Below are 72,089 nucleotides of genomic sequence, written 5' to 3'. Positions count from 1 at the left end.
TCTGTAAAGGTTTTAATTTCTCTGTCAAATCTGAATGAGATCCTTGCTGGGTAGAGTAATCTTGGTTGTAGGTTTTCCCCTTCCATCACTTTAAATAGGTCCTGCCACTCCCTTCTGGCTTGCAGAGTTTCTGCTGAAAGGTTCGCTGTTAACCTTACAGGGATTCCCTTGTATGTTATTTGTTGCTTTTCCCTTGCTGCTTTTAATATTTTTTCTTTGTATTTAATTTTTGATAGTTTGATTAATATGTGTCTTGGCATGTTTCTCCTTGGATTTATTCTGTATGGGACCCTCTGCACTTTCTGGACTTGATTTACTATTTCCTTTCCCATATTAGGGAAGTTTTTAGCTATAGGCTCTTCAAATATTTTCTCATTTCCTTTCTTTTTCTCTTCTTTTTCTGGGACCCCTATAATTCGAATGTTGCTGCATTTAATATTGTCCCAGAGGTCTCTGGGATTGTCCTCAATTCTCTTCATTCTTTTTTCTTTATTCTGCTCTGTGATAGGTATTTCCATTATTTTATCCTCCAGATCACTTATCCTTCTTCTGCCTCAGTTATTCTGCTATTGATTCCTTCTAGAGAAGTTTAAATTTCATTTATTGTGTTGTTCATCACTGTTTGTTTGCTCTTTAGTTCTTCTAGGTCCTTGTTAAACGTTTCTTGTATTTTCTGCATTCTATTTCCAAGATTTTGGATCATCTTTATTATCACTACTCTGAATTCTTTTTCAGGTAGACTGCCTATTATCTCTTCATTTGTTAGGTCTGGTGGGTTTTTACCTTGCTCCTTCATCTGCTGCATTTTTCTCTGTCTTCCCATTTTGCTTACCTTACTGTGTTTGGGGGTCTCCTTTTTGTAGGCTGCAGGTTCGTAGTTCCCGTTGTTTTTGGTGTCTTTCCCTAGTGAGTTAGGTTGGTTCAGTGAGTTGTGTATGCTTCCTGGTGGAGGGGACTGGTGCCTGTGTTCTGGTGGATGAGGCTGGATCTTGTCTTTCTTGTGGGCAGGACCATGTCCGGTGCTGTGCTTTGGGGTCTCTGTGAACTTAGTATGATTTTAGGCAGCCTCTTTGCTAATGGGTGGGGTTGTGTTCCTGTCTTGCTAGTTGTTTGGCATGATGTGTCCTGCACCGGAACTTGCTGGTCGTTGAGTGGAGCTGAGTCATAGCGTTGAGATGGAGATCTCTGGTAGAGCTCTCATCAATTGATATTACGTGGGGCCAGGAGGTCTCTGGTGGTCCAATGTCCTGCATTCAGCTCTCCCACCTCAGAGGCTTAGGCTTGACACCGGCCGGAGCACCAAGACCCTGTCAGCCACATGGCTGGCAATTAATGCTGTACTTTCCACCACAACTTGGTGTTAGCAGATGGGTTTTGCTGCAAGGCTAGCAAGCAGACCCAGTTTCAGTTCGATAAAGCAATTGATCCAAACTCCCTTTTTAGATGGAAAAAAAAGAAGCAAGTGCCATTCACCATCCCCACAAACCTCCTGCTCAGTGTGTTCCAAACAGAAGTCATTCTCTTTCCGTAATTCTGCTCTGCCATGTGTGTCTCTAGTTCAGGGCCTGGCATCCTCGCCTCTAAGACTCTAGCCTCACCCTTGTAAACCATCTTCTACTCTCCCCTTTCCCTTACATCATCTTCCTCCCCGTATCATTAGTTCTTCATTTCCTTCAGAGTGAAATCCAGATTCATGCAGCTTATTATGCATTCATGGTTTGCCCTCTGTCTGCCTAGCTAGCTTCACCTGTCCACCTCTGCACATGATACTTTGCTTCTTGTGTCAGACTCCCTGTAGTTCTTCACCCACCCCAGCTAAGGAATAATCTCCTCCCTTCTCCTTCTCTGGGCCCCGATAGCAGCCAGTGTAAGGTAATCACTGATGTTTTCTGCTCTGTGTCTCTAAACATCGAGGTCATCAAGACAGGCATTTTCCCTTATTTATCTCTGTTTTCCTTAATGCTGGGCAAAAAGCTTGCTCTGTTTGGAGACATGAAAGAGGAAATGCATAGTATTAGTGGAAGTAGAGCCAAGGGACTAAAGCTCAAGAAAAAGACAATAAAACGTAAGAACGACAGAGTAGCCTATCTTAATGGGTTACTTCAACCCTCCTGGAATTTCAATTTTCAAAAACTATTAAAGAGATTCATAGGAGGTGTATAATAAATACATGATAAATGGCAGAGCAAGTGGTAATATACACAGATGGCTTACTATGTATCAGACCTATGCCAAGCACTAAACCTGCATCTCTCATTTAATCTACACAATAGCCTCATGAGAAATATGTTTCCTTTTTATTAATGAAGCAAACAGGGCTTTGAGACCTTAAGTAAATTTTCCAAGGTCACACAGCTAGTAAGTGGTAAAAATGGGAGTTGAACTCAGGTGTGTCTGAATCTGAAGATCACGATTTTAACAAGTAAGTTTTGTCCTATTATGTTGTACAGTATCATTGTGGAATATTCTCCTACAGCTGAGAAAATGCAGCTGCTGAGTGCAGTTTTTCCCTTATTGGCACAACATCAATCTAAAGCTGGTAAGGAATATCTTCGTTAAGGAATATTCTGCCCAAGTTTCATACCTCAGCAATTTATTTAATCTTTGCAAAGTGGAGAAGTGTGGTAAACATTTTTAGGATATTAAACAGAAACTTTGAAACTTTTATGATGTATGTTTTCTTAAGTGCAAAACAGAGTTATTATTGAGGGCTACTATAAGGATTATGTGAAAAAATGGAAAATGTTCATTTTTCTGTCTTTCTCTTGAAATGAAAAGTTCAAGGAATTTTAACTGTGGCTTGCATAGTGCCTTATAATTTATAAAAATGCCTTCACATATGTGAATTAAAATTCATGTAAGGTACATTTTACGTAAGATGTATTACTAAAAGTTATTCATCGGACTAGTATATGTGGAGGGCTGAAAAAATGTGCCTTCTGAGGGGTCTTCGCCATTAGGTTGGACCAGATATTCCAGGACATTGGGGACAAATTCACCAGTTCTGAGCAGATACTGTGCCCTTGGCATACCCATCCACCCAGTGATCACTGAGCAGCCAGCTGTGGACCACTGATCACATCAGGGGCAACCCCAATCCTCAGGGAAGACTCATGGGCTGAGGACAGTATTAAAAGACTTGCTCTAACTTACAGCTTACAGTCTTAGACTTTAAACTCTTAAAATTCACTAGATCAAAAGCAAAATCCATATAGGATACCTAAGTACAAATGTACATTTTTTTCTAGGTAGACTATTCATAGGATTCAACAAATTTTCACAGTGGTTTATGAACCAATATGGTGAGGGATTTTTTACATTAGGACTATTCTGAGGATTCTTATCAATATCAATTCCTGGGCCCCAAAGCGTCTGACTCAGTAAGAGTCCCTCCTCCCCAGAAGCACCATGAAGCTCAGTTAACTCTAAAAACTAGGCTTTGTTCAGTGGCCTTTATTGTAGTTTTACTACTCCAGATTCATTTTGGGATGATAATTGTGGCTTTTGACTCCTGAAGGAGGTTGCAGGTTTTGAGCAATGCACAGAAGGCATTTAAGAATATGGAAATTCAGGCTGCTTTAAGGGGCTGTTCCTTGAGGCTTTTCCTTCTTGAAACTGTCATATAGCCATCTTTCCCACTTGAATTTCTATAAACACTAAGTTAGAAATAAAAGTTACCTATTGAAGAAGGGGAGTAAACTTTATTCACTTATTATTCATCTGTCTTTTTGGAAGGCGGCAAATGGTCCATTTTACACATGAAAGACATAATCGTAGCTCAGTCTTTGAAGTCTTTGAATATGTGAAGGACTCAAAGTCACATTTTGGGTCCTCTACATACTACCTGCTTAAATTGGGAGATAATGATATTGGAGATAATAGTATCTAATTCTCTGAATTGCAGTGACAATTCAATAACTATTTGGTAATATTTAGTGCAGGTTTTTTGGATTCCAAGCATTGCACTAAGAGCTTTACATAAAATATCTTAAACGAATCCTTGAAATAACCCATGATAACGGTGAGGAAATGAAGTCTCAGGTGAAATTATGGCCCAAGGCCCCAAACCTGGTAAATGGCAGAGCTAAAATATGCCTCGCCTTGTACATTACTTTGCAGACAGAGCATTCTTAACACATATTGGCCCTTCATCCTCTCATTAGTTTCCAGGAAAAATAGAAGCCCTGAAGTACAAAGTTTGACTTTCTTCTCATTTCTCCTGACTCCACCCAACCAGCAACTAAGCTGCTCCTTGGGAACTCAACCCATGCTTCCTCTCTTTCCAGCTCTCTATCAGAAAGGCGGATAACATACTGAAAGGAAAATGTGGACATTATCTGTAATTAGACTCATTAATTTTATAGGAAATTCTTTAATTTTCTATGGGGCCATGTTCTTGAAATGCATTATCTCCCTTTTATGACTTCACTTCCCTCAGTGTCAGTAGAGATTAAAGGTAACATGCCCTGCTGGGAACAAACACAATTTTCCAGCAGCTACATTTTGTTTTCCTTAATAATTAACAATTGCTGCTGACTAACCTTTGCAGCATAAAATGCCCACCTTATCACAAAGGAGTGGGCATTGGTTTGAGAAACTCACAAGGGATATCAGAAAAAGAAGTGTGATTAAAGCATTAAAGATTTAGAGGTTGACATTAGGATGAAAGGTGGAATTATAGTAAATATAACACTGTTTAACATTAAATGGAATGTGTTGTACTTGAAACAGTTGTTCACTTCAGCATTAATTATTAAGGGAACCTGACAACTCATTTTTAATTCGCAACTAAAGACACAATTTCTTAAGATATAAATACAACAAAGCAGCTCAGAGGATTGGTGCTTCATTATCTTTAATGATTTTATGTTTTTTTCTTCATATAATCTATGAACAGATTAGAATGGAATGTGCCTAAATTGTTTAAACCAGGTATTTCTTGTGGTGAGCAAATATTATGCTATTGGACAGGGAGATTAAGAAATGAGTTAGGTTTTATTGGAAATTATTTAACATATTCTTCACTGTTTTGACTTGAGGATTTTCCTGGAGATACACAATTTAAAGGGCATTTAGGGCAAACTGTGCACTTTATGTTTTAAAGTAATTTTCTTCTGGGGGAAGAGCAAGCATGTTCATCCTTTGCCTTTTAATGAAAGATAAAGAACATATAATAATGTGATCAGATATGCATTGCCTAGGTTTCTATGTGAAATTGATAACTATTCAAATTGGATTTTAAATTTACTGTCTGTTAGTCTCTACATGCTGTTTGGTACGTACAACTTTAGAGGTAGTTCTTGTTGGCCAAGTGACATTGTGCAGATGTACTTGCAAAGAGAGAGGGAATATGGCCCAGTGAAGGAATTTATGGTGGGGGAATTCAAAAGGGCACTGCAGATAGTCTTTCTGGTAAAATACAATGAAAGGTAAGACTGTCACTGTGTGATTGTGATTTATTTTTATTAAAATGTCTATGGATTGATATTAGAGTTTTAAAAATGTCTATGGATTGATATTAGAGTTCTCAATTTAGCAGAATTTGGATACTTTTATTCCATGACTGGAAGTTGTAAACTATTTAGAAACATCATTAAAAATCTTTGAATTTTATCTATTTAAAAAATCAATTGAAGAATGGAAAGTACCACCAGTAAAATACTGACAAACATTTAGTTTCCTTGGTGCACAGTTTTTTACTTTCCTCATGGTTGGGTTTCTTTCTTTTACTTTAGTCTCTCCATCTGTACTGAGAAGGAACTATCACTACTATATGGAAGCTCAGTATATTTAACATGTCATCACACACTGTGTCGGTGAGCTTAAGTCAAGTTATGCTTCAGTAACAAAAGACCTCAAAATATAGAGGCTCATGTTAAGGAAGGTGCATTTCTCAGTCATGTTACATCTTCATTGATTGCTGGCTTTGGCTCTTCAGTCTGGGACTCAGACTGAAGGAGCATTCCCAATCTGGGATACTGTTAGTATTATGGCAGAGGGAAAAGGAAGAGGGCAGAATCTCTTAATGGTTCTTAGAGCTTCTGCTTGAAAGTGTCAAGTGTCACTTCTGCTCAAATTTCACTGGTCAAAGCAAATCACAAGGTCAATTCTGGTGTTGTTGATGTAGAGAAAAATAATCTACTATAGAAAAGGCAACTGATTTTGGAAACAATTATAAAACTGCTTCCTCTCCATATACATATATATATATATATGCAAAATTTTTTCTATAATTATATCATTTGAGATATAGGAATGAAAGTTTTTCAAGGGGATTTAGGTTGGCAGTTCATAACCATCCTCCCTCTGATAATCTTAAAAGAAGAATGATCATGCTGATTTATAAAAGTACTCAATGAAAATGATTTTTTATTTAGAAAAATCAAGGTGTGCTAGGGTAGCTGAGAGAACAGAATTCTGTCAAGTGACCCTGACTTCAGGAATATGGATCAGAAAAATTGGGTATGTCCTATCAATTGTAGCATGTGTTTATACTACTGTCCTGAAATGCACATGTAGAATTAAACATACCCTATGGCTGTTAGGTTGGCTAAACTTCCCAGTGTGAGAGTAAAATGAAACAGTTACTGCAAAATATAGGGTCATTACCCTATATGGATAAAGCGGTAACTGCCCCTGAAATGAGTTGTAAAAACTTCATTTTACAAAAGAAGAAAATAAAGCATATTCATGATGACAGAGAATAATTTTTGGAGTATCTCTTGAGTAGTGTTGTAGAGTTTGCAAAGTGCTTTTACAGAAATCATTATTTGAAGTATGCAGGGTATATATTATTAGCCTCATTTTCTGTGTAATAGAACTTGGGTTCAGTGAGGTTAAGTAACCTGCCTAAGGAAATGACAGACCTGTGATTCAAACTCAGACTTCCTACACAAAGTCCAATATTCTCTCTACCACATAAGCTGCTTCCTAATACACAATGTCATTTCCTACTCACTTTCTTCATGGACAAAAAATGAGGACAAAATTAGAAAATATGTTAAAATGGAAAAGAACATAGACTTGAGTTTAGTCCTGGTTGTGCTCTTTTAGTTGATGTTACATTTTTAGGGAAAATTGCTTCAGCTTTCTATGCCTCAGTTTTTCTACCTGCAAAATCAGGGAGTTGGATTATATTATTTCTCAAGGTCTTGTCTTAATAGTAATATTTTATAAATTTAAAAACCTACAGTCTACTGTCATTTGCACTGACCCTGAGCACGCAGGTAACTACCAAATTAAGTAAGAGAATATATTTCCCCAGGCACACTATGTAAAACCATCCCAACATTGTAGTAGCTTTGCTTTTTGTTGTAGCTTTGCTTTTTGTTGGTATTATCAGAACTTAAACTAGTTAAGCAGAAAAAAAGAATGCACTGACTCGTAACTGGGAAGTCCAAAGAGACACATGCTTCAGATATGACCAAAACCAGGAATTCAAAAAAAACAATGTCAGCTCTTGCCCTCTTGTGCTCTTTCTCTCATTCTTGCTCTTTCCTGTTCCATTCTTCTCTCCTTTCCTCTCATCCTTATTTGTCTCTGAACAGGTTTAGTCTTTCCTATCGTTAGCTATCTTCTAAAAAAAATTTGTTGATGTAAGGGAATGTGGTCATTGGTAGCTCCAGACATACCCTTCCAGCTTTTAGAACACAATGTGAAAGAACTCTTCTCCTCCAGGTCCAAATTAAAAGAGCTTTGGGAAGGACACTGCTTATCCTGGCTTGGACTACGTGCTCTCCACTAGACTTTTACTGACAAAGTGAACTGACACTTGCCCAGCCCCACAGTTGTGTATTTGGCCAGCCCATTAGAATTACACAGGGATGAGAAAAGGCAACTCCCCAAAGAAAGTGGATGCCATTACCAGTAGTATGGGGAAGGGTTAGAAAAGCACAATAAATATTCACTGCACACAGTATATAGACATCTGAGCTGTCTCACTCCCAGTAGGATTCCCAAATGAATGGAAGAGAATGTGATAATAAAAGACAAAATGTTAGGCTCCAAGAAATAAGAGTAGAAACACCTTAGACCCATGGTCATACTGCCTGTTCCCTCCAACATACTATATAACATTGGAGATAATCCAGTCGTGACAGCATTCTTAGTTTTAGGAATTTATCACAATACACCTATACTTCTTTTAGAAACTCATAAGAAATATCTCATACATGTACATACTCACAAGAGTGTTTCCCAAAGCCTGTTTTATGAACTTCTAGTCTTAGGGTTGTTGTGAGAAAAATAGTTCTGTGGCTAAATTCTGTTGGGAAATACTCCTTATTCTATCCATACCTGGAGAGTCATAATGTATCTCACATATTTAAAGTCATAGTAAAGAGACTATGTTTACACCAGCATTTTCCAAACACATATGATTGCAGAACATCACAACCACACACACACACAATAAAGAAAGCATGGAAGAAAGAGAAAAAAGGGAACACCTAGTGTTGTACTGTGAAATTTCCTTGGATTGCATTTTGGAAAACAATGACCTATATCATTATTGAAGTTACATATATTTTTCTTATGTCCCCTGTTGGGACTGGAAATTTTTCTAGTACTTCCTGCTGTTTAGAGTTAACCCTTTTTTCAAATTTCATGACGAGCAAACCAGCTTTCAGCTACTTCTGCATGACAAATATGTCTGAATTTACCAAATCCATAAACTTTTTCATATCATAAATACAGAGCTTGGGATTTAGAAGCAAACATAATTCCAACATAAATTTATTAGTTTGTTAAAAAGTTGATTATTGCAAACTTATTGCACAGAAAATATTCATGTGCAAGGGATTGTGCTGGGCATTTGGAATCTAGTGGCAAACAGACAGATGTAGCCTCCTTTGGATTGTGTAAACATTAGCATGTATTTTCATCTCTCTGAGCTTCACTTTTCTCACATGTGAAACTGAGATAACATTACACACCTCTAGAGCTGCTTTGAAAATTACATGAAAAAAATGTTTGTGAAAACTGAACTTAATTATTATTAAATATGTTTAAATTAACTTCCTTCCTTAGCATTCTTTTTTTTCAGGATGAGTTTTCAAGTCATGAACATTTGTTGAGCATCTATTGAACGCAAAACACTATTCTAGGTCCTGGAAGTGAGGGAATTAACAAAAAAAAGAAAAAGGAAAAATGAGTAGAAAAATGCTTGCAAAAATCTAAGAAAATAATCATTTTCATAAACAATAAAAGGCAGCAAGTGGCAAGGGCCAAATGAGCATCCCAGATGTTAAATACTAACAGGAGTTCAAAGTGGGAGAAATAACTGCAGGGGTGGTGAGTTCAAAGAAGGCATTAGGGAGTCTCTCTATCCTTGAAAGGAGCAAAGGGGTGGAAGAACAGATTAGGAGAAGGAAACAGCATTCGCAGAGGCACGGAGATGAGAGCCGTTGGGTATTTTCAAGGGACAGGGACTAGATGTAAATGATTGTAGTGGATAAATATGGGCGGCACAAGATAGATTATAAAGCTGGGTATGTCAGTTGAGGCCTGAGAATGAAATGCTTTGAATGCCAGAATGAAGCCTGTGCACTTTATCTCATTAAGCAAACAGAAGACATTAGAGATTTTTAAGGCAGGAAAGTGGCATAACAAAACTAATATTTCCAGTCAAAGAATGTGGCAGTTGTGTGCAAGGACTTAGGCTCAGAGGAAAATGTTAACAATTAAAACTTCCCGGCTAAAATATTTCTAAAAACATTTTGGGTGATGCATACCTACCTGAAAATCTAATTATCCCTAGACATTCAGCACTGTCCATAGATAGTGTCCAAAAGGGGCTTGTCTGCACAGATCTTTCAGAGTCATAACTCCCTTCACTTGACGGGTGGGTGGACGCTCACTGGTTTCCCTTTCTGTCTTCTGCACCAAAGCTCAGGGTCTTTGCATGAGTGCTCTGACCTTCCCCAGACCCCTCTCTTCCTTCCCCTAACAGCATGAGATGCCCTTTCTTCAGTAAAAGGGACATACCACTTAGCATCATTAGAGAAAATGCTTCTATTTACTTAATGAAACCATCTACCCTTTGAGACACTGCTCATTTTGAAACACAGACCACCAAATGCTACTCCTGGAACCTAATTCCTAAAATTGGGGTAGGTAAGGGCCACATCCTCCCTTCACCTCATGCTACCCCTCCTGGTAGAAGGGTTCTCATAGCATTGCCAAGATTTGGAAGCAGTGGAACAACTCTCTAGTGGCCAGACATCATCAGAGGCTGAGACTTTCACTAAGCTTATGAGGTTACAATGAGGAAAATGATTAGATTTAAAATAAAAAAGGTATTTACTACCTTTTTTTTACTTACCTTCTTTTTCAAATCCAGAGATGGCTGAGAGCCTTGAAAAATACCCCATTGCATTCTAGGCCAGTCCCAGGAGTGTCCTGATGATGGCTATTTTTGAACTAGTGGTGCATGCAAGGAAAAATCTGCTTTGAATGTGGATGAGTAAACAACTCAATACATAGAAATTTGAATTACTAAAGAAACAAGTTTCTACATATTTCACCGTTCCTCCCACATTCTCACCCCAAGCCGCATGGTTAAGAAAACAATCTGAATCTGAATACAGATAAGCTAAATACTCTATACACATATCAAAAAGAAAGAAAAAAATGTTAAATACTTTAACTAGAAAGTCTTTCTCCAAATTAGGAAATTTCATAAGATTTATTGATTTTTTGTTGTTTTTTGCTTGTTCTTGTTTGTTTTCCTCATGTACCACAAGCTCCCTGTTTGGAAGAAAACAGATAGTAAGACTAAGTAACTACTCCACCCTCTTTTTTTTTTTTGGACATAATTTGAAGCAACTAGCCCATCACATAAAAGAAAGCAAAAGAGCTTGTTTTCCCACTGGTCTCTGGGACCAGAAAGGTAATGGGAGGTCCTGATCCATCTTTGAGAGATCTGATTTGTTCAGAGAGACACCATGGGACTGCTCTATCACATCTGATGCAAAGTATAGTATAGGGGTAAGACACAGGCTTTGTAGCTAGGTAAATCTAAATTTAAATCCTGGCTCTGATTATTTTTATTTTTTGAATTGAACTATAGTTGATTCAGAATACTGTGTCAATTTCAAGTGTACAGCCAAGTGATTCAGTTATACCTAAATAAATGTATATATCTGTATTCTTTTTTTTCTGATTCTTCTCCATTTTAGCTTATTGGCTCTGATTCTTATGAGCTGTGTGAGCTTAGAAAAATTACTTAATTTCCCTGAACCTCAGTTTGACCGTACAAAAATGTGACTGATGTGTAGTTATCAATATTAAAGATTATATATTTTAAATATGCATAGCTCAGATCTTGATCCATGAAATGTCCAACAAGTGGTGGTTATTTCTTTTTTATGGATTATTTTTGTTTTTGTCAGTTACGTGTATCTGTATGTCTGTCTCCTCGTCCATCCATTCATCCATCCAGAAAATTGGAGAAATATATAACATAAATGTTGAATGTTTGTCCTGCTGCATGTCTCCTAATCACTGTTTCCTATATATAGATAATTGAAATTAAGCACATTATTTTTCTTTCTGTAGGAAAATACAGTATATGCTTTTAAAAACTTAGCTTAAGACTTTCACTTAAATCGACTGAGTTTTTGTGACCTATTGATAAATAGTAGGAAAAAAATACACACATACGTTCTAGGTAAAATATGTTTAAAGTTGAATTTATCAAACTTGTAATTCCTATTAAGTTTCTTCCTTGTAATGCTGCACTGGCAGCATTTTACATAAGATCATTTGTCTACACAATATGTTCTTCTTAAATTTAATTGACAACTGAGAGAAAAAATGTGGGTTACCAATTTATGGGAATTAGCACTTAAGTAAATAAGAATCAAACAAAACAAACCCCCCCAAAAAAATCCCCCCCAAACCCACAGTTGAAACAAGATTATTAAAGTACAAAATGTACTTTGGTTATTTATTTTGACCAGCGTTGTTTGGGTTTAATTATTTATGATAATAGTATACTTACAAATGTACTGTAGGCTATTTTGTAGAGTAATGAAGTTTTAGTAATATGAGCAGGCAATGCATTATTACCCTGCTTGCAAATCTTTTCTGAGAAGCTAGATGTAATATCTAATTTTTTTAAATTGATAATTGTATTTGAGACTTTGTAAGGTTTGAGTGTACACTAGTTTGTCATTTTCATATCTCAATATGCTGTATTTATTTTATGCTACCGTATTTGTGTATGTGAGTTATATATAATTAAACAAAATGAAATCTGTCTCAAGATATAGACTCTTGTGATAAAAGGCCTTACTAGTCCACAGATTCATGTTGGTGCTTATGTTTCCTGCTACTGAGTAGCATAGTTTATTATTTCTATGATGACTCTGTGTCCTGGGGAGGAGGTGGGGCAAGTGGACAGACTGACTATTCTTTCTCCTAGACTCCCTTAGTACACTTTCATACTTGGATAAAGTGCTGGGTATCTGCAGGTAGACATTAAACAATATTCATAATGTCTTAAGGGAAACAAAACTTTATCTTGATAATGTAATAGTTTGTAGTCATTGAATTATCATTAGAGAATGTTTACTGATGTTACTATTACCTTTATTCCATGGATTTCTCAGGAACAAAAGGTATGTTAAAGCTTCATTGTTTCTACTCCTTCTAATGCGTTCTAACTTCACATACTTCTTCTTCATCCCCATTTCCCACCCTCATCATTCCATCAAGGTAGATTCCAGTTCTGAGGTCTTTTGGGTTTCTGTCAGGTTTAATATTCGCCATTCTCTGGGTGTGACAGGAGGGACTTGGAGTATTCTCCAGAAATGTGAATGACGAAGGGATAAAGGGAAGCAGGTGAGCAGAAGCCATATTGTTGACCTTTACCCGCCACTGGGAGATAATACCATAAAGGAAAAAATAAATAAACAAGCTAGGGAGTTTTAGTGTGTAACTTTATTGAGGAATTCCATGATTTACTGTTCAATATAGAAAGGCTTATCATGTAACTTAGCTGTGCAACTCCCTGATTTATTGTGAAGCACAGTGGGGCTTATCATGTAATGATTATAGGAGAGTCTTGGCAAAGACATGGTTAGGGTTTTGCAGAGCCCATTAAGAATGACTGACGTTTTTCTCAAATGGACCAAAGCAGACTCTGACAAGCAAACACAATTGTTATTCTCAGCATCTGAAATTCCGGTGTTTTAAATTTATTCAGCACAGATGTTAAGGGTAACTTATATGCCTACTTTATCTTTCTCTCATCATTTTATATCTAAGCTTCTGTTTTATAGTAAATTGCTATATGAGGTTTACTGTTTTATGATTCTGATATCCATTTTGCAGAATTTAAACTCTTTTTAAAAGAGACATTATAGCAAAAGAAGAAGCACATTAAAACACATAAAGCATGGGACATTTCCATCTCATGTCAGTTTCAGATTTAAGTCCTTCAGAGTCTCCCTGTGCCATTTGGATGAGATCAGAGCCCCATAGCCAAAGTCACGGGACCCTGTAAGTTAAGTCCTTGTCTCCTTCTTGTGATGCGAAGACCACTAAGTGGAAATGGGAATATCTTCCAAACAAGGACTGTATCCCCAAGTAATATAATGTACTGATTCTTGCTATTCATGAGAAGCTAGAGTTAAACAGGGACAATTGAAAAGGTCTTAAGCAATTTATGCCAAAAGAACCATGCCTCTTCAAAGAGTTACCCATGACTTGTTTTTAAATTTCTTGAGCATGGGGACTGTGTCTTATTTTTCTGTGAGTCTCCAGTATTTAGTACAGTGTATGACACCTAGTGAGTGCTCAATAATTTTGAAAAATGAATAATGCTGAACTACTTGGAATTTTTCCAGTTTACTGTACTTGTTTATGCTTCCATGTCTTTGCTCACACATTGTCTCTGTCTGTACTTTATGTTTCCTTCTCCATCAGCTGGCTGACTCCCATCCTTGTTCAAGGTCTGGGATTGGAATAATTTGTTCCTGTCCCACCTCTCTTTGCTCGCATAGGATGTAGTGCAGATCTTTATCACTTATCAAACTAAGTTCTAATCAAGTGTACACATCTAACACCTCTTTTCAGTCTTTTGGTTGACAAAACCTAGCACCTAATTTAATTTCTGCCACAAATTGGATGGTCAATATTGTTCTTTTTAATTGAATGAGTGAATGAATGACCATTAATGAATAATGGTCAATAGACTCACCAGTTGTGACAATAAATAACAAAAATGCTAGAACTCTTTCAAGGAAATCTTCCCTTTAATCAACAGAAAAAAATAGGTCAAAGAATAGCATGAAAAATGGGCAGCTAATGAAAGAATGAAAAACCTAAGGCTAATGATGTATCAGAGGCAGCATAGCATGGTGGATAAAAGCAGGGACTTGGGAGCAGGACAGCCTAGGTCCAAATCCTGATTTCTCATTAGCTGTGAAATCTTAGGCAGGTTACTAAACCTCTTTGTGTCTGAGTTTCTTCATCTGTAAAATGTAGATTATAATCTTACCTGCTTTGTTTAATTATTATGAATATTATATTAAATAGATATAAAGTGCTAAGAAAAGGGCCTAATATAGAAAAAAATATGTGAGTACTAGCAATAATAATAATAATAAAAATAAATACTCTTCCCAATAGAAAAGTGCCTACCACATAGGAAGGATCATGTAAGTACTAGCTATAATAAATTATCAATACATAATCTTCCCAGTCTCTTTTCAAAAATTTGTTTAGTCATCATGAGTATCCTTGTTTGTGATTTAATTTCCAGTGTTTTCCACATGGACATTAGTTGCTTAAAATTCCATTAATTAGAGATAGAGAGGAAACTCGAGAGATATGTGAAATTTAGGAAGGGAAAATGGAATCTGATATGCTGAATAGTTAATTGAATTATTTAAGCTTGAAGTTTTTAGACTGGAATCCACTAAATTTTGCAGACAGTGATTTTATCTCTGCCTGGAAAATCTGTTCTCTTTCTAATCTCTTCTTGATCGAGGTTATGGCATCATAGAAAATGACTGTATTATAGCTGCCGCCTTGTGGAAATTTGCCAGTTTTATGGTGGGAAGCTAGTGTTGGGAAATTCCCTGTTACTCTACATAAGAATGAATTAACAGTAAGTTCACTGAAAATCATAACTTGTCAGAACTCTGAATTCCTTAGATGAAATGTAAACCAAGAAAATATGTATCTGTAATTAACTGTATGTAGTCTAGCGCTTATGGGTTTGCTAAAATAATGCACATAATTCATTAATTTTTCTTAACAACAGCTTTTCTGAGTACTCTTTTCAAGGTTGGGACTATTATTATGATGTTGGCAACCTTAGTTGACTCTAAGTCCACTTTTTCAGATATGCAGAATGAGATAAGACACGTATCTCTTCATCTGCCCCAATCTGTTAACACTAGTGCTCTCCACTGCTTAGACCTGGGACCTCTCCTTGAACTCACACACTTGGTGGTCTCATTCAGTCTCATGGATGTAAATGCCTTAAATACCAAATTTTAATCTCCACTCTTTCTCCCTTGAACTTCAGATTTGTATATTCAATTTGTTACCCTATATCTCCACTTTGATGATTAATAAACATCTTAACTAATTGTGTTTTAGAACTTCCTATATCACCCCTCAAACCTGATTGAAATTTAGCTTTCCCCTATGTCTCAATGCCAACACCACCTTCCAGTTACTAAGACCAAAAATCTTAGTTATTTTCACTCTTCTGTTGCCTTCCTGCCCACATCTAAGCTCGCAGCAAATTGTTCTGGCTCTCCTTTTAAAACGTATCCAGAATCCAGCTACATCTCACCACCACCTGTTTTGGCAACCTGATCTATGCTACTAATATTGCCTGCCTGAATTATTTTAACAGCCTCCTAACTGGTCTACAGGCTTCCACCTTGTCTTGCTTTAGTGATTTTCAACTCTGCCGTAAGAGTGATTCTATTAAAATGCAAGGCAGAACACACCACATTTCCACACAAAACCTTCAAATGGACTTTTTACTGTAGAGTTAAAGCCAAAGATCTTCTATGGGTATAAGGCCATAGAATCTACCCTCCCTCCATTTGTGAATTTATCTACTAGAAAACTCCTTCTTATTTATTCCACTCTAGCCACACAAGACCTCTTTGCTTCTTGTACATACCCGCTGGACTTACACCATTACCTGAAACGCCCTTCGTGGATAGCACGTGACTCTCTCTCTAATCACTTTCAGGCTTATCCAAATAGCCCCTTTTCAAGTCTTACCTGACCATCCTATTGAAATCATTTCGCACATTTTCTCTCCCTTTCCCCCAATTTTATTTTTCTTCATGGCACTTATCTCTTTCAATTAAACTACAGAATTTAGTATAAATTTTACTTAGTTTCTGACATACCTTCACTAAGATATAAGCTTCAGGAGGGATGTGGTTTTTGTCTGTTTTATTCATTACTGTATCTCCCAAACCTAGAATCATGTCTACTCACATTATAAGCATATAGTAAATGAACCTTTGATTTAATTAACCAGGAAAAAGAAATCAGTCAAACAATAGTAGAACATCATAGATTTAATCACACATTTATCATATTTTATTGGTGTTAATGTTTATATAGTACTGTAGAAAGCCAGCCAGCCACCAGAATCTCTGTTTTCCTGTTCATGGTATAGAATCTATACTATAGACTCTACACTTAAAATTGTTGCTGAAATGCAGCAGCCCAACCAGGGATTATAAATCCCAGCTCCCTGTGTCTAGGTATGGCCAAATGATGAATTCTTATCAGTGGAACTTATATGTGTCACTTTCAGTGACTCCCTTTCCTCTTTTTCCTCTTTCCTCCATAGGACCACAGCATAGAGTGAGAAATACACTTTTACAACAGTGTTAGAATATTTTCAGTTTTAGTTCATTATTATTTACGTATTTGGAGATGGCTTTGTGTAGTGTGAGGAGGTTTTAGTTTGAAGTTTAGGGTCATTGATCTCCTTTTTGAAGGGGTAATGGAAAAGAAATAAGCAAAGAAGAGAAGGACCAATGATGAGTTAAGAGGAGGTATGGAATATGACCACCAAGGCGGCTCCTCTTTCCTGGTTATGAATCTTTACTCATCTCATGTCTGTCTTGAAGAAATACAAAAAAAAGAGAAGAGAGATAACAAGTGTATGATCTGAAAAGAGATATCTGTGTGTTAGGTAACCACTGCTGAGAGATAAAACCAAGAAAACCAATTAGATCTCTAAGCTTTAGAGAAAAAGGTCTTGTCCAGAGATTTAATATTTCTAACTTTAGCCCCTAGTGCCTTCCTTTTCTTATTGATTTCTGATAATCTCTGGCTCTCTTTCTTTAACAGCCACCCTAGCAACCCTATATCCCAGCAGATCTAAGAATTCTCTTTATGTTTTACACATAACTTAGTTGGGGAAAACAAGGCAGCTGGGATTCCTAACATGAAGAGATTTTCTTTTAAAGGGGCTAGTTCTATTCTTTAGAACAAAAATATTGGACTCAGGATGGAGGTCAATAAAAATTGCAACCTACTTTTAAATTCACTCTTCTCTTTGGGGTTTCCAAACACCATAATACCTCCCAGGTATTGTGAAGTTCATTGACAGCAATGTTTCTGCCTAGTTCATCAGATTTTGTCCATTGCCTATGCCATAATGTTTGTCGAGGTTATTATCAATTTTGAGGTTCAAGAAATGAGGGAAGGGAAAAGCACAAGTTGGTGTTTGGGGAGTGGAAAGAAGAATTTCAGCTGCCTGTAAGTCATTTTTAGTAATTTTAAAGTAATATCCAGGAGACTTCAAGCAGAAATTGATCAAGCTCTTGAAATATTCTGGGTAATATTATATTTTATAATAATAACAGAATGAAATGAAATTTTATTAGAGTTTAATTAAACTTATAGAGTTTAATTAATTTATGAGATGAGAAACTTAAAATACAAGGGAAATTATGAAAATATGAAAGCCTGGACAAGACTAGAAAAGAAGAATAAGTACTATGTAATTTCTCTACAATTACAATTCCAAGATGATGTATTATTTTTTATTTCCCAGAATTGATAACTCATGTAAGGATTGTGCAGCTCCAGCCAATTCAACTTAATTGATAAGTTGCCCATTTTGCTTTTCAACTAGTTGTTTAGTTACTGTGAAGACACAATTTGATGTCCAAATTAAATATGGAAGCCTTTGTGTCCTTTATTCATTCCTTGTTTCATTTCCCTAGTAAACCCCAGTAAGCTTTACAATAGGACTTGAACTAGGAAAAATTAGGACCTGAACATTTACTCCTTAGTTAATTAGGTTATTTCTCTCAAATTTGATTTGTACAATATATCCTGATTTTTTTTTTGGGGGGGGAGGATGCTTTTGGAACTATATAGTGTGGCATATACAGATGGAAAAAAGTTGGAAAAAAAGAAAATGGGGAAAAGGAAAAATAGAAAAGTAGAGAGGTTGAGAAGAAAGCTTTCATTGACAGTCTGATTTCAGATAAACCTGGACTCAAATCCAGTTTATGAACTGATTGATTTTGGTAAGTTATTTGCCATATGTAAACCGTAATTTGTCATAATATATTGTGAATATAAAATTATAATGCATGTTAAGCACTTGTTATAGAGCTTTGCAATCAATTTAAATTATTGCTGTTTCCACTGTTATTATGGTGAAAAGTAAAACAGAGAAAAATATTTTGCACCATGGTGCATCAAATTTAAAAAAGATGAGAAGCAGAAAGCTCTTTCCTCCACACTCTTCTTTCTCCTATGTTTTAAACATTCTGCACTCTTCCTCCTTTTTTTCTTCCTTCCTTTTTCCCTGTCAAACTCCTAAACCCTGTGATTATACAGCTCTAAGGGTCATCACAGTTCATTCCTGCTCTTTGAATTACATACACATTCACTAAATTGCCAAAAATATATTTCATCTTTTTAATATATACTTCTTCTCTATTTTCAAATCCTTAACAAACTTCCAGATTATTGCATCTCCTTGATACTATCTTGATTTTACTCGGTTTAAAATGCCATAGTTGGAATAGCCTTGGTTTCCCTACAGATATGTCATTCCATTATTCAAAATTATCCAGTGATTCATCATGTGAAGTAAAAAAAAAAAAAACTTCTCATGAGGACACCAAGGCTCTCAAGATGTTATATTTAGTTTTCGTTTTTTCTTATTCTTTCAAGGTCATCTTGGTTAATTGGTTTACTTAGCTTGCTTCAATGAGTGCAGAATCTTAGACTGTTATTTTTCTTTCCTCCCTTAACTACTTCATTTTCTTCTACTACTTTACATCAATCTTCTGTAATAACCATGCCCATTGCACCCCTTCTCCAGCCTAGACAGAATCTCTTTTTAATGCTGAACCTTCTTAACACTCCTCTTGTGAAATCATACTCAAATTCTTTTTTAAAAAAATTTCAATCAAAGTTTGCCATCTGGCCAATCTTATATTGCACAGACCGACTAATGTAGTGTAACAAAATACAGTAGTACTTACTAAGTAGTCTGTGTGCTCCCTGTTTCTCCCTGCAACCCTTGTAGTTAGGTTGAGGTTGGATGATTAGCTCTGGTTAGGAATGGAAATGATGGAGGTCTGGACTACCGAGAGGCAGGCCCTGGAATCTACTTGTTGGGGGTAGCAGCATCACAAGATACCTGCATCAGTGTCATCCTGAGTCCCTTAGTGGCCCCATGTGCACCTACCCCCAACCAGAGCTGTACATGTAGCATGAGTGAGAAATGTATGCTTTTCGTGTACAGTGGCTAAGATTCCTGAGTAAAAATATTTCCCCAGCATATCCTAGCCTACCTTGATTAATACCCTTGACTAATTAGGCCCAGTAGTAATTAACTCAATACGACTAAGCCAGCAATACAGGTGGTTGCATGGATTCACTGGCTATAGGCCTTTATTTCTCAGATAGTAAAATTATTTCTAGAAATGTTGACTTTCTTTATCAACAGCATCAGAAGAAACATTGATAAAAGTGATGGTAATTGTACACAACTTTCCGGTATTACGTCGCTATGAACAGTACATTATTGCCAATAGTGAAATGGCGCTGTTGGTGGCTTTTGAACATTTTCAATTTTAAGGTAAACAGCAGGTGCATTGGCTAGAGTCTGTCCCATCTACTTGTTAATACCTTAATATATTTTGTATTAGTTTCATTTTTTTCATAGCATCCTTTAAAGTTTTTCATATTTGACCTAAGTTCTAAATAAAAATGTGTGATTTGCAGATGCTACTATATCATTTTCATCTTTTAGTACGCTGCCTACTTTCACTTCAGAAAAAAAAAATGAAATCAACTCTCTTTTCTTTGATTCTTCAAGCTTAATTGGAATGGAACGCTCATGCTCAAATTAAGGGACTTTCACTTAACTATTCTGCCTCATTTAAGAAAAAAAAGCCTTGTTAGCTAAGCTAAGACATGATATTTGTGAATCCATAACTGGAAAAGCGTCCATCACACAGCTGCAAAGCACAATAGGTATTTTGGTAAAGTTATATCTGTCTTAGGGATCTGCAGTATGAGAAAAGAAGATGCAAAAATAGGATCCACTAAATCAAAACCAGCCTTTGGTTAACCACACCTTTCCTTTCTTTCTTACTTTTCACTAATAAGGCACTAATAAGCTACTAGAACTTTTGTCAATATGAAAAATCTCACCAAATATTCAAAAACGTAGTCACATTAAACAGTTCTGTCCTCTGAGTCCACAAAATGTATCTGGTTCTCATAGAAATATTTAATTACCATAGGAAGGGATATATCTGAAACTCAGAGTAATTATATGATTTTTGACAAGTGTCTAACTGTAGACAGGGCAATTTTGTATTGACTTTTACCTCAGCAACATATATTTTAGAAAATTCTTAAAGGAAAATGTTCTGGATATGCTTTTAAAAGGTAGATACTTATTGCAAACAAGAAGGAGAGAAAGAATCTCTCCTTGTAAACCTGGTCAAGCAGATTATTGGGTTATCAAAGTGAAACTGTTCTGAAGCAGAAATGTTTATTGTTATTTTATAATGGAAAGAGTTTGGATTTGTAAATAGACACACCAGCTTCTTGACTCTTGGTTAGTCACCCTATCCTGACACCTAAGTGCCATCCTTGACACTTTGGTCTCCTTCATGCCTCATATATAATCTGTTCTATTCTTTATATATTTTTCAAATGTATACACATCTTTGTACCATATAATCACAAGCTTGTCTCACCTGGATGCTGGCAAAATTTCCTTGACTGATTAAAAACATCCATTCTGACTTTCCTCTGATCCACTCTCCAAATTATAATTGAAACAAGTATCATTGAATCACAACGCATTTTTTAACCACTCAATGGCTTTAGATTCCTTTTGGAATAAAGTAAAAATGCCTTAACGAGTCTAAAAATACAATCTGGCCCCTGTACACCTGGCCTTGCTTCTACTCAGTCTTCCTCTCACTCTTTTCACTGCAGCCATATTGGCCATTTTAAAGGATCTTCCGTTTCTCCATGCTGCCTTATGTACCACAGGGCTTTTGTACATGGTGTTACCTCTGTCTGGAATTCCATCCTTTCCTGCCACTCCTATCCCCAGCCAACCACAGTATGCACACACTACCTTCAATTAATGCTCACTCGTGCTTCAGAACCCAATTTAGTCACTGCTGTTTCATTTCACATGTTACGCACTGTCTCTCTCTTGTATGCCACTAATCACAGTTGCAGTTGCACATTTCTTCATATGAATAATTGATTAATATATGCCTCCCAATTAAACTCTATATTACATGAGGGTAAATCCTGCCCTCTTTTTCATTTAGTCCTGGCATGTAGTAGGTAGACAATAAATATGTGTTGAATGAATTAATGAATCTTTAGAAATAAGTCTCAGCTTGCCTATCTGTAAACCCCTCAAGTCTGTTGTAAGGATTAAATGAAATACTGTACTCACAGTGTGAGTACATAAGTATTTATTGAGACTTATGGTCTCAATAAATTCTAGCTACAATAATAATAAAAATAAGATGACCATACATAATTTCCTCCTCTCTTATAAAGCAACAAATAGTCAGTCTATAGAGAAAATGATTGTTGTCTTTTTTTCTTTCTTTCTGTTGAATTTTTAGTAAACCAATAGATCAGCTCCCTTTTATCCAATATAGGTTCTGAGATAGACAGTGGGTAAGGCAGGTGGAAATAAAATTATCAGCTTTACTACTGATAAAACAGATACTGGAGAGTATAGTTTAATTCCAAGGCAATAATAGACCTCCCAATACTCCACCTCAGAATGAGGCTGACATTGCCAGTCATAGTTAGCATCAAACAACTGCAAGCCTTCCAGCTTCTCCAGGAGCAGGGCCTCTACCACCAAGTTAACTTCATGGCATCAAGCAGACTGGAGAACATACATTCTGTAGACAGCAAATCACAAAAAAACATGGGGATGTGGCTGAGCCACATATGCTCAGTTCTTATATCCAGATTTACCTGTTGGATAAGTCACACACCTTTCCATGGAGTTGAGTAAGTGAGAAAGTTGGGAGAAAGACGAAAATAACTCTAATGGACTCCATGACTCTGATGGAAACCCATGTGAAAAGAGACATCAGGAATGGAGACTAAGTATTAGATTTCTTCCTTTTAATGTATTATATTAGATACAAATGTTGTGCACCTTCTTAAGGTTCCTCAACTGTTTCTTTTCTTTCTCTATCTTTTTTGTTGCTTCATCTATACCAAATTGACTCTCAACCTTGAAAGGGCTGATGAGAAAACTCAGAAGTTCAGGAGAATTTGCTTCCAGTGTGTTAAATCTTGATTATTGGAATGTGAGAAACAGGCAGGAAACAGGCAGATGTTTCTTTCCTTTCTCCCACTCGTGGACTGCTCTGAGATGTAGTTTCTCCTTGTCAACTCTTTGGAGAAGTCCCGTATAATGAAGAAATGATACATGTTGAACCATAGTGTTGCATTCAAGCACATTATTGCTTTGACGTTTTCCTTGACTCATTTCCCCATTTTTTCTTCACCCTCAACACCCTTGGTCAGTACCTTCCAGTCCAAGCAGCAGCACTTTAATTCTTGCCCAGGCTTTACTTTCTATAGGGGCTATTCTAAAACAGGCATGCAATTTGAAATGAAATTGATGATAAAGTTCTTTTTTAAAGTCTTTGTATATAAATGAGGGACTGCCAGGCCTTCCCCCATTACCTGTTCTCCCCTTCCTCTATGCTAATAAGACTTTAGCTGAGCATATTTCCCAGACTCCTCTTAAACTAGCAGTGGCCATGTGACAAGGTTTTGGCCAATGGAGTGTGAACACAAATGATACTTATAACTGTGGGTTCCTATACTTAAAAGAGTCTGTCCTCCCCTTTCTTTTTCATCCCCCCATTAGCTGAAATCTGAATATGATGACTAAGTTGGATCAGTTCTCTTAGATCAGAAGATGGAAACCCTGTGTTAAGGATGGTAAAGCAAGACAGAAGGAACATGGTCATTCCATGCAGTGAGCCATCAATCAGACTTGAACTGTCAAAGCTCAACTGCTAAGTGAAAGAAATAAACTTCAATCTTGCTTAAGTAACAGTTATTTTGGTCACAGTGGAGCAGCCAATGTTTGTATACATTATATTTCATTTTTAATTACTTATTAAAGTGAAGTAATTAGAGATACAATTTTCTTTTTTTTTTAAAGAATGCTAATCCATGGAGCTGAGTAGGAGCATTTAGAAGAAGGTCAAGCAAAGTTCTTTTTCAGGAAACATTTCAAGAAATTGCTCTAAGTTCTTGCTCACAAAACATTTCCCAGCCAGTTTTATATGCTGCAGATAGAATATTGAGCACCCAGGCTAGGTCCCATGAGCTCTGGGGCTGTGTAAATTTTGTGTGGCTTCATAATTAACACCCACAATAAGTTTATAAGCTGTGAAAATGAGTGCAGTCTTCACTGTGGAGAAAAGCATTGTTGTGGTTTCTAAGTATGGGTAAAACTGAGAGGGTATGAAGAATAAATCAGAGAAGAGGAAAATGAAGCAGTGTGCTCATGTACTAAATATTGAACAAGCAGAATTTTTAGGGAGTCATCAGAAAAGCATCTTTAATTTTCTCTGTCAGTAACCCTGTAAATGTCCTTGGTGTAAGTTGTCCACATCTTGCCACAGGATAGAAACTTGGGCAATCTCATAAGTTTTCTCATAATATCCGGGTGATAAAAGACCCTATTGTCTCTTTGTTTTTGTTTTTGTTTTTTTGCGGTACGCGGGCCTCCCACTGTTGTGGCTTCTCCCGCTGCGGAGCACAGGCTCCGGACGCGCAGGCTCAGCGGTCATGGCTCACAGGCCCAGCCGCTCTGTGGCATGTGGGATCCTCTTGGACCAGAGCACGAACCCGTGTCCCCTGCATCGGCAGGCGGACTCTCAACCACTGCGCCACCAGGGAAGCCCTACCCTATTGTCTCTTTAAGTATAGTCACAATTCAGCAATTATAAAGTGTCTAATCTAGTATTAATCAACACTTCAAACCCAATCGCCTTTCCCCCCCACTTGGGACTGGCTAAGGTAGGCTACAGGCCTTCAGGGAGCAGGGTGCAGTTGGCCTCCTCACTTGTTTTCACTCTCCTCAGCCCTTCTCACTATCTGCTCTCTCCTCCAACATGGTTTTAAAATGGCCATCAGGAGAATACTTCAGTTTTCAAAGGTACCATCCTAAGATGACTTCATAGCCTCTGGACTTGGCTGATGTTTAATACTAACTCTTTCTGTTATGGAAGCTTTTGTGGTTTCATTGGAGGCTGCCATAGTTCCCTCCTCAGCTGTGACTCTTGAGATGGCCAGTGCTTCTCATATGGATGGCTGCCCCTGGTCCACCTTTAGCGACCATCTGTGATAATACACGTAACAGCTTCGTACACCCGGGGCCACATTGCCCTGGAAAGTCACTTTCTAAGTCAGAAGCCCATTTAATACAACCACTGAGGGTAAGTTTCCAGGATTTACCCTAGCACAGTAAGAAATTATTCTTCATCCTTATCTTACTCTCTGATCAAATATTTTAAATGGAATACAATAAATTCAATAGCTCTTTGCTGAATGAATGAAAAGCTTGTTCTTCTAAAATATAATCTTCCTGAACTCTGACCTTCTATAGGAAAATTTCTTTTTACGGCCATAATCTATTAGCCTTTCTTCTGGTCCATTGCTAAGACCAATCAACCATCAATTAACCAACAAGTATTTGCTCAGCATGTGCTTTTTAGTATCAATTTTCTAGCTGTTTTAAAAAATATAGATGTTGTTTATATAGTGGTTTACCAGCATAATTAATTTACAGGTTAACCTGGCAATCAAGACTAACCAGAAAAGATAGTCTAAAAGTGATGCTGTGTATAAAAGGTGTGGAAGTCACTGTAAAAGCAATAATCTTCAGAAGGCACAAATGAGGGGGCCGCTATTTTCCCCCCAAACTCTACTTTTATCCTATATCAGTTGCCTTACTCCCTTATATTCATACTCCCAGCTTCATACTTATTTGTTAATTTTACTACATTCAGGTAGGGAGAGAGGATCAAAGCGTAAGAGACAGAAGAAGTAGAAGAAGGAGGAGGGTGAGGAGGGGTCACGTGGCCACTGCTAATTTAAGCTTGGAAAATGTGCTCAGCTAAAGTCTTATTCACATAGAAGACGGGGAGAACGAAAATGAGGGGAGGAAGACAGAGGACTATTTATGGCTTATCAGAACCTATGTGCAGTGTGTGTGTGTGTGTGTGTGTGTGTGTGAAAATTACAATTTCCAAAATGAGAATAAAGTGCTGTGGGCTTTTTTTTCTTCCACCATCTGTAAACATGGAGCAAGATTCATTTTTAAGAACTTTCAAATGACAATGGTTGAGTAACAAAGTAATTAATGCCAAAAATGCGTTCCCTGACCATACTTATCAGAAGAACATCCTAGAAAATGTTTTGCTTGTGTAATTCTCCTTCTTTTCCCTTTGAAACAGTAATTGTTGTTGCTAACTGAGGCTCCTGTAAGCACACTGTGCTTTTGTCTGACCAGGGCAGCCTGTCTCACGTTAACACAGTGGCTTGTCTCCTGCAACCAGCTGGGGTCAAAGGAAAGATGATCTAGTGGTCACCTTTCCGCCCCCGCTTCCTTACCTTCTACCACAACTCATACAGGTTAAAGTTTAGGGCTTCACTGGAGTTTGGGTATTCATAACACCTCCAAACATATTTAAAAAGTAGGAAGAAACATGCTGGAAAAACATCTCAAAATTCCTTTTTAAGAAAAATATAATTTATGTTTACCAATTTTGCTCTTGTGCATTTAAGGTCATTATTACTGAATTATTACATTCGACATATAAACATAATACAACTGCATGCTCCATGTTTAAGTATTCATAATGAGACTAAAATAACTTATATGTCAAACTTTTAACACAGAGATAGATGCATTTAGGGATTAGAAGTGCAAGGAGTGGTCTATTGCTCTTTCTTTCTTGAAATAACTGCAGAAAGCTTTGAAATGTGGCTCAGTGCCTAGTTTTGCCAATATCCTCTAGGGAATTTCCTGAAGAATAATGTGTTTATTACATGCTCTACAAACGATATTAAGGTGATTTCATAAGTTGTTTTTTTCGTGCTAATAGGGCAGAGATTTTTTTGATTTTTACATAAATATTTTCATGGTTAGGTCCTCCCTACCTCCCATTTTCCACTTAAATCAAAAACACTCATGAGTTTTCCAAGTATTCTTTGAATTGCAATTCAGTGGCCCATTAGGGAAATTTCATTTATGTTTAATATTATCACTCCCTTTTTCTACAAGTATTGAGTCACTCAGTTACACAGCAATTAGTGGTAAAGTTTAAAGGAATCTAGAACTCCTAAATATTTTCCTTCCTTAAGTAATTTTGTCTTCCAGAAAAAAGCTGCCATTTAAAGTAGAAGACTGCTCTAATCAAACCGTTAGGGAGGAAGAGATGGAGAAAGCAATTAGAAGAAGATGATTGTTTAGAATTTTACTTCCTTTGTGTTTTGGGCTTAGGGCTTTGAAGACTCAGTTTGGCTAGAAAAGTTGGAGGTTTGATGAAAACACCCCCTCCAGTGGAACCCCAACTCTCCAATACTGGGGAGATGTTTGGAAGACAGGAATAAGGAAGGAGGTATTGAAATGGGTTAATGTGGCTAGAGCAGTAACCACTAGTAAGATTTCACCATCTTTTTGGCCTTAGTGGCAAGCAACAAGCTACTAATTTACTGCAAGTTATTATTACTATATGCCATATTAAGAACCAAGAATATGCTGCTAACAGATTCTGGTGGTGTTTCAAAAGAGAAGAAGAGACATTTACATAGCAGAGCGCATCTTCCATGGATTTTTTCCCTATAATTTGCTGGGGAAGCATAGAAATGTAGAGAAGTAGCTAGCCTCCTCAGTAGAGAACAGCATGAAAAAAATCTCACCTCTGTATGCTAGTTTCTCCAACTGCCAGATGAAAGTATCACTGTATTCATTTTTGTCTTCATCACATGCACACACATATAGACACACACGTACACACACACAGAATTTTCCTGAGAATATGGTAAATACTTCTCGGCAATTTCTAACCACCAGCTAGGATCTGCCAGCTGGTTTCCTTGGTTGCAGCAGGAGAAACTGATTCTGGCTAACTTAAGCAAAAGGGAATATTCTTGAGAAATACTAGAAGCTTACAGAATTTATAGAAAGGCTAGAAACCAGTCTTGGGAGTCGAAGAGCACTGTGTTGCTTTCAGTGACTGTAAAGCTGAAACTGTAGAAATGGCCTCATAGCAAAACTACAACCAAACCTGCTGCTGGGATGTTGGAATGAATGAACTCCACCATCATTTCTATTCCTCAGCTGTCACCTTTCAGAGGAGGGTCTTAGGATGTGGATGAGGCAGCAGAACCTGATTGTACAATGGCTTCTCTTCTTCTGAACCTTCTCTTGAGCAGATGAAGACAACTGGGCTCCTTACTGCTGAAATATTCTGAAACCCTAGTTTTTAAAACTGTAGGTAATTGCAGAATGCTAGGAAGATTTCATTAAGGTGTGCTTAGAAGAAACAGTAATATGTTACTCGTGCAAAAGTACAGCCATTTGAAGAAGGAAAAGGAATATGACTGGCAAGACTTTAAAACCAAAATGGAGACCCTCTCAGCAGTATTTGTTGTATAATTTATGTTGCAGACATTTTGAGCTGCCTAATTGAACCATATCAAAATGTCATGTCATCAATGAATGTTTTCTGAGTTGTGTGGAGGTACAGAACACGTGCACCGATTTGGCAAAACTGGTCAAAATCTCAACATATATTTCTGGAGGAAAAATAGGATTTCTATATTGGAAATTTGAACTTTATCTATGCCATATCTCACTTTGTGAAATTTACTTTCTGATGAGAAGGATTGTAGATTAATGTTTTCAATCCCGTCTCACTTGAGACTCTGGAACTATATGTCTCTCGCTCTTTGTGGTGATTGTTGTGGTAATTTTCTCCTCAGCCTCATCTTCTATTTAAGTCACATCATCCTTCTTCCAAGCTGGCCAAAAATTGCCTTTGTACTGGAGCCTCTATCTTCTTGCTCTTTGTGTTTTCCCATCCCCAGAATCTATCTGAAGTTGACTTCTTAAGTGGAATTCTTCACTGATGATTTAGAAGCACCTTATCCTAGAAACTGTGCCAGTGATACACACTTTCTTACTTAGACCCTATACTTAAACTCCCAGAAGGTAGAAATGCCATAAAATGCTAACATTCTGACAGAGGGGAAGAAGTTAGTTATTGGCCAGGGATAGACATAGCCACATCTCATTAAAATGGTAATACATTCAGGGCATCAAGGAAGGAAGAAAACGAAAACATCAGAAGGCTAAAGATGAAAGGAGAGCAATACAATAATAAGAGAGGGCTTCTAATTTCTCAACAGTTATAAATTTTTTCTTTAAAGAACACACCTCCCTCTGGTTTTAAACCTTCTTCGTTGAAGAGCTATTAGTGTGCTGAGCAACAAGTCGCTCACTGACAACAGCAATCAGAGTGGAATCAAGAAACCTGACACCAAATTGGGTCTTAGTCACATTGGTATCTTATTTCCTAAGCATTGGGCAAAGAAGTGATGTGACTTCAAAGTGAATAAAGGTAAAAGTGCAAACTATTTGGAATACACACACAAACACACATATACATGCATATATATACATTCACACACACAATTACAAAATAAGGTAGAGACAACCTCGAGGTATTTTTTTTTTATCAATTTGATCTTTCTAAGTTTTTACTCATTCTGTGAATATATAATCTGCTGACAAGGAGAGAGGGGATAGAAAGCATATAATGATAAGGGAAGATCATGTAGAAACCCATAAAGATGAAAGTCAGGGGAATATTTAGGGAATAGCAAATTGCCCAGGTAAATTGCAATATAGGAGACTTGCAGGGGATTATGGGCGAAAGTGAAAGATAATGTATAGGAGAAAAGTGGAATCTATGAAAGAAAAGAACCAAGGAATATCAGGGAGAAATTTTTATTAACCTAGTTCATGATGCTATTGTGAAGATTTATATATGTATATGTATAATTATATATATAATTAGAATATCACTATATATATTCATATGAAGCACTTTAAACATGAGATATACTCTATAAATATTAGGTAGTATTAGAGTTTTTAAATAGGTAGTCAGTCATGATCCATCAAAAGTTTCTTTAAAATAGGAAATATTATAATGAAAGGGGATGGGTGCAATAATAAGTATTTTAATAAAAGGAAGTGGATGCAGTAAGGAGTAGTAGAAGATTACTACATGGTTTTAATCTAAATTGGGGCAAACCATAGTCCAGGGGTCAAATCTGCCCATTGCCTGTTTTTGTAAATAAAGTTTTATTGAAACATGACCACGCCCATTTGTTTAGGGATTGTCTGGGACCGCTTTCGCCCTACAATAGAAGAGTCAAGTGGTAGCAACAAGAGACTATATTGCCTGCAAACTCTAAAATATTTACTATCTTGCCCTTTACAGAAAAGTTTGCTGATCCTTACTCTAGATGATCAGAATAATGAAATTAGCTAACATTTATGAAACACTTACCATATTCCAGGCACTGTTCTAACATGTTACATGATTTAAATCCTTGAACAGTCCTAACAGAAAGGCTAGGTAACTTTCCAAGGGTAGATGTTAGTGGCAGAATCTAAGATTGCCAAGTTTAGCAAATTAAAATGAAGATCACCTAGTGTAATTTGAATTTCAGATAAACGATGAAAAAGTTCTTAGTGTAAGTATGTCCAAAATATTGCATGGGACATACTAAGAACTTTTTCATTAGAAATTACTTTTTCATTAAAAATCACTTACTATTTACCTAAAATTCAAATTTGTCTGGGTGTCCTGTGTTTTATCCAGCAACCCCAACCCAATCTAATTGGCCTCAGAGTCTACCCTTAACAGATATCATACTGGCTCTCTTACAAGGGTGGTGGGCTTATTTTAACAGGAATGGGGAGGCTTGCAGGACACGGAAGGCATTTTCTAGCCAGGGAGTGATAAAGTTAGCCTGAAATTTGAGAGGCAAAATTGGCTTTTTTTCCAGGGACATCTTAAAGATGTTTGACTTTGGGAAAGAGAAGATTAAATCAGCTCTGGATTAGTTTCTTTATGATATTGTTCAATTTAGGGTCTAGTGCTCAGAGAGCAATTAGGACTTGACACATAGATTGAGTCATCTGAATGTAAGTGGTAGTGGAAACTAGAAATAAACACCATCTCTGAAGAGTTCAGAGGTCAGTGTTGGCTTAAATCAGACCTGAAAGATCCTTCCAGATCTTTTCCAAATAGTGCTAAGCTGCTGGTACTTAGCAGAGCTTTCAAAATCCATTTTATTTCCATAGTGAAGGCCTAGACAGAATTGCACCATAATTTCTCATCAGTACTTAAGGAAAAACTAATAGAAAAGATGCTTTCTCATAGACTCAAGGGTCCTAAAATTTGTAGGACTCACTATACTGAAAAATAACATTTCTGACTAGGAAAGTAAGCCCTCCATATCTTTTCTGTTCTTAGAGATAGGGCCACAGATGTGGGACGCAGTATATTGAAAAATGCAGTCCATCAGGAGCAATAAAATTCAACATGGGCAACAACTCACAGTTGACTTAGGGGTGTGGTATGTTGCTGTTGGATCTATAAGCCTGCTCTAATGGACAGTTTTGCACAAAGCAGCTTGAGCAAGGCAAATGCTAGGTATCATTATTGCAGTTGTTACAGGCAACAGTCCATGAGCCCAATTATATAAAATTATGGTGTGTTCAATAAGTCAGTCAAATTCAGCTGTGTCTCCTGTGTCCTAGGCAAAATGTTACCATGAATAGGAATAAATGACTTAATCCCCAACCTCAAGTAACACCACAGTAGAAGTAGAGAAAGACATTAAATAAATAGCTGCATAATGGCTATAATCAGAAAAATACAAAGAATAGGGACATCACAAAATAGGAAGTGATTATCTCTTCCTAGGACCTCTACTTTAGAAAACAGGCCAGGGGCAATAGATGGCGCTTTGAAGGATGAGTAGGAGTTCTTAACACAGGAAAGCAACATTTGCTCTCTTTCTAAACATAACTCCGAGTGAAACTTTATGATTTTTACTTTATCACTTATCTCACTCTTTTAAAATATCTTTTGTGATATTTTGAATGCACTGAAACATGTGGTACAGAGTAGCCTTATGTTGTTCTTTTGGCTATGGTCTTTCTCCAACATACATTATTTTGGCTTAAAGTTGTATACTACAATCACAGAAAAGTCAACAGTATGACTTTAGAAATTTGAGTATTGCAAATTGCCCATAAAGGAGGCCTTTTATTTCCTTTGCTCCCTGTCATAAACAGACTGATAATAATCTGACACATCTGGAACAGCTGGTAGGGTATACTTAATCTTTAAGTCTTAGAAACCTTTTTATGTAATGGCAAGAATTTGTTGTGCTGGTTTCAAACAGAAACTTGTCACAGAATTCTCTTGACTTGACTCCTGGAATTTACTTAGCAAAAAGATTCTCCAAAGGTAGGCACTAAGGACAAACTGCAGGGGTGGTTTACCAAGGCTACATGAAATGTCAAAGGTGGAGGAGACTGAAACAATATATAGGATTCTCATCTGTGAATCAATTCCCTTAAACACTACACTATGATCTGAATCTCCATAATAAAGAAGTATGTTTCTTTACCATGTATTAAATTGAAACTTTGGCTTCAATTACCATAACAAACTAATGCAGCCTCATAGAGATACATGCAAAATGTCCCAAGTTAGACATCCCAGAGGCTGAAGAGTCTCTAGTAAATACACAAACACACTGCATAAAAAGAAGTTTTAAAAAAATACAAATACTTTAGTGTCATATATCCTTATTTATATTGAGTAATTGGATAGTATATTAGAATATGTAACTTCTTTAAAAAAAAATTTCAAGTGCTCACCATGAGGCTTATATGTATTTTTAAGAATGATGTTATACAGTTCAATTCATACATACATTGTTTTTTCAGTGAAATAAATATCCAGATCACCTGGGCTGAGAATTTACTGTGCAATCTTTAAATAGTAACCTGGCTTAGTGGCTTACTTCTAATTCCTTTCACAAATATTGTACCTCACTGGTATTTTTTGCTTTCTCAGTAACACTTTATTTTTTTTTCTATTTTAAAATTCTTTTCCAGTTTTATTTTATTGAGGTATGATTGACAAATAAAAGATATATATATTTACATTGTACAATGTAATTTTTAAAGTATACAATGTGATGGGTTTTTTAACTTTATTTTATAGTGAAGTATAGTTGATTAACAATGTTGTGATAGTTTCAGGTGTATAGCAAAGTGATTCAGATATATATATATATATATATATATATATATATATATATATATATACCTGTTTCTATTCTTTTTCAAATTTTTTTCCCATTTAGGTTGTTACATAATATTGAGCAGTAATACTTTAAAAGTCACTTGTGTGGTTCAAAAATAAGATGTGATCTAGCTTTTAGATTTTTCTTTTATCCACATTATGATCTGTGAAATCATAGGATACAACTCTTATGTTGCCATGCTTTAAATATGAATAGAACATGCCCGTTTAATAACACCAGGATAGAACACATAGGAAGAGTCCAAGCAGTGGCACTTGATCCACACTCTTGGGAAATGATAGTTTATACTGACCCTGACCTCTAGCTTCCTCCTTGAGATAGGATTCATTAGACTGCTTTTATCTCAGCTGGGCAAAATCCCACCAGGTTTACCTTGGTGCAGACCATCTAGGCTGGCATCATTGCTGACTCCATCTTGGGAACACTTGTGGTCAACTGATTCAGAGAGTGCTCTTAATAATCAAATCCTTCAAAAATATTTTTTGACTGACTACTCTGTGACAGACACCATTCTCATAACTGCAAAAGCAGTGGGGATCCTGAGGAACTGGGGACAAAGTCACTGCCCTCCTGAAGTATAGATTCTAGTTCACTAAAGTCTAAATTGTAATCTTTGTTTCTCTATTTAATCACAATGGAATTGTGAGAGTGCAAAATACAAAATGGAGAAATGAGGAAAGGATAGTATCAATCAAGAGAGTTTATTTGGAAAGTGAAAAGTGAAAAGTGATAAAGCAGGGTTTCTGTTATTCATTCAGAATAGCAACCAATCCAGAAATCATGAACTAAAAAAATGGTTTAGTAAACCATGTTTGGCTTAAATGTCACACAATGTCAGCAAATAAATAAAATCTGAGTCTTTTTCAAGATAAAATAAACTCTAAGGAAAAAGTGCAGGATCTTTATCAAACAGTATGCAAAGAAAATGTAAACATTTATAGGAAGCTGTGTTTGATAAGGAACATATATAAGTGAAAAATAAATTTAGTAACATAGAGGTAATATTTTATAGTTTATATTATGATATGTCTTATTTTTTATGAATAAAATGTACGGTACACCAGGGGTCCCCAACCCCTGGGCCACGGACCGGTAGGAACCGGGCTGCACAGCAGGAGGTGAGCGGGGGGGCGCGCGAGCGAAGCTTCATCTGCGGTTCCCCATCGCCCCCCATCGCTCGCATTATGGCCTCGACCATTCCCCTCATCACTACCCCGTGGAAAAATCATCTTCCAAGAAACCGGTCCCAAGTGCCAAAGAGGCTGGGGATTGCTGTGGTACACCATATATTTTTACCTCACAGATTCAATGTCAGAAGAACTCAAACATGGTAAAGGGTAGACCTAACGAATACAATGTGATCAAAAGAATAAAGTGACTTAGAATGGAATGGCTTCAGTGTTAGTTCATTCCTTTAGACCTATGGATCTTATTTGTCCTTCCATTTTATATTCAAAACATGTTCGCCCAGAGCAGGCCTCAAAGTATTCCCCTGCAGGGTTCTTTTTGTTGAACTTGCCAGGCATAGTAGACTGTGTATATCTCTACTCAAATGGCCAAAACTCTGTCCACTTTCTCAGTATAGCTTCAAGTGCACTTTCATTTCTTCCCAAACTCTTGTCCCCCATGTCAGTCCTCTTAGTTTAGCCAAATGTCCCACACCACCAATGGGGAGCACCAGGCATGTTTGGTGGGTACTTTGGTAGTTCCTGAATCCTCTTTGCCATCCTTTCTTTCCATGAGATAAGCACTTTTGTTTAACTGAGTTTGGGAAAACGCCTTACTTGCACTTTGAATTTACGGTTTAATTTCACTGCCTTTAGCCAAAGGAACACTTTCAAAACCATCTTAAATTTTGAAGAAGGGTCTCTTCCATAGATTTAACTAGATATAAAGCATATGGTTGTAATAGCTTAAAGAAACTGGAGTTCTGTCCAACCCCAAGTCTTCTCAATTCTGGAATCACCTCCGTTATATCTGGGATCCTCTGGCCCAGAAATAATCATAGAGAAAGGTAAGCCTGAAAAGAATTTACTTGCTCAGTTCTGAGCCAGAATGGGAGCATTTAGGGAGGCGAGAGCAGATTTTGTCACACAGGGAGCCTCATCGGAATCACCTTAGGAAACTTCTTTTCAGAACTCCAACATTTGTCATTGGTATGGCTCCAGAGATTTTGATATATTGATATTAGGAGCTTTAGGTGGATTTGTGGATATATATTGTAATGTCCATGGATCATGATTTGAAAAAAAATTCATTTGAATGCAACCATCTTAAGATCCCTGTGGCTGCAGGCAGCATCCCTGGTTCAGTGGAATACTTTTTCTCTGTTTATTCCCTTAAAGGTTCACAGAAATAGAAAAACCATGTGAGATGTCTTGGTGTGATTTCTTCAAATATTGAGGTCTCAAATTTAGGAGACAATATAAAAGGAAGAAAAGGAGGAATATATTGTGCTGATTAGGTAACAAATTGAAAAACCATGGGATATTTCTTTGGAGAATGAAGCTGTAGCAGTGGGAAATAAAGCCCTATGTAAATCACTGATGAAATTAATACATTTTAAATGTTATCAGAGCAAAACTGCTGAATCCTATAGTTTGTCATCAGTAAATTAAATGCAAGTCACTGATTTAATTTGTATGAATTAGCAGTTGACTTCTAACGTATGGAAAATAAGAACTAATGCTCCTTTATGAGCTGGAAGTGAGATTTTTTTATTTTCAAAAGAGCAAAAAGACAAGAAATAAAGTTGATTCAGAGACCAAACAATCTTAGTTATAGTAATTTGTTGACTTCTAACAAAAAAATTCTTTCTGGGTTTTATCTGCAATTTTCTCATTCAAATCAAACTCAGATGAAATGTAGGGAGACAATTGACTTCTTCTCAAAACTGGTCTGGTTCTGACCCAAGAGAAGAGAATTCCAAACCAGGGCAATGTGGGCACACTGCAGTTTACCCAAGAGGACCACCTACACTCTAGTTTCTAAACTTGATTGAAAGGAATAAAAGGGTGTGTTTTTTTCCATATGTTTTTTATTGAGCATGAAATTCTGAGCTCTATGAAACTGACTTAACAAAAAAGACTTTTGTGGCAATATCTGGGATAGCAGAATAAATTTAAATTCTGGAGCCTTAGCAAAAATCAGAATTATAGAATGTTAGAACTACAAAGATCTTAAGAAATTGTTTTTGTCCAACTACTAATTTTCTATATAATGAAACAGAGACTCAGAGAGATAAGACTTCTGAAAAGCTATGTAGGCTAGTTAGGAGCAGACTTGAACTAAAGGTCATGGTTTGAAAACCATTTAATTAACTGCAAAATTAAGAAATCTCCATTGGAGAAAGACCGTTTTCTGCATACACTTAATTTTCCCTTACACACACACACACACACACACACACACACACACACACACACACCCCTAAGATGATTCTGATGAGGCGTACTGTGTGACAAAAACTGCTGTCAACTCCCTAAATGCTCCCATTCTGGCTCAGGACTGAGCAGGGGCTTGCTTGTGTAATATTTATAATCCTGATCTCATACCAAGGGTGATTGGGAAGAAGGGGGACTGGGAAGAAGCATACTGTGTAACAAAGGCTGCTTTCTCTTGGAGTCACATTTTCTCCTGAATTCATCCCTTGAGACATTGTGTTTAGTGTCTTCCCTAGCTTGGGGGAGGAGGACTTAACCTTCAGAGGAAAGCGCTACGCAGTGGCTTCCCTCTGCTTGTTCAGACACCTGAAGGATGTGCTTGAACAGCTCTGGAAAGTAACTTTATTCGTCTAACTGGCAAAAGAATTAAAGGATAAAAACACAAGAGGGCCAAACAAAGGATGAATAGCAATTTTATAAACTGTTTCCATAACCAACTGTTTTAAAAAGTGATAGTGAATTCGGTTAACATAGGTTGATCTGAAAATCATTTGGGTTCTTAGTAGGTGGTAGGCAGCTCTGTACTTCCTTTGTTACTTCTCTGGTGCATGGTTTTTGTTTTCCACCTTTTAAAAATGGAAATATACAATGATTCCCTTTCCTATTGAGCTTATAAAGCTAAGTTAGACATGATCTAGTTAACAAAATATGCGTCAGAAGGGACCATAGTGAACAGAAGTAAACTCTCCCCTCTTTATAGGTAGGGAAACTGAGTCCCAGTGACCAAGGCAAGGTTCTCTAGCTTAATAAAAAGAAGCAGGGATTAGAATCGAGGTTTCCCGATGCCTACATTTACTTGTGCTTTAAACCAATCATCGGGCTTCAGGAATGATATGTTGAGTGGTGTGCGGGTCTGGGGGTCTGTGATGAAATCCCAGCTCTGACTCATCAATGTTATCCTGGTGAAGTTACTTATTTTCTCTGTGCTATACTCTCCTCACCTGTATCATAGGAATAAATGTCTCTATCACATAGGGGTTCTTGTGAGTATTAATAGGTTTAGCTCAGTGCCTGGCTGAACAATAGTAAGAGCACAGCAAATGTTAGCTCTCGGGTGGAGGAAGTCCTCGAACAGCAGGAGAAAATGCTGGAAAGAAAATCTCTAGTCAAAAATCATCTACCTTTAATCGAACCCTTCCTAGATTTCTATCATACTTCCAATATGATAATAACAAGAACAATGTATTAGGTAACTTGATCTCTCTAACACTAAAATGCATTATATTAAAAATAAGTATATATTGTTACCACCCAGATCATTTATTCATTCATCAAACATTCATTAAACAGTCTCTACATGCCATTCTGCATTGGGTACCAGAGAATCAAAAGTACATAATTAATCTATGGTGTCTCTGTTCTCAAAACTATTCACAATCTTGCAGAAAAATAAGTCTCAAAGGAAAAATAATCATCATAGAGTGTGCAGCAAGTACAATGTTAAGATGTAGTGAGAGCAACCAGTAAGGGTGCTGAGTCCATATTGCAGAAAGGGGACTGGGTGAGGTTATGTTTCTTGGGAAACATGATCCAAATCTTGTAGCATGCATAGGCATAAGCCAGGAGAAGTTGGGGGAGGGGACATTCCAAGCAATGAAAAGTGCGTGAGCAGAAGGAGAATGGTATAACATAACACAACACATTGGGGGAAGTACAGGTAGTTCAATGTAGCTAAAATTCAAGGTTTACAAGAAGAAAAGGAGCAGGGTATAAAAAGTGGAATCAAGTCCAGATCATGAAGGGCCTTGAATGTTATGCTAGGGACTTCCATTATTATCCTAAAGACATTGATAAGTCAATAAAAGATTTGTATGCAAAAGGATTACTTGATCAGATACTTATTTAAGAAAGGTAATTCTGGAGGTTGAGTGAAGCATTGATTGGAAAGAGTGATGACTGGAAGAATGGAGAAAAGTTCAGAGAAAATAAAAACCAGATGAAGGAAGGAATGCTAAGAATGGAAGAGAATTGGAGTCAGGTGACTTCAAGATGTCAGGAATGGGTTGGTGGTGAGTCAGAGAGGGCAGTGAAAGATGACTATTAGTTTTTCTGATTTGGGTTTCTTAGGTTAATGAAGGTACCACTCACCAAAAAAAAAAAAAAAAAAAAAAAGAAATCCTATAGAAGGAGCAGATATTGGGAGTTAGAGGGGTAGAAAAGATGCTGAATTGAATGTAGCCTACTCTGAAGCTATGGGATATCTGCATTAAAATGTCCTACAGGTACTTTGGAACCCAGAAGAGAGGCTGAATGGTAATCATAAATTGGAGTTGTCAGGAATTGGATAGAGAACCAGTCACACTCTGTACCTCTGCGGACTGGTAAGGCTGTGGTTCAGGACTCGTGATGACCCTCCCAGGAAAATCATGTGGCATCAGCCCCTGCAGGGAGAGGTTTCTATCAACTTCATAGACCCCCTTCATCAACTTCAACTGAACCCCACATTAGTGTTATGAAGATTGTTTCTTGTGGAAATGATAGCATTTTGCCTGATCAAACAGCTGGGTCCACTAGAGTGGCCGCTCTTCATCTCTCATGGCCTTTACAGGCAGGACCAATAGTGCCTCACACCTCATGCAGTGGGTTTCTGCTCTCCTACTAAGGGTTCATGCATTGCCTCTGAAAAACAAGACACTGTGGGACTGGCATGGCCCATACACAGCCATAGGCTCACCCACCCTGGCCTCTGGGTTGTGAGTTGCTGACAAACAGGGAAATAGTACACCTGGCTCATACCCAGGTCCTGTGCTTCTTAATGCAGAGGCTGCCACTAGATCTTGGGATCTGGCTTTCCCGGTTTGATAAGCAGAATGATGTCCCCTCCCCAAAAAGTTCCATGTCCTAATCCTTGGGACTGTGAATATGTCACCTCACATGGCAAAGGGGAATTAAGATTGCCAATTATCCGAATTCTCTGGGTGAGAGCAGAGTAATCGCAAGAATCTGTGAAAGTAAAAGAAGGAAGTAGAAGAGTTCAGAGTGGTGCAGTCTGGGGACTCAACTCACTGTTGCTGGCTTTAAAGATGGAGGAAGGGACCACAAGCGCCAAGGCATGTGGGCAGCTTGTCTTTGTCTGGCTTACTTTACTTACTGTGATAATCTCTCAGTCTGTCCATATTGCTGCAAATGGCATTATTTCATTCTAGAAGCTGGAAAAGGCGAGAAAATGGATCCTCCTCAAGAGCCTCCAGAAATGAGAATAGCCCTGATAACATTGATTTTGACCCAGTGAGAGCTGTGTTAGACTTTAAGATAATAAGATAATCCTGTAAGATAATGAATTTAGAATTTTTTATTTGTAGTTGATTCAAAATGTTGTATTAGATGAAGGTATACAGCAAAGTGATTCAGTTATACATACATATATATATATATATATATATATATTTTAGATTCTTTTCCCTTATAGGTTATTACAAAATATTGAGTATAGTTCCCTGTGCTATACAGTTGGTTCTTGTTGGTTATCTATTTTATATATAATAGTGTGTATACGTAAATCCCAAACTCCTAATTTATCCCTGCTCCCTTTCCCTTTGGTAACCATAAGTTTGTTTTCTGTGTCTGTGGGTCTATTTCTGTTTTGTGAATAAGTTCATTTGTATCATTTTCTTTTTAGATTCCACATGTAAGCGATGTCATATGATATTTGTCTTTGTCTGACTTACTTTACTTACTATGTTAATCTCTAGGTCCATCTGTATTGCTGCAAATGGCATTATTTCATTCTTTTTTATGGCTGAGTAGTATTCCATTGTATAAATATACCACATCTTCTTTATCCATTCATCTGTCGATGGACATTTAGGTTGCTCCCAATGTCTTGGCTATTGTAAATAGTGCTGAAATGAACACTACAGTGCATGTTTCTTTTTGAATTATGGTTTTCTGTGGATTTATGCCCAGGAGTGGGATTGCAAGATCATATGGTGGCTCTATTTTTGTTTTTTAAAGGAACCTCTATACTGTTCTTCATAGTGGGAGAAAACGGAACCCTCCTACACTGTTGAGGGGTATAAATTTGGATTTTTTTAGCCACTATTTGTAATAATTTGTTATAGCAGCCATAGAAAACTAATGTACTTGACAACACCCAAAAGGGCAGGATGGCACAAGTCAGTGTGAAGGTGTTGATGCTCCGTGGGGTAGATTTTGGTCAACATAGGAGGGGAGCCAATGGATAAGTTCTTTCCTGCCCTACACAGTTTGTTCTGACACATAGGATTTTATATGATCTTTTGAAGCACACTGTGAGACAGAGAAGTCAGGTGTGTTTTACACAAAGCTGCAGAGAGCTGTACCTTTGTATTTGTTCTTACTCCTTACTCCCGTTTTGCTCGCTCATGCTTCTCTGAGATTGTACTTCCTAAGGAAGCAACAGCGTGTAAGGATGGGTCTCACTCAGGCTGATTTCTAAGAAACCTGAGAGGGTAGTGACTGCTATCATGCAATTGGGTGAGTCCAGCCAGAAAGTGTGTACAGAGCAATCAGAAGAAGGGTCAGGAATAGGTTCCTGGGGAACCAGCATTTAAGAACCAGATGAACCACAAGGATGCTGAAAGGAAGCCAAAGTTGGTCATAGAGGAAGAACTAGAAGCGGTCAGTGTTCTAAACACAAGGGAAGGGAAAGTCTGAGAAAAGAGACGTGGCCGATGGAATTAGAGGTGTAGTGGTGATCAGTGAGCCCAAATGAAGGAATAACTGACATTTTAAAATTAATACCTGGGAGTTCATTGCCACCCTTGGCTAAAGTTACAGACAAAGCCAGGTTTCTGGGGATCTAGGAATGAATCAGAAGAGATGAAATATAGGCAGCAGGTGTAGACAGCTCTTTAAGTGTGTTGGTTATGAAAATAAGAAGAGAGTGCTGTAGCTAGCAAACCGTATTGGGTGGAAGGAGGATTTTTAATTTCTGTATCCTTTTGTTTTTGTTTTAAGATTGGAGAAACCTGAACATGTTTATAACCTAAAGGAAATGAGCCAGCGGAGAGGACAGCTTAAAGATTCACACAATAGGGAAGCCGCACAGACAGACACCTACTAACAGAATGCAGCATTTTTCTGCTACCTCCCTTGTATGCTGTCACAAATGCAGAAATGTGTTTTTCCTCTCCCCAATCTAGCATCAGAAAGTTGGCCACAGAGTCTGTTTGAAGAGGCTGGCAGCTCTGTTTTTAAGTGAGTCAGACAGGACAGCAGTGTGAGTTGGGCCTCTGTGAATTGTTCGGGAGAGCAGCATGTAGTCAGTGGACTTGCTCCTTTAGCCTCCTGGCTTGAAACAAAGGTAGATCTCAGCACCCAACAGAGTAACTTAAAACCAGCAAAAGTCAAGGTAGACATATGCTTCTAGAAAGGAAAGGGATTCTTGTTTGTGAGCCCTTCTGAATTCTCCTATGGATTCTCCCAGAGGAATGCAGTCACTGAGTATGATGAATACTAGGCTAAGACAACTCAGGAACCTTCTTCCCATTAATGTTCTCTGAAACATACACACACACACGCATGCATGCACACACACACTCTAAATAAGAATCAGATGAAAGAGAAAAGCTGTACAACTCCTGCTTTTAAAGAATCACAGATTTTTAGTGCTTACAGGACATTGTAAGAATGATTTAGTTCAATACTCCCATTTTACAGTTGAAGAAATTGAGGCATAATAAAAACTTATAATAATAATTGCATAGCAATAGCAAATTTTAGTTATAATGTGCTCTCACATAAATTAACTCATTTGATCCTCAGAAAGACTTCAGAAGAAAGGGAACAAAACAAACCAAAAACAATTGAAATTGTACCCTAAAAGCACTCTGATATTTTAATACTAACACTTCTATAAAACAGGAGTTTTTCTCTTCCCCTTTATCCTGCTACAGGTTAAATATATTATTTTCATTTTACAGGTAAGGAAATAAAATTGAGATATAAAAGGATATGCTTGATGTCTGGCAAATATCCTGGGTCTAAAACTCATGTCAGAATCCACAAGAGAACTCAGGATTCTTCGATTTCAGAGTCTTTTTTCATTTCTTTTTCATTTTATATTTTTACAGCATTCTATGCTTATGAGGGTAGTTTCACTTACATGGTTTAATTAATCGCTGTGACAACTCTGTATGATGGATAAAACCACAAAGAAACTGAAAGAAAGATGAAGGATTCGGTGAAAGTCTCATAAGTAGTTAACAAGGTGCTAGCACTTCAGCAACAAATGGGTTCTGAAGTTTCTTTCCCACATACCAGTTGCACTCAGTCCTGCCTGCAAATTGGAATTATCTCAAGAGGCTTTAAAAAAATACAGGTGGGCTTCCCTGGTGGCGCAGTGGTTGAGAGTCCGCCTGCCGATGCAGGGGACATGGGTTCGTGCCCCGGTCCGGGAAGATCCCACATGCCGCGAAGCGGCTGGGCCCGTGAGCCATGGCCGCTGAGCCTGCGCGTCCGGAGCCTGTGCTCCGCAGCGGGAGAGGCCACAACAGTGAGAGGCCCGTGTACCGCAAAAAAAAAAAAAACAAAAAACAAGTGACTGGACCCCACCCCAGACTAACTGAATCAGCCTCTCTGATGGATGGACCCTGAGTATCTTCAGTTTTTAAATCTTTCCAGGTGATTCTTATAGCCTCTGTTGAGAATCACTACAATATATAACACATTTAACATTTAAAGTTCTTAATTTTTGCAGGATGCAGTCTGATTCCCTCTTTACAATAATAGCTAACATTTTGGTAGCATTCTGGAAGGGATGGGAGATTCATGCATTTTAGCTCTCCGCTGAGCAGGAACAGTGCCACTGTGTATACAAGCATCTTGTAATACAGGTTACCGAAGTCCTATGGAATTGCCCATTCCAACAGCAGAAAAAAAGTGTTCAACATTATGCTGCTCTAACGCAGTCAAACGTTTTCTCTATTCATGTGGCTCTGGATGACTAACATCATATTGCAGGGGTAAAATACAGAGGAATAAATACTAGAAACATAATACCTTTGTTTTAATTGCTGGCCATGGTGACTACAGCGTGAGCAGAAACTCCATTGCAGGATGAGACTCAGAATGCAGATGAGCACAGAGCTTGCTTGTCTCTTATGCAGGAGCCCCCTCCTCCCATGTATTATTGCTGGTATCCATGTGTAACAGATAGTATTGTGTACTGAGCTGGAAGATAATAAATACATGTGAGATGATGATTTACAGAAGAGTGCTTAGAACTCCTTGAACCAGCAGGAGAAGAAAACAGTGCTGGTGCAAGGTTGTACTGTCAAACTCAAAATCCTTTTCTTCCTTTCTCTCCAGAGGGCAATTTCTCCAAGACATAACTTGCTTTCTGCATTGTCATCTGGAAATTCGGTGGTTAATTACTGAAATGCCTGATCCACAAATCTCTAGCTGTCATTTTTTTTTCTCCCTTTTGGTTGACTTTTTTAAAAGAATGTCTCATTTTTAATGAAATAACTCTCATTAAAACTGCCTGTTCTTTAGGAGTTTTTGTATAACTATTTTTACTTCCTTTTAAAAACTTCCCTTATTTAAGCTACTGTGGCTTAATGAAATTGCACCTCTAACTAAAATCAGTATGATTTGAAATCTTAACAACAGCAACAAAAAAAATTAAATGAAAACCGAAAATACCAGTGAGTTGTTTGCATGATTTCTTATGACACAGTTGTTTTATTTCATATTTCTCCTTGACAGAGAAAGAAAAAATTCTAGAGAAAGTGATGGTGATAGATATATTTAGGTGATTAATGATATTGTCATCTTGATGACTCATCTGCATCTGTATCATATGAAAAATAGATTGTTATCCAAGACTATAATCTTTTTATCATTCTAATATTAAATGTAATCACAAGAGGAAAGCACTAACATTTGCCAAAAAAAGGAAAGTGATTGATTTAAGTGTTCATCTTATACCAGATGCTCTATGGAAACATGAGTTGCTATTAAAGGTGTTTTATATATAGGCCAAGTAAACTAGCCCTCACCTCTATATCATAGGCCCATCAGTTTAGCATAGTGAGTAACACGCTGCCTTTGCAGTCACACTAGTGAGTAGAAATCCCAGCTCCGCCATGTGCTAGCTGTGTGACCTTGGGCAGGTTATTAAACTCCATCATGCCTCAGTTTCCTCATTTATAAAAATGAGAATAAAAGCAGTACCTACTTCACAGAGTTGTCATGAAGTTTCAAGTGACTTAGTATGTGCTCCATAAATGTAAACTATTATTACAGTCATCCATCTGATGTGTCCCCTGGTCAGTTATTTTGTATTCAGAAAGCTTCTGATAAGATATATACCTTGATCAGAAAACATGAGCATGATCTACCTGGTTCATTTCTCTGATAATTCAATCAGTTCATCACCCAGGATAGAGGATGATACCAAGGTAGAGAAAAAGTGACTCAAACTGTGTTGAAGCAAGAGTATGAGTCACTGGCTACAAGGGCTTTGATGTATAGAAAGCAGCATGGTGCAGGAGAGAGCATGAGTGTCAGACCAGCATGCATTTGAGAATATGCTCTGCCTCTCAAGATGAGATGTTCAACAACTTACTTAATCTCTCTAATTCTCAGTGCACCCTAAAGTAAAAAGTTCTAAAGATTTAAATGTGATCGTGTATGTAAAATACTTAGCTACATGTTACGCTAACTCATTATTACTGCTATTATTGTTTTTAATCCTGTGAGAGAAGATAGAGTAGGGACACTGGGTAGCTGGGTGGAGAGAGATCAGGAGACATAGTATGAGGGCAGGGGAGAGAATTGGGACAGTTTACAAAAAAGGAAGTAGTCAGGGTCTTTGAACACCAGCTGGGCCCTTCCTACTCTCTGTGCCTCCTGGTAAATTGTGAACTACCATATTCATTCATTCAGTCAACAAGTATAAGCGAATCCCTGCTATGGGCTGGGCACTTTTCTAGGTGCCAAAGGCAATGGTCTTACTGTTAGGAAGCTTATATTCTGTGGGGACTCTTTAATAAACAGGTAAACGAATAAATGAGGCAGATAATTTCAGATTGTAAAAAGACAATGGATCAGACAAAGAATGCTGTGGGAGAGGACATCTTAGCTAAAAAAGGCCTGTTGAAGAGATAAAATTTAACTGGAGTAGAAGAAAGAGGAGCCAGACATATAAAGTTCTGGAAAAGAACATTCCACTCAGTGGGTCCTGCACCCAAAAGGCCTTGAAGTAGAAATGATCTGGATCTTGGCCTATGCCCAGGCTAGTGTGACTGTGGCCCATATTGGCTCATACTGAAGGGAGCAGCAGAGCCCTGGTTGTGGAGAGACTTGCAAGCCACGCGAGGGCTGGATACCCAGTGCTACGTGAAGCCGTGGGAGGCTTCCATAGGAAGCAGAGGAATGAAGTGATGGTTTTACCACACATGCTCTTGCCGAGAACTCAAAAAAACCATCAACAGGTAGCCATGTTGACCTTACAAGACTCAACCCTGTTCATTTGTTCATGACAACCAACTAGTGAGGTGGCGAGGCAGAGATTTTACTCTCCGAATTTTAGAGATAAGAGTACTGAGGTTCAGAGTGCCCAAGCTCCTCCAACCAGATGCCTCATCAAGACAGAGTAAAATCAGCTAGTGGCAGAGCCATGGGGTCTAGTCTAGGTTTTACGATTCCAGTCCTGAGCTTTATCTCTTACAAGAAATTCTGATCACACTTGGCTTAGCAATCAGATTTATTCTATTAAACATAGTTTTTTAAGTTTTGATTATTTTTAATCCTGCTTGTGATTTCTGTTTGATTTCCCATTAGGTTCTACCAACTAAAGGTAAATTCCTTGGATGTATGTTAGGCTTCTGTGAGTGGTGATAACCACAGTGCTACAAGAATCACTAAACGCATAAATATGACATGACTCCCTTCTTGCCATTCCCCTCGTGGCAGTGCGGACTGAGTGTAACAAGAAGCCTAGTGAGGAGTTCAGATGGGCAATGGAGACGGAACAATATCACCGACATCTACTAAGTTTTCATAGGCCCTTCCAGACCGTCCCCACAAACTGTGCCTCTCATTAAAATAGTCAGCACAACAATTTGTACTATATGCTAATTCCAGCATTTGTGATTCAATATTTGAAGTATTTACAGTTTTCCACATTACCAGACAAAAATTGCACATGACCCAGAATGGCAGCAGTCAAAGACAGCTTTACGTACGTGCTCTGACCAGGAAAATAAAAGAAACTTCTTAGAATTTAATGAGAGGCAGAAAGAAACACCGGTTCCTTTCAAAACTGTAGGATCAACAATGGTAGTGATGGTACTTGTAGAGATTGAGCAACAGAAGGTAGATATACTTGGCATAATGGTAAAGAGTTAAGAAATTGAGCTGTATTAATCAGAGTAAAGAAAATTTTTATTAAGTGCATAGTTTGTAAGCACCACATGTTTTTTTACGTTTGTTAGGAAGATGGAGGCATGCACTGGAAACACTAATTCTAATTATTACTGTATGTGGGAGTTTTTGGCATGAGGTCAAGAAATAATAGGAGAATGTGTGAATCTCACTATTGAGCTGCAGAAAGCCTAATCATTTGAATAAAGCCAGTTGTTTTTTCTTGGACCGTCTCTGGGCTGTTCAGTGTTCTGGATGAATCTAACACAATCAGGCTGTTCTCTGGTGTATAACCACTTCCTGCTGACTCAGGGCAACTTGCTTCCTCTGCCGTTTATTAAAATGAAACATTCATATTAAAACCCCATTTTTTAGTGATGACCAAATATACATTAGTAATGACATTATTAAAACTATTTTGTTTAAAATGAACTTTCACACTAGTGTGTTGCAAAGTGGCACAAACAAATCTAATTTCACTGGAGATGGTTTTAAAAGGCTTGCAGATCTTTCTGGCACTATTACAGAAGGGGATTTGATGTGTGTTTCAGGAGACAATCTAAGTTTTTATGGCTGTAAAAAATGAATACTGTTTCTACTACTCCACACAGCAAATAATGTATAATTCATGATTTTTCATTAACATGCAAATGTGAAATAATGTCTTCTATGTTTGCATCTACTAACAATCTATTAAATACTTAGAAGCATAGTAAAGAATACTAAAAATATTTGATCCGGGTACTGTTTAAGTAGTTTTTCCCCTCATTTTTTATTTGTCCATATATTTACACATGTAAAAACGTAGGAGAAACAGACAAACAAATAATCAATTCAGCATCTGGCATTTGTAGAATAAGACAGTAACCCTAGTATTTATACAGTTCTTGGTACCTTCAATAGCATTTTCACAGAAAGGGTCTTGGCCATCCATGTAACAACAATATTAGTCTGTTGTTAGCCCCATTTCATGGATCAAGAAACCAAGACAGTGATTTACTGGCCAGGACAACATCCCAAGTGTCTTGATTTATAATTTGTTGCACCTCAGGAGCACAATAGAAACTCAGGTATAAGATCATAGAATTCCAAGTATTTGATAATATATTTTTCTAAGACCATTACCTATAGCTTGTACTAGCTGAAGGATCTGAAATTTTCAGTACTCTTTCTAAGGTGCCAAGATTCCTCATTGGTTCATTCTACAAATAATCATTGAGCAAAGCCCTATCCTCCTATGTGCTCGGCATTCTTCCAGGGACCTGATGGAAGCTAGAGATGAATCAGACACAGACATGTCATCAAGGGTAGAACTGTAGAGTCTAAAAGACAAGCTATAAGAGAAAATGCTGTAATAAAAGGAATATTGCATCAAATGCCATTAGAAGAGTACAGAAAATGTTTAAAGGAGAGAAAGAATGCATTTCTCTGGGCAGAGAGAATCTGGGCAGATTCTCTTTATGGGGAGTGATGGATCTAGGATGCAGTGGGTTAAAGAAGTCATTGAAGATCTAAAGCCCAATCATGTGGTGTTTTAAATTTAATCTTGGAGGGCATGTGAGAAACTAGGGGGAATAAGGCCTATAAAGTATTACAGAATAAGAAAATAAAGTCTCCACAAAAAAAAAAAGAGTAATGGAAATGAATGTAAAAGGAAAGAAAAACATAATCCAACATTTTGGAAAGATTCTTAGAATCTGGCTGTTCTCAATAAGACATCGGGGGGTAGCAATAGAAAGTCAGAGTTCAGTCAAGATATGACAGAATATTGATTCCTTCTCTTTCCTTAGTATGTTCTGGGTTCTAAAAATTTCTCTGTGGTCACGATTTTACTATTATTATCTTCAGTATTAATTCTAGGGAGTCAGTCTGGTTGCATTAAGACATTTGGAAGACACAAATCTACTTAAAAACAAAATTATCCTTTCAGTTCATATTAATGACTTGATACAGTCCATGCCTTCAAGAAATTTGTCTTCAGTCACTGTACTAGGATCTCCATTCAGGAGAAGTGAAACTAAAGACTGGGTTACCTTTCTAAGGTTGGTACCACTCTATGTACAAACCTGGTCAATCACTCCTTCAACCAACCCAGGAAACTGACCTCAGTTAATACATTTTAAGTATTTTAAGCAATCTATCAAATTGAAGTTGTGATAAGGGAATAGAGAAATAGCTACAAAGATCACACACACAAAAACAATCACAATGGTCTAAAGTCCTCCCAGATGATATTATGAGTCTGCTTCAAAGACAGAGTACTTGGGCAAGGTTGGAAACCCCAGGCATTGGCCATATAATCCTTGCTACCCAGATGGTGTTGTCATTCCAGCAGGTCCGGTCTCCTGCCTTGGGGATCCTTTCTAGTAGAACTCTGGCTCTAAGGATGCTGTTTTCCCTTTACTGGTGAATAATTCTGTGCACCAAGTACATTTTTGCTGAGTACATCATTTCTTATCCAGGTCTCAGGGAAGCTTCCATGCTGCATTACTCCCTCAGATATTGTATCACATCCACAGGCACCACGTGGTATTTTGCATGGAGGTTTAGGAATTCCTCCTGAGTCTGGCCAGTGTTTGATCTGTTCAGTGGCCTGAGTATAGTTAAGTAGGCTCTTTGAATCTATATGTAAGTAGACTTTGTTTTTTTCCCCTTCTGGGGTCATTTCCCATCCAGACACTGTGACTGACTCTTTTTGTGTATTACCAGTCTCTCTCCCTGTTGAAGTGAGCTCTCAACCTCTACAGGATTCTCTAGGGACCATACTCTATTTATCTGGGGGTCAAATATGTTACAATGAAGGGTTTACTGGACGAAGCTATTTTCATACTTTATAAAATGGATTTTTGTACTCTGCTAATTTGATAATGATATCAAGAACTTCTGCACAGTTCATTCAAATAATCCAATTCGTTTTGCTTTGGGGTTTATTTGTATCACTAATTCTCCATTATACATGACACTAGGTGAACAATTCAGTGTTCAACCAGAGAAGCAGAACACCTATAGGGTGCCTGGTATAGAGTGAGCTCCTGGCAAATAACAATTTAAAATAAATAAATGGTTCTCTGATACCTAAAAAACAAAACAGATTGCTAATTTCTGTGACCAAAGAAATAGCAGGAAAACCATCACAGAATGAATTTGTGGGTGTAATTACCATCTGATATATCCATTTCAAACATATCAGGTCTCTTTTCATGACAAAGTCCTACAAAAGGAGCAGGTAGCACAGTGATAAGCTACCTTGACTTTACCAAAGGACTGACATCTTGTCCTGTACCATTTCCTTTTCTTTCAAACAGAATAAATATAGCTTAAACAATAGTTCTCAAATGCCAACCAGACTAGGGTTGGACTGGTTAGAAAGGGAATTTGTTTAAAAACTTTTAAAAATAATAATAACTTTCTGATCTGAGAGCCATTTCTCATATCACTGCCATGAAGATTCTAATTCAGTAGGTATGGAATAGGATATGAGAATCAACATTTTAACATGATTCTCCTGATAATTCTGCCTCACAGCCAGGCTTAGAAATCAGGGGCCTTCAGCACATACAGCTGGCATTAGGATCATGCATGGCTAGCCGTGGATCCGTGGCAATCTGAGGGAGGGAGAATCTGGGGAATCCACGGGATAGATCAGACCCATAAGAGACTTTTGTGTATGTGTTGTAAATTAGAGTTGGGCACAAGAAACTATTGCTGCTATAGCCACATTAACAATGCACTGTTTATACAGACCAATTAGAGTTCATGAAAAAAGCTTTTTATGTGGGGCCTTTAGCATCACAGTATTTCTGTCGTGGAGTGACTTGTCAGCCCCAGACACATGGAGAGATCTCACAGAGGAGGTCATGGGATGTCAGGAGATCTAGGAGAAGCAAGAGAACCTGCTCAGTAGCTAGGGGAATCAGCAAATGTTTTTAAATAACATTTAACCCTGATTCTGATAACATTTTAGAGACTCTTCAGTGTGGAAGCATGAGGGATGTGACAACTAGTGCTTCCAAGTATAGCTATTTATACAAATGTATAAATAGGTATAAAAGACGGAAGTGATAATTCAACAGTGACTGGTAATTAGAGTAGATTTTGCAGTACAACACATTAACACCAGAAAATTGAATATTTGTTCATTTTTTAATAGACTGCTCAGAGGCTAAAAATGATTCCCTGCTTGGCCAAAACAAAACCATGATAGAAGGTAGTTGTTGGCATAAAGGAGAGAATGGCTGCAGGAATTCAGGTATTCACCTATCCCTCTGTGAAGTCTGTATTGTATGCAGGATTCATACAGTGAAGAGAGGGTGCACAGCTCAGGGTATTCCACAACAGCTTCAAGACCTCAGAAAGCTGAGAAAGCTGGAATATATAGCCCAGGATGACTTAGAGCAGTATGATGAAGTTGTGAATACCAGAGAACAGTATATGGAGAGTCTCAGGGAAGAATCTCAAAGCCAGATAATTTCCCTCCTGTGTAGACACAGTGAGTGAGGTGAAGGATATCTTAACTATTGGCTGTTGGGTACATGCAGTGGGACAAGAGACAACCTTGCCTAGCAGCCTTGCCCTAACTTACTGTCAGGATATAGTGTTTTCTGTATTTAACTCCTTTATATAACACTGTGCTTAAGTGCACTTCCAAGAGGATGGGAAAAGAGCACTGCATGGTTCTGGATGTAGCTCCCGCTCATTAAACATAAAGAGGGTGACGTCCCTAAGAATCACAATCTTAACCCTTTGTGGCAGTGAAATGATCACAGTGATTGTTTGAAATTTACTAATGACCATTAAGATATAAGGATACCAGATACCAAAAGCTATTTCATCAACAGACTTTATCAGATGAGGTGAACAACCTAGTAGATAAGTTGAAAAAATATCTCCACTCTCTCTCTAGGCTTTCTTGTCATGCATTTCTATGATGACCTACCTAATAATCATAATCAAAGTGCAACATTGATGCTTGGAATTACAATGTTGTTTAAACTCTTACTTTTAAAGAGCGTAATATCTGCCAGACCTGACCTGATTTATTTTTATTTATTTATTATCATTATTTTTTTAGCTCTCAGCCCATGGACTTGTGAAGATTTACATATCTCTGTTAGCTGAATCACATCTGTTCCTTAGGTCTAATTTTCAAATTCCAAGCCTTAGCAGTGTGACCACAAAGATCTATGATCTTACGCTTTATTTGATTTTTGTGTTTGTTTTAATGGAAGGTAGAAAGAAGAAGGGAGGGGAATATTTGATTTGCTGTCTAGCCAACACAATTCTAAAAAGCATTAAGCTGAAACTGCTACAAGTGTTTATTTTCTAACTCTTTCTTGTATAACGGGAACAGTCAAGATCTGAACATGAGTCGATATAAGGTTTGTGGTTATGATAAGCATATCAGCCAGTGGATGGAGTAAACCCCAGTGACAGCTGTGATGGTTCTTGGAATCAGACATCCTTCAATAACATGTTCCCCCGTAGCTTATAGATACTGTTGTCAAATAGGGTCAAGGCTTATGGCAGATGGTGAATATCTCCGAGCTATGTGAAATTTCTCTCTGTGGATCCGTGCCTAACAACCATTACATCAAACCACAGGTACAGCGAAGCCTATTTCCCTCTTTGACATGATACTTTTGTTACTCTAGAGGCAAAGCCTTATGCTATTGCAAGCTGAAAAAAGACACCTCTCTAACAGCTGAAAGAGTGCAGACACAGAATTGGGAACAATTGGGCTATTCCAAACATCAGAATATAAAGCAATGATTTTATCCAGTGCAAACCACATAGCTCATTACAGTATGGTGTCTTGGAATGAGGATACCCGAAATAACAATGGCAATACCAAAAAATAAGTAACTAAATATTGTGCAGATTAATGTTACCAGGCCTCATAGATGTGATTCTTCCCAACTCTAATCTTTGTTATAACAGTAACTACTTGTTCTTGTCATAGAGAAAACTGATTGCTTCATCGATTGATTCACTGAATAAAATCTTGTCATTGAGCAATCAGGCTAGGTTTTCTATAAACATCTGATAAAAGAAAGTTAAGAAGCCTATAAATAGTGTAGGTCAGATGGATTCCAAATATCAGTGAATTTCCATAATACCTGTTTTTTCATGTTTTTTTTTAATAGAAGTATAGTTGATTTACAATGTGGTATTAATTACTACTGTACAGCAGGGTGACTCAGTTATACATGTATAACATTCTTTTTCACATTCTTTTCCATTATAGTTTATTGCAGGATATTGAATATAGTTCCCTGCACTATACAGTAGGACCTCGTTGTTTATCCATTCTGTATATACCAGTTTGCATCTGCTGATCCCAAACTCCCAATTCATCCCTCTCCTACCCCCTCCACCCCCTGGCTTGGCAACCACCCATAATATCTATTGAACTACTTACAATTCACCAAGAATGCTAGGTGAGTAGAAATTCTCTAGGTACTCTGGAGAAAGCTAAAGGAAGAAAAAGTAAAATTTCTGTATTCACTAGGTATGCTGGAGAAATGAAATATATTTTAAGAATAGTGGCAAGAAAAATACAAGAGAACGCTAAGAAACAAAAGTTACAGGGGTGATCCAAATTACTGATAATTTTAATATGTGAAGCTAGCACCTTAATTTTACAAAGAACATTACACTTAAGCGGTTCATTAAGGATTACTTCAAGGAGGAGATAGAACTTTCCTGAAACACTGGCTAGTGGCCCCCAATCCACAGAAGAAGACTCTTTGCAGTTGGCCTCCTTGTCTCCTTCATGGAAGGAAATTATCTTGATGTGTTTTCAAACTGCCATCTTATCACTTTACAAGATGCATCATAACAGTATCAAGAAAAAATAAATGGATATCCAAGAAGCTGCTAAAGAATAGATTTCTTGAAAATGCAAAAATGGACTTTTCATGATATATTTTTGTTTTACTTTATCTTGATGCCATGGTTTGTTTTTTGTTCTGCAGATACACAAGACACACACACTCCTGTGTCTATTCTTACTGGCCAGAAGTATTTTTTTTAAAAAATTCAGTTCTGGGGCTTCCCTGGTGGCACAGTGGTTGAGAGTCCGCCTGCCGATGCAGGGGACAGGGGGTTCGTGCCCCGGTCCGGGAAGATCCCACATGCCGAGGAGCGGCTGGGCCCGTGACCCATGGCCGCTGAGCCTGTGCTCCGCAACGGGAGAGGCCACAACAGTGAGAGGCCCGCGTACCGAGGAAAAAAAAAAAAAATTCAGTTCTTTCTGAGCATAAAGGAATTTTTAGTTTTCTTTACAATCTGTGATTTGTTATTTCTCACACACAAAAAGGTCTATATAATAGTTAACATTTTTATTTTTCTTTGTACTTCATTTTTTAAGTATTTGTCATTCTGGGTATGGGAATGAATAATTACTCAGCATTACACTTGAATAGTTTAGCAACATTAATCAGTTATCTCAAAATATTATTATAAACTGAACTTTTATGTGACCATTTATAGAAGAACAATGCACTTAAGCTACTTACATGAGGAACTCTAGTTAGGTCTGCTGTGTTCCCATGAGCAAAATTTTCTGATTCTAGAAATTAATAGACTTAGAAAATAGCCTAACATTTTACTCCCTTTTAAAAACATGATTATATATATATATATTTTTATCATAGTTCATGTGATTAAGCTGAATATTTTAATATTAATTGTGTTCTCATGACTTGTAACATGATAATTTGGGGTAGAACTAGCAGTCAGTTTTAAATCCAAATGTTTCCTTTCCTTGCTTTGTTTCATTTTAAATTTGTTCCCAGTATTATAACAAGACTCCCTTCATCTGAGGCATATTTTATATCTTCTTCCCAGTGATGATATTTCAGGAAAAAGATTCTCACCATTTAGACAATGCATACACAGTAAGTGAAGTGGAAGTTCAACACACATCTCAGTAAGCTGATCTATGTAGACCTGCTAAAAAGTGAACTCAATCTGAATATCCACAAAATTTCCACATATTTTGTTTCTTAAAGAAAAGTAAATATGAAGCACAATGCCAGACAAAGTCACTTACCTCACCTACTGCAGGCATTAAATTATTTGGTTATCTACATTGATCCAATTAGTGATCAGACTGCCAAATCCACATTTCACTTTGTGTTGCATAGTCCTAGCCTTTGTTACGTGCCCTTGGGAGTTATAGTTGAAAATGAAAGTAATTAAAGAGTTGCTGGGAATTATTTTATTGTTAGGAATGGCTTGCTCATCTGCCTGAAAGAGAAATGATGGTAGAAGTCTAAATAGTGGTGGATGTAGGTATAGAGATAGAAATAAAAATAAAATGGAGAGAAGTGCAAGTTTGATTATCATTTAAACACATGCTATTTCCATTCATCATTCAATAAATGTATATTTCATGCCTACCAGGGTCAGGTACTGGGCGCGAGAGTGCCTACTAGGCACTGGGAATACAGAAATGAAGAAGTTAAAGTCTCTGTGATCATGGCACTCATATTAATAGAGGATTCCAGAAAATCTACACTTATAATAGTGTTATGAGAGATGTAAAAGAAGTGTGCAATATAGGTATTATGGGAAAATCACCGAAACAAGTCCCTAAATGCCCTGGAGAACTTAGTAAATGCTTCCAAAAAAAGTAGTGCTTGCTCTGCTCATGAAAGACTGTGTTATTAGCTGGTTGCCTCTTACTAAAGAGAATTCCAGGCAGAGGGAATAAGCAATGTTTGTAAGGAGGAAGATACGTGCTAGAATGGCATATTTAGTGAAATGCTAATAAGGGGATCTGTAAGGTAATTTTAATACAGGACACTGGTAATTCAAGAGGCAGATTATGAAGGAACATATATGCCAAGGTTTGAACTTTGTGCCAAAGGTAATGGGAGGCCATCAAATTATTTTAAGATGCAGACTGGCATAGTTAGATTTCTGAATTAACGTCTAGTGCATACACATAAATCCCTTAGTACTGAATCTACTTTAGTGCTGCCGATGGGATTTTGTTTTACTGAATGATGAGAGTGACAGCACAGAATAGTAGGAAAGCCTTGCTTTGAACTACCTAGGGGAACCTAGACAAGAATCTCAAACTCTCCAGAGTAATTTTCTTCACTGTAAATGAAGGGGTTGACTAAGTGATCTTTAAGGTCTCCTTGGCTTGAAATTTCTGTGTTCTCTTTCTTTGTTTTGAGCTCTACCACTGTATAAACTAATGAGAGATTGCTTTTGCCCTACCTCAATACTGAAGAGACAGTGAATCACATGACTAAACTGAGCCAATCACCAAGTTAGATTTGGTGATATTATCCACTTAATGAGGCATTCTAGGAGGCAGAATTCTGGTTATAAAATCCCACAGTGTGCTGTTTTGTGACAGAAGCCACAAGAGGATGGTACACATGGGAGGAAAATAATTAATTTCCACACCTCCTACTTAAGCAGGAGTCCAGCTATGTAGAATAAGAATAAAAGTGAAATATTATAAGTCCATCTGTAGATTTTGGTTTTTTTACTGAAGTGGGCCAATAAATTTTAACATCACTGCCAACTCCACTTTTACTTAAAAAAAAATAAAGTAAAACATTCACAATTCCAGCTTTGTGGTGGTTTCAATTAAAAAAAAAAGATAAAGGAGGGATGGGGGAGTAAAGGACAGTTTCAGCCTCTGTGAGGGTAAGGTTTATTTAAATAGAATTAACAGTTTATCTGATTTAAAATTAAGATACGTCAATGCAATGATAATGCAAGGTAATTTTAAATCTACGTTCATGGGTGTATTCAGGGCACTTCTAACTATGGTTTGGCAATCTCACAGGGAGCCTTTTGAGGCTCCTATACCAGCAGATAGCCATTTCACATTAATCGTAAAAGGTTTTCTGGAAAGTTAGGATCTTTGCTTTTTAAAGGACAATTTCAAAAGAGTTATGTACCACACTTAAACTATGAAGTGATCTAGTAAATTCAAATGGAAGCAGGTCTATTGTCCACAGAGGGGCTAACATTTTTAAAACAAAATAAAGTAAAATAAGATGCATTTGAATAGATATTTAAGTTAGGACTAAGGAGAACTTCCAAATGCAAGGAGTACATCATATGAGTTACTCAGATACCCACACAAATAGCAAAAAGTGAACTAGTGTAGAGGAGGATGGACCAGTTAACTCTCAAACTACTTCACCCTATTCAGTCTAGAATGCTTTTATATATTAAAGTTAAATGTAGGGACTTCCCTGGTGGCTCAGTGGTTTAGAGTCCGCCTGCCGAGGCAGGGGACGCGGGTTCGTGCCCCGGTACGGGAGGATCCCACATGCCGTGGAGCGGCTGGGCCCGTGAGCCATGGCCGCTGAGCCTGCGCGTCCGGAGCCTGTGCTCCGCAACGGGAGAGGCCACAACAGTGAGAGGCCCGCGTACCGCAAAAAAAAAAAAAAAAGTTAAATGCAAATGATAGTGCATATGTATGTTCTTCAGGTCATAAGGGTTGATACAGTGATATAGGTCAAAATTAATTCTACTATCTGTTCATATTCCAATGAATCACAGAATTAGAAACTATAAAATAGCTAGAAAAAAATCCTTGAGATGACCTCAGCTAAATAAGATCAGCCTCATTTCTGACTTTTAGGTAATTTGCATATAGCAATATATTCCAGTCTTAATCCTCATCTCAGTGACCCATCAGTTTAAAGAATTATCTTGACCATGGTGTGGTCAAAGGAATCAGTATAGTCTTTCTTACACCACTTTGCTTGTAACAAAGTGACTGATAGTTTCAAGTCCTACTACTAAGTAGCTGGACTCCAGACTCCTATATGCTTCTGTCAAAATAATTCTGGGAAGTTGTGGTACAAAAAAAAGTAGACTAAATTCTACTACAGTGATGTTCCAATTCTTTCTCTCACTCACCCCTCCGGCCCCCCACATATAGGATTAGCATTGAAAACTATGGAAGATGTATATATTTAAATACAATATTAGAATATACTATTAGAATTCTGTTATAATCTATTAACATAATCTTTTTTAGCATGCTGAAAGATTCATTTTTAGCTATGAGCATATCAAAGAAGTTGACTCCTTATGTACCTGACTCTGTGATCCATTCATATACTCAGCAAATTTTATTGAGTGCCTACTATGTGCCAGACACTATCCTATCCCTTGGGTGTATTATAATAATAGATTGCATGCTTTTGTCATCATAAAGAGTTCAATAATAAGACCATATTATTGTAGCAGAATAATCTGTGTAGAATATTTTTTAAATAGTCAATTAAAAACTCAGTTAACAAAGCTGTTATCCCATCAACCTTACCCAACTCTCTCAGGAGCTGATCTGTGAACTGATGTTTATTCATGTATTTGTTATTTATCAGACAATTATTGAGGGCCCATTATGTGCTAGATATTGTTTTAAGCATGGGGGATGGGATACATTTGTGAACAAATCCATCAAAGTCCCTTCCTTCACAGAGTTTATGTTCTAGTAGAAGAAAGAGTAAATTTTATAGTTGTGAATGGTGGCAGCTCTATGGGGAAAATTAGAGCAGGCTGAAAATGAGGTGCAGGGAATGGGTATGAGGGTGGCAATTTAGCACAAGGGGTCAGATTGACATTTGAGCAGCAACAATATGACATTCACTTTCATTCCACTTATGCTTGGTTAAGTGGTTAAAATAATTGATATTGAACAGTTGGCTAGATATTATTTGTGGTAGCCTTCCAAAGATTTCCACATCCTAATCTCCAGAACCTGTGAATGATACCTCATAAAGTAAAGAACACTTTGCAGATGCAATTAAATTGATTAAATTAAGGATGTTGAGAAGGGCAGATTAACCTGGATTATCAAGGTGGGCCTAAATATAATCACAAGCATCCTTACAAGAGGGATATAGGAGGGTCAGAGTCACAAAAAGATGACGGAAGCACAGGGAAGCAGAGTCAGAGACAGAAGATATTACCCACTGGTTCTGAATATGAAGGAAGGGGCTACAAACCAAGGAATACACTGGGCCTCTAGATGCTAGAAAAGACGGAAGAAGGGATTCTCTCCCGGAGAATTAAAAAGGAACTAGCCTTGCTGATTGCTTGATTTTAGTCCCATAAGATTCATTCTAGACTTCTGATCTCAGAACTGTTAGAGAATAAGTTTGCGTTGTTTTAAGTCACTAATTTGAGATAATCTATTATAGCAACCATAGGAAATGAATACATTATTTACAGTTGTTCAAATCTAAGCATCTTGCAGACAGACTGTATTTGTATAAATACAGCATAATGTATTGGTCAAGAACAAGGACTCCAGAGCTCTAATACCTGGGTTTGAATCCAAGCTGTGCCCCTTGCTATTCTTGAGACATTGTACAGTTATCTAATCTCTCTGTACTTCAGTTTTCTCACCTATAAAATGATGCTGATACTAGTACTTATGGCACAAAGGTTTTACAAGGAGCTAATATTTGTAAGTGTTAGTAGAGTTTTGACAGATAACAAATGTTAAACAAACTGGGTTTAGAACGAAACACTGGACAGTATAGTTAGGCCATTTTATACCTCAGTAAATGTGGACAAATCATATAACTTCTCTGAGACCTCATTTTATTATCTGGCAATAATACTTATAGCACATTGCAAGACTCTTCTGAGCATCACAAAAGAAAATGTATGAAAAAGTCTTATCAGGTTTATTTACTTACAAATATTTAATGAGCATCTACCATGTGTCAGGCACTCTTACAAGTCCTAAAATGTAGTGAGAAGTGTCACAGGCATATTTTCCCTTATAGCAGCTTTATTTTAGTTATGGTGACAGGAAATAAACAAGTAAGTGAATAAAGTAATTTCTGACTTTGACGAGTGTGTTACAAAGAAAGTAAACAGAGAAGGTATGACCTGATGCCCTGAATATTGAGGGATACCTGAATATTGAAATAAAGCCAATCATACCAAAATATGAGAAGGCAGGTTTTACTCAGTGAGAACAGTGAGCTAAATGACTTTGGTGTCAATCTCAATGTTTGAAAAATCACAAGGCCAGTTGAGCTAAAGTGTGGTGAATAAGAAAGAGAATGGTAAAAGGTGAAATGAGAGAATTAAGCGTGGTTCAAAACTGTAGTCTACTTGTAATGGCAAGCCTTGGGAGGGTTTTAATCGTAGGAGGATCTGACTGGATTTGTATATTTTAAAGTTGTGCTGGCTGTGGTGTGGAGATTATTTGGAGCAAAGATGTGTTCTTTATTTTTAATAGAAACCTATGCTCCTTTATCATTCTCAGAGTGTATTTAGTTACAATCCGAGAAATAAGTATGTTGCTTATGAAGCGATAAAGATTTATACCTATACCTCTCTCTCTCTCTCTCTCTCTCTCTCTCTCTCTCTCTCCCCTTCTCTCTCATATCTAACCATCTACCCAGCATCTATCTGTATCTACCTTTCTATCTAAAAGAGTCATAGCCAAATTATAGCCTGCAGGTCAAATCCACCTGGTTCCTCTTTTTGTAAATAAAGTTTTATTGGAACACAGCTATCCCCTTTTGTATATATATTGTCTATGGCTGGCAGACTGCAGTACTTATGACAATGAACATATAACCTTCAAAGCCCCAAGTATTTACTACCTAGCCCTTTGCTGAAAAAAAAAATTGCCAGCCCCTGATATTATACTTTTCTCTTATACGTAGATTCTGATTTTCCACAACACATAAGTCATTATTTCTCTTGTCCTAGTCCTTGGGTTGGGTCTCCTGGCCTGTCCTCTCTGTGTTGCCCATTTACTGCCAAATTTGACTTCAGCATATCCTCATCTTTTTTGCCAGGGGCTCCATTTTAGTTTCCATACCTTGAATTTTGGGGTAGTTGATATCCACCTTCTAGCTTTGCTTGATGATTCTTCTGACATATTCTAACTCACAGTTTACCCAGAAACAATAATATATACAAATACAAATATATATACACAGTGGGACTCCATTCTGCCATTTAACTTCATGGACTTTCAACATTTGGGTAGATTCAAAATGCAAAAAAATTATCTCTTCCCCCTGCCTTCATCTTCCACTACGTTTTCCTTATCCATACTTTGAGGATAAGGAGACCCCATAGCCGGCAGGCATGTAGCTTCAAGCAGGGATCTCTTTTACAGGCAGCCGTAGCACAATATGGTCTCAGAAAGAATAACTGTTTGCTGGTCCCTTCACTGATACGTCTTCTCTTCATATTCCTAATTTTAGAGAATTGACATCATGAGTCCCTTTGTTCTGTTACCAATCAGTCTGCTGCAAGGTTATGAAACAATAAATGTGTTACTTAATTTCTCTGGACTTTAGCTTCCTCTGTCACAAAATGAGGAGTAAAATCAAATTGTCTCTAAAATTCCTTTTGACTCACACATTCTCTAATATATTTCTAAGTCTTTTTAAAATTATACCTTTTACCAAAAAATGATCCTTGAGCAAATACCTAGTGAATATTAAACTTGCTTACTTCTTTTTCAAATTCCTGTGCAATATAAAATGCCTGCACCACCCTCATGCCAGTGACACAAAGCTGCTGTTTTCACTGGTCGTTGTTGAATGTAGATTCACTATCTTGATCTCTTCCGCCTACTTCTGTTAAGCATACATGCTCAGAAGTAGCTGGAATCACGTCTCATATTTGTGATTCTTTCAGAAATGAAAAATATTCACACCCTAAAAGAGCTCCTTTTTCTTCTTGACAGAACAGCTAGGTCTCTAAATTCAAGAGTGTGCCTGCCAAGAAATAGGAGATTTTGGAAATATTTTAAGTCAGATAATATTTTCTCACAAATATGGAAAATAAAACCCTTGGTTTATAATACGTTGTCTAGAATGTTAAAGGAAAAATAGAACCAAATGAAAAAGTGGCCTTTAAAAAAATCAAAACAACACCAAAGCAGCCTTTAAGAAGCACTGGATTCATCTTTCTACTTTGTCATAGATTTCTTTAATCAGATGAATGTAACAAGTTGATTAGGCTTTACAAGCTTTAAGAAAAGTCAGAACCACTTATACTGAAAAACAGGACTCAGGATGTAAATTATTCACAGTTCATTAGACTAAGACAAGCATTTCTCAAACATTTCTCTATGCTTGAGAAAAGCGACATATTGAACTCTATTTTACTGTGAGGCTCAAAATGGCAATTAACAGTCTTAAGCTGCATATAAAACCCAATATGAACCACATTGACAAGAAAATTGTGTGAGAATCAAATTATGTTATCTTTGGTTTGAAGAACTAAGAAATAATTGCCAATAAGTATTCATGTATAGGACCAATTTTTTTGAAACAAGTTATTTTAATTACTACTAGTGTCAGGAGTACGTGAGGGTGATTTTATTAGATTTAATGTGTTTAGTGGAGCTGCCTGACTGTAGCTGCTATTCTTGACAAGACCTTAGAATTTATTTCATACTTGCATTGCTCATTGCAGACCTACGCTGAAATAAAACTATAAGTTAAAATCTCTCATTTTTGTTTACTCTTAAAAACTTCTGCTAAAAATATTGAGCCGAATGATGAATTGTATAGTATTATTTTTAAAAGCTGCAGAACTTATACTGATACCAGAAAGAAACAGATAAATGGATTTAAAAGCTCCTCCCTGTATTTGTATTAGATAATGCCTGTTTGTGTTAGTCACTCGATGAAGAGCTTCCCTGTTGTTCTGTCCATATTCTCTGCTTTGATTATTTGAAATTTATGATCCTTTAATCTCACTTCTCCCCCTTAAAGGCCCTACCCCCTACTTCCCAAACAAATGATTAAAAAAAATGTTTCTAAGAAAAATAAAAAAAAAAAACAAAGTGTACATCAAGCTACTGAAAGCAAGCAAAGCAAACTGGAAACTCTCTTTTACCATATGCTGTGAGGAAGAAGTTCTCTGAAAAATCTCCCGGGAAGACACCATCATTCTTTGTGGTGAGCAGACTGAAAATTCAGTATATCTGAGGTTGACATATGTGGACTTCCTTTCACCTCATCTAAAAGTTAACTGCTTTCTCACTCAGGGCTATTTTCTCTTTTCAGGCCTTGTAAATTTTCTTCACTCTGAACACCTAAAGGCTTGGCAAACATATATCTAGATTAACATATTTATTTGCAGCTGTGAATAGAAAAAAATTCAGAGGAGAATATATCTGAATGTTTATATTAATATCATGTGATGTAAATTAACACTTTGCAAGGCTTCCATTGACTATTAATTGGCAGTTATTCTACAATGAAAGAGCTTTCGGATGGCCTGGCATAAAAGTTAGAATCTGAAATAGAAGTGAACTTCGGTTATAAAAATAAATCTCTAGAAAGAAGAGGAGAGAAAGAAGAGGAATATTCCAATCTTACCTTCATCATAATCTTATTAGCATTTCTAGTGAGTAGTTCAAGTATCAGTCTATAGTCTTATGACTCTGTCTCATAAATATGTCAAGAGCAAAGTATAGTTATTTTAATAGTCTGTGTTGGTGAACCATCATGGATTTAATTAAGAGACAACTAGTGTATGAAATATGACACAAAAGCACAAGACTTAATGGAGAAATGTTTTACTGCAGATTTAAATCAGGGCCACAGACTTAATGATGATCCAGGCTCAGAAATCCTACTTAAATTTAATTAATGCAGACTAGTGCAGACCTGTTCATATAGGAGAAAAAAACACAGACATAAAAAACCATTAGTGATTTAAGATTCTCAGAGTACACTGCCTTATTTATAAGGTCATGTGAGCATGGGTTATTAATAGCTTATTCTTTTGAATTTTATTATAAGATATTTAGATTGTAAGCTGTATAAAAGTCTTTTAAAATATTATTTCGAGTCTCTTCATGTTCTATGACAAAACGTCACCTCCTTTGCTTCTTAGCAAAAACAGCAAAAGCACAGAATGCAATGTTAGCCATTTTGATCAGATAATGACTGATCAAATGTGATCTAATTCTATGTTCGTTCGAAAGGAGCATAGGTATTATTTCTCTAGCTTAGCCTCATATGGACATGAACGGAGGATGGAATAGTACATGATCTTCGTATTTTATTAAGTATTCCCTGTTTTATTCATTAGAACTACTGAGCTGGAAAATCTGGATCTGTTCTATCTATAACTTTACTATTGATATTATCAAAGAGAGAAACCATCACCAAGAACTTTATAAATATATTGAAAAGATATAATCCTTACCACTTTTAAGAATTTATGAGGTAAAGACATAACATTTACTTCTTCTTAACAGACTTACACTAAGCCATACTCAGGATCATTTGTCTCAGTTAAGTCAGGTTCATATTTTGTTTTGTTTTTACTTTTTAATTCTTCTCAAACTTGTCTTGTTGTTAAGGATATCTTAAGAACAACTTTAAGGGACTCAATGAAAATGATTATAAATTCCTTCTGGAGTGTTCATAGCCTGCAGCATCTGGTTTTGGAAATTAGTGCATGTTCACATTGTCTCAATAATTTCTTAATGTGTCTTTTGTCAATGACCATTTTTTGAAGAGTCTGTACAATTCTCAGTGAATCAATTATTTCTTTCTTAATTCAGAACACTAACAATTAAGAGTATTCATTTATTTCATGCCCTTGTTTATTCATTAGTGATATATATTTTACCTTTTGCTAATTTCATCATTTCCCTTGCTATATCTGGGGAAAAAAAGTCTCATTCACTTTAATTAATTTTTATACAATGAATCCATTCTGCTTTATGTCTTTGCTTATTTTATTTGCACACTGTAGTTGAGACAACCTATGCTTAGTTGAGTTTCTTCATTTACTTCCAGTATAGATTTTTTTTTTTTCTGGTACACTATTTTTTGTGGGAAAAGAATGGGTCATTCCTTCTTTTCATTTGTAAAAATCTATTCTTGTTGGCATATGCTTCTAGAATGTGTTTTACAATTTGCACATAGGGACATTCTGTTTTATTTTTAAAAATGAAAATATGGTCTAATGGGACTTCATAAATAATATCTACAATCAAACCTTTAGCATTCATTTGTTTGTTCTTGAGTTGTTCTAAGATTCAAATGTCACTAGATATGTCAAGTTTTTGCTGTTGATTTGAGCAGCTTTTTGAGATTTTGATTAGAATAACCTTTAAGAGGCTTGTTGTTTTAAAAGGCAGTTAAACAAAATAATCATAATTTTTATTAACCTTTTATTACTTAAAGAAATAGTCATTGCAGTGGGACTTTAATAACTTGCAAGATTTTAGTAGCACTCACCTTCCTGGCATGAAACTATGAGAAATTAAGTGTTCTGCATCATCAATATCTAATCAAAGCTATAAAGTGGCACAAGTAAGTTTGAATGAATATTTTTAAGTGATCTAAACATTTATAAGACAACTATCAAATGGTTGCAATTCAGATTTTTTTAGAAAGTATGAAAAGAGTTTTATTATAGGTTTTAAAATGCATTGATCAAAAGTATAGTAAGTCTACTTTGGGGCTTCCCTGGTGGCGCAGTGGTTGAGAGTCCACCTGCTGATGCAGGGGACGCGAGTTCGTGCCCCGGTCCGGGAAGATCCCACATGCCGCGGAGCGGCTGGGCCCGTGAGCCATGGCCGCTGAGCCTGCATGTCCGGAGCCTGTGCCCCGCAACGGGAGAGGCCACAACAGTGAGAGGCCCGCGTACCGCAAAAACAAAAACACAACAACAAAAAAAAGTACAGTAAGTCTACTTTAATATAACCCTGTCGTAGAAAACAGTCAAGCCATGGGTTTCTAATATGTTTGTATGAGATCTATTTTTCATCTGTCACCTGCATAAATTATGTAAAAGTTCACTGTATTGTTATTTCATTTATTCATTTTTCTTTTTGCGTGTATCATTAAAGCTAATTAGAAGTCATTTAAAATGACTGAATTTTATTCCATATGAAAATGTTTGATTAAATCTATGTCAGTGCAACTTTTTTTTATAGTATACAAATAATGCTTAATAGGTTGAGTTTGCATATGAATACCAAGGATTATAAGACTCTCTCCCTTACATGGAGAAGAATTCTGTTTCCCACAACATAGTAGATTAAAATCTGCATACTGCAAAACACTCATGCTAGATAAAATATAAGACATCCTTCTAAATAAATATATGACATTATAAGAAATTAAATGAAATCATTTGTGGCCAGCAACAAACTAGGAGAATAAATTCCTAGAGCTAAGCTAGCACTGAAGCCACTGAATAGCCACTGGTTCTGCAGTCTCTGATGGTCATAGCCTTGAGATTCAGTGTTGATTCTTAAACCAGTGGTACTGGCATCTCCTGAGTGCTTATTGGAGGTGCAAAATCTTGGGCTCCACCTGCTTATTGAGAATCTATCTTTTAAGATACTCAAGTGATTTATGTACCTACTAAATTTGAGAACTTAGGTTTGAGAAGTCTGAATTCGTTTTAATTCTGTAAGTAATTAATTAGATGGCAAAAAAAAAAAATCCCATTGGGCTTTCCCAGAGTTGGGGTTCATATCAGAGACCTCTCCTACCAATAAAGGCAGGGCTCAGAAAAGGATAAACTGGAGTCATGGAAGAGCATTTCTCCTCAGAGGTAGACATTGAAAGAGCTTATTGCTCTCAGCTCTGGTTTAGAGTGGAAAAGGGAAAAAAGCATCTCCATGAGAAATGATAGCCTTCAGTAGGCCCACATATGGTTTAAAAGTTTGAGTCCTTTCTAATTTTGCAACTTTAATTAGAATAATCACAGTTGAGAATTTTTATTAAAGAAAACAAAGGTTGGTAGTGCTTCAAGTTATCTGGAAAAAGTAAACAGAAATAATTTGTTTAAAGTAAACAAAGAGTGAATTAAAACTATAAATACATTGCAAGAGACTATCAAAATGACCAAGTAAACTTGAGGGGAAAAACATTAAATACAACTTCTAATAATAGAAAATGTCATAATTAAAAACTCAAAGGAATGATTAAAGAACAGATTGGACATTGCGAAAGTAAATTAGTGAACTAAAAGATAGATATCAAGAAGTTACACGAAGCTGTCACCAGAGATACATCATCAGATGGGTAATGTGAAGCTACGTATAAGAGACATGGAGGAAAGGAAGAGGTGTCAGATTTCCAGAAGGAGGTAATGGAGCTAATGGGGAAGTGACGTAACCAGAAAAATATGGAGTTGATGAAGCATAGCAATTCTTTTTTTTTTTTAATTTATTTTATTCATTTATTTATGGTTGCATTGGGTCTTCATTGCTGCACGCGGGCTTTCTCTAGTTGCGGTGAACAGGGCCTACTCTTTGTTGTGGTGTGCAGGGTTCTCATTGCGGTGGCTTCTTTTGTTGCAAAGCACAGGATCTAGGCACCCAGGCTTCAGGAGTTGTGTTACATGGGCTCAGTAGTTGTAGCTCACGGGCTCTGGAACACAGGCTCAGTAGTTGTGGCTCGCAGGCTTAGTTGCTCTGTGGCATGTGGGATCCTCCTGGACCAGGGCTCATACCCGTGTCCCCTGCATTGGCAGGCAGATTCTTAACCACTGTGTCACCAGGGAAGTCCAAGCATAGCAATTCTTAAATTTAGGAAGCAAAGAAATCCTAGACATCAACAATAAAAGGAATATATATTAGAGTCAAAATATAGATTAACAAAGAGGATATAAGCAGAGAAAAAACAAATTATGTAAAAAGGAATAATAATAATAATATAAATAGTTGGTAGAAATAAAAGTAGGAAACAGCGGAATATCTTCAAAGTGCTAAGAGAATAAAACATTCAACTTACATTGGTATAATCAGAGTGAAATAAAGACATTTTCAGTTAATTTTCTCATCTTAACCAAAACCTTGCCACTAAAGAACTTACAATGTCCTTCAATAAGAAGAAAAATGATCTCAGAAAGGTCAGAGTTACAGAAAGATAAGTAGACTAAATAAACAATAGACATGTGGGTATATATAAATAAAAATTGAGTATACAAATAGTAAAAAACAAAATCTAATTGGGGGGTTTAAACACACACACACAAACACAGATACACACACACAAAAATATAGGCAAAAGGCAGAAATAAACAATAATAAAAGGAAAAGGGTACATAATAGAGTTGCAACTGAAATAAAATATTAAGACAATGTTGTATTTAACAAATAACTTCATGAAACAAAATATAAGAATTTCTAGAAAGATACAATTTGCTAAAACTGACTCAAGAAGTAATTAAAAAATCTGTTTACTCATGTAACCATAAAAAAGAGTGCTGAATTGGACATTTGAATTTAAAAATAAATACCAGGTCCCAGAGAATTTACATACGAGTTTTGCCAAGCATTCAAAGAATATATATTTTCAATTCTATATAAATCATTTTTATAGAAAATAGGAGGGAGGTACCTTCTAACTCATTCTGTAAGGTTAGCATACATTTCTATATATATAACTATACATTAAAGGAATTCAAATAATGTGATGTTATAATTTGTTCATGGAAACATTTTGCAATCTAGAACCCAGCAACTTCCACTTGCTAGTTACATTGCATGAGAAACTTTTACAAATGTTTGTCAGGAAATATATCTGAAATAGCATGGTATGTTTATAACAACAAAACAGAAAACAAAGAAAAGATGTGTAGTACACATGGTATATACCACAGAGAAAATGAATGAGCCTCAGCCTCAAACCCCTTGAGTCCAGGGTTTTCATAGGATTCCCAAAGTAGCACTTGACATTTTCCTCAGACAAAAATAAATTTAGAACTCCTGCACCAGGTATCAACCTGATGTATTCCATCTTTTTTACAGAGACCTTAAAAGCTACCTCATGACATATTAGAAGCTAGAGTTTGGTGTCACACCAATCCCCTATTTGGAATCCTGGCTCTACCACTTGCTGGCTATGTAATCTTGGTCAACTTTAAAATTTTTCTTGCCTAGTGTTTTTCTCTCCAAAGTGAAAAAATAACAGCACCTGCTTTACTGATCGATGGCCATCAATAGATTATAGGAACTACTTTAATTATAGTGATAGTTTCAACATATGCAGCTTTCTAGATTTCAAGGAGTATGCATATATATTATCTTATTTCAGCTGCACAAGAAGCATCAATATGCTTATATTTTCCTGTTTACGAACTTCTGTTTGGACCATCATTTTGCTTATCAGTTATTTCAAGGATTATATTTGCCTAATATAATTATGATCATTTGTTCCATATATTGGATGATTACTATGTGCCAGGTACTGAGAAAAGCACTTTACTTTTTTAATGTCATCTACTTTCTTTATCTCCTTTAATTCTCACCATAACTCAGGGCCGGTCCTGACAACAGAGGAGCAGTTGTACTTGGTAAAGCACTTTCAAAGATGATGAAATCAGGAAATTATGTTGAATCCTCCACCAGAAGTGGGAGAGCCATCTTTTTGGACTATCATAAAATCCTGAGGAATTAATAGTTCTGTCCAGCAAAGAGGACATAAGAAGCATTTTATAATTTTTTTTAAATGAACAAATAATAAACATAATTAATAATTTAACTTCCTGGTAATCAAGTTAAAACATTAAATAAAATTATTTGTCACCTTCAGAGTGACCAAATTTTTTAAAGTAATAAAATCTAATGTTAATGAGGGTACTTAGATATTTTCAAACACTACTTAGGGCATATAAATTGTAAAACATTTTACATGGAAATCTTGCAAAAAAACTTGAGTATATTTATATTTTGAGCTAGGAAGTTTATTTCTAGAAATGTATGCTAAGGGAAGAGTAAAAAAAGTGTGTAAAGATCTAAATATGAGAATTTATCCAACATAGTTTTTAATATGAAACCATTGAAAATAGCCTAAAAGTTCAAAAATATGCAAATGGTTAAACATATAATATATACATTCATTTCAATACTATGTGTCTATTTAAAGTTTCGTTTTAGTGAAAATTAATAGTAAAAACATTGTTAATGATTTAAGTTCAAAAAGAGGTTACAAAATGATATATACGTTATAATACTTTTTGTAAATATGTATAATTATAGGATTGAAAGGAAGTATACAACTATGTCATCTATTGCAGAATAACAAGAAAAATTTACTTACCTAATACTTTGCTAAAATGTTCAGTTTTCAAAAATAAGCATATACGATCTTTGGGATAAGAATTAAAATCACAAAAGCTAGAAAAAAGATTGGATAGAGGTAAGCCAAGTTATTTTAAAGAAGGCTAAAGTCCTCTCAAATGAATTGTTACAACAGTCAATGAAAATAGTTATACATTGAAATAAGTCAGGAGACCATTCATAGGGCAAAGATCCAAACCACTGGGACACAAAAAAGGACACTGTTTAGAATCAGCATGCAAATTCAGAACACAAACAAACGGGGTGCTTGAGTTATAGAAATTATGGCCACTCCCATGTAAGATAATATTTTCAAATTACAGTAAATTATTTGTTCCAAACCACAACACAGTTTAGCTTTGCAAAACTACATTAGATCCTCACCGTGAATCAAGCATTCTGCTCACTACTGAAGACCCAGTGAGGTCCCTGCTTTCAAGAAGCTCCTTGTTATAGTAGGCATGAGTTCAATGTATCTAAAAGTGTGGCCCAGTGGCAACTTCACCAGAATCACCTGGGGGTGGTGATTCTTAAAAATGCAACGTCTAACTCCAGAGATTTGCTGTTTGAGACAGGAACCTACATTCATAAGAATTTCTCTAGAAGCTTCATATGCATACGTACTAACATCTGAAAGCTGCTAGCTTGGAAGAAAAACTGGGAGCTTTTCAAATCAAACAGATCCAAATTTGAATCTTGACTACTTCTTTATACACTGCTTTTTAAAAATAATATAATTTAGATTCTGCCACCAACACCAGACTAAAACTATACAATGATAATTATTGCTCTATCTTAGCTATCATATTTCTTGCTTTGATTTTCTTGACTTTCCTCTCCTTGGAATTCTCTTTTCTTTTTGACCTCTGAGACCAAACACTGTTCATGGCTCTTCTCTCGTCTCTCTGATCATACGTTCTTGATCTTTGTTATTTATTAACTAACTTACTGTGGGTAAATTAATTAACTCACGAATCTCAGTATCTTCATTTATCAAACAAACAAAACGACACCACGAACAAAAAAATTGTCTCACAGAGTTGTTGAAGATGAAATTAGATAATGTGTGACAAAAGCTGGGACTCAATAAATATTAACACTTGTAATTAAAGAGCCATAACAGAGATAACACAAGACACTATTGGAACCCTTGGGGGAACTGGGAGTAAAATGATAAGAAGGTCAGATCCAAGGTCTACTGAATGATGTCACCCTTTAGTTGGTTGAGTCTTGATGAATAAGTAAAAGTCAGGCAAAAGAAAGATTTCTACAAAACAATCTGGATTAATATTTTAACTAAATTGACCAACAAATTTTATCAAATAATTGATTGATTTGTAGAAACAATTAGTTGACCCAGTTAAATCATTTAACTGATTTATTATTCCATATTATTTTCTCGATTTAAATTTGTTTTCTTTTGATCTAAATTTTCAGTTTTAGATTCATAGAATCACTTTCCTGTGAAAAGAAAATGATATGAACTGTAATATTACATTTAACCGAATATAAAAATAGCTGTTTTAAACAACTGAATACATTAAATTGGTGTAGATGGAAAATAGTGGAAATTGCTTTACAAAGAACATTTTATCTCAAACCACTATCAGCTACTGGGAGCATTCTTGCACTGCATTGTAAATAACAATCATACAAAGAATTGCAATAAAATGTTTATATGGTGTTTTATACTCCTTTCTACATATAGTAGAACAAAATATTTCTATTACCTTTGAAAATAGTTTCTTCACTTGGTTTTCGTGTACAGCTGTACGTAGTGATCTCCTGACGACCTATTAGCTTCTATCCATGGGTTAGTCTTACCACTTGGCAACTGCAGGCTAGGGGTCACTTTCCTGTTACTATTTGAGACCATTTAGGATACTTGAGATGTGTTTAGAAGCACAAAGTACTTCAAATGAAGTTTAGCTTGTGTTGGTTATATAACCATTCTGGACAATTGTGGAAATCCTACTGTTAAAATCATAGTCTAGGGCTTCCCTGGTGGCACAGTGGTTGAGAGTCTGCCTGCCGATGCAGGGGACCCGGGTTCGTGCCCCGGTCCGGGAGGATCCCACATGCTGCGAGCGGCTGGGCCAGTGAGCCATGGCCGCTGAGCCTGCGCGTCCGGAGACTGTGCTCCGCAACGGGAGAGGCCACAACAGTGAGAGGACCGCGTACCGCAAAAAAAAAAAAAAAATCATAGTCTAACATGAATTTTGTATCATGCATTAATTTTTAAA

The sequence above is a fragment of the Grampus griseus genome (genome assembly GCF_964374135.1).
Source record: "Grampus griseus genome assembly, chromosome: 1".
NCBI lineage: Eukaryota > Metazoa > Chordata > Mammalia > Artiodactyla > Delphinidae > Grampus > Grampus griseus.
Note: the sequence above shows the minus strand (reverse complement) of the source record.